Consider the following 72,089-nt stretch of genomic DNA (forward strand, 5'->3'; position numbering starts at 1 on the left):
CTGTGACTAAGCTGTCCTGTTTCCTCGAAAATCAAATTGTTCCCGTTCTTTAAGTTAACCATTTCCTTATTACAATTGCAAACTGCTGACTTTCATTAATAAGTTACAAATCACCGTATTACCTACAATAATAAGAAAGGCGAAATAATCTACAGTAACAAGGTCCATAAAGAGCCACTGATAAAGAAAAAGCAGTATAAAAGGGTTTCTTAAGGCAACTTACCCTAAGGATTGAGTGTAAAAGAAGGAAGATGGCAAGCCGTGCCATTTTATATTTATCTTTACTATTCCACGTGCTTTCCATAGGCAGCAGTTCTCTAGTACAATTAAATAATGGAGGTTACCAGGATATTGTCCTTGCGATCCATCCAGGAATACCTGAGAATCAGAAAATTATTGAAAATTTACAGGTAAGAGTTTAAGAAATCTGTCTGTCTAAGGGTTCGTGCACATATTTTCCGTTTGAGTGTGATTTGACAAAATATTGGATCGGACTCAGACCAATGTTATTCTATGGGGCTGTGCACATGTCCGATTTTTTTCTTTTGGCCTGAATGCCCAGATTGGATCAGATTATCGGATCGCACATGACCATGCAAGTCAATGAGTTTGTGGCAAAAATTGGAACTGCTATCAGATAACACAATGGAGCATATGGAGAAATTTTTGTTCTCATCCGAGAAAATCGGACAACACTGCGATCACACTCTGATCAATCTCTGTCGTGTGACAATAGCAAAAGAAACAGTAGTTAATCTGATGATTTCACCTTTACTTTCCCATTATAAGGGAACCTGCATGCACAATTTTTTTTCTGCAGCTTTAATGCAAAAAAAATATTTTTTGTTGTTTTTTTTTTAATAAAAAAAAGCTCTTTTATGCATTTTCTAACCTTTCTTGTATATTTTTGCGGTTTGTGTCAAAATGATGTGCTTCAGCACCTGCAATTTTGTTGCATTTTTAACATTAGAAGTCATGTGAATTACTAATCATGTGATTGCATTTCTATTTTTTAAAGAATAACGTGAGTTGTAATTTGTAATATCAAAGTTGCAACAAAGAAGTGAAAGAAAAATGGAATTCACATTAAGGGTATGTGCACACGTCAGGATTATTTCCTGACAAAATCCTGAGAATTCTGCCAGAAATCCGTGTCTTTTTTCGCGCGGATTTCTCGCGGAATTTGCACGTTTTTTGCGCGGATTTTTTGCGGAATTTTTGCGGATTTTTTTTCCTCAATGACCTTTTTGATAGCAAATCCGCAAAAAATCCGGAAAAAGAATGAGCATGTCCGGATTTTTTGCGGGATGCGTTTTTTTTGCGGAAAAAAACGCTAACATCTGCACAAAAAATGCGGAATGCATTCTAAATGATAGGATGCATAATGTTAGCGTTTTTTACCAGATTTATAGCGTTTTTATGGCGAAAATCCGCAAAAAAAACGCTAAAAATCCTGATGTGTGCACATATCCTGACACTTGCATTTTTTTTTTTTAAAGCAATGGAGGTCTATGGGAGAGAAATAGAAAATTCTATCTGGGGAATTTTTTTAAGCAGAAGTAAGAAGAAAAAAAAGTAAAAACACAAATGTCAATAGTAGTGAGCCTCATATATTCCTAATGTCTTCAATGACTAACATTGGTGTGGTCTAATGTTACATGAAAATCTATAGTACTCAGTACAATCAATGCAGCTCTGTTTCTGCCACTTTCCTAGTGATTAGCTTCCTTTTTTGGAGTATTAATGGCATTTGTTTTCAGAATGCAGGGCTATAGCCTGTTCAGAAATGACCGTACAGATAAGCGAGGGGGAGGGGTGTGTCTATATGTAAAATCATCCTTAAAACCCATCCTGCGTGATAATATAGGTGAATTTAATGAAAATGTAGAATCCCTGTGGGTGGAGATAAAGGGAGGAGTAACAAATAATAAATTACTGATAGGGGTTTGTTATAAATCTCCAAAAATATGGAAGCAATGGAGAATATCCTTGTAAAGCATATAGATGAAGCTGCGACTCAAGGAGAAGTCATTATTATGGGGGACTTCAACCACCCTGAAATAGATTGGGGAACAGAAACCTGCAGTTCCAGCAAAGGTGATCGGTTTTTGACAACTATGAGAGACAATTACCTTTCACAACTGGTTCAGGACCCAACAAGAAGGGGGGCACTGCTAGACCTAATATTAACCAACAGGCCAGACCGCATAGCAAATATAAGGGTTGCGGGTCACTTGGGGAATAGTGATCTCAAAATAATAAGTTTTCATGTATCCTTTAATAAGATGTGTAGTAGAGGGGCTACACGGACACTAAACTTCAGGAGGGCAAATTTCCAATGGATGAGAGACGATCTTGGTGCAATTAACTGGGACGATATCCTGAGACACAAAAATACACAAAGAAAATGTGAGATGTTTATTAGCATCCTGGATAGGACCTGTGCACAGTATATACCGTATGGGAATAAACATACTAGAAATAGGAGAATATTTAGAATTGAGAGTCCTCAGTGGTTGATACCTTTTAATAGCTAACTGAAAAGATGGTAACAAATTGCAAGCTTTCGAGACTACACAGGTCTCTTCATCAGGCAAAGACTGTCTTTGCCTGATGAAGAGACCTGTGTAGTCTCGAAAGCTTGCAATTTGTTACCATCTTTTCAGTTAGCCATTAAAAGGTATCAACCACTGAGGACTCTCAATTCTAAATATTTTTCTATCCACTGGCTAACACGGTACCAATATATATTTCTTTCCTGTATAGAAATAGGAGGAAACCAATATGGCTAAATAGAGCTGTAAGGGGCGCAAGAAGTGACAAAAAGAAAGCATTTAGAGAATTAAAGGAAGTAGGTAGTGATGAGGCATTAAATAAATACAGAAAATTAAATAAATTCTGTAAAAAGCAAATCAAGGCAGCAAAGATTGAGACAGAGGGACTCATTGCCAGAGAGAGTCAAAATAATCCCAAAATATTCTTTAACTACGTAAATAGTAAGAAACTAAAAAATGATAGTGTTGGCCCCCTTAAAAATAGTCTGGGTGAAATGGTGGATGAGGATGAGGAAAAAGCCAATATGCTAAATGACTTTTTTTCATCAGTATTTACACAAGAAAATCCCATGGCAGACAAAATAACTAGTGATAAAAATTCCCCATTAACCCCTATCTGACCTCGGACAGGATAGTACGTCCGAGGTCAGATCCTCTGCTTTGATGCGGGCTCCGGCGGTGAGCCCGCACCAAAGCCGGGACATGTCAGCTGTTTTGAACAGCTGACATGTGCCCGTAATAGGCGTGGGCAGAATCACGATCTGCCCGCACATATTAACTAGTTAAATGCCGCTGTCAAACGCAGATAGCGGCATTTAACTACCGCATCCGGCCGGGCGGCCGGAAATGATGTCATCGCCGACCCCCATCACATGATCGATGCGTCTCCATTGTAACCATAGAGGTCCTTGAGACCTCTATGGTTACTGATCGCCGGTGGCTGTGAGCGCCACCCTGTGGTCGGCGCTCACAGCACACCTCCATTTCTGCTACATAGCAGCGATCAGCAGATCGCTGCTATGTAGCAGAGGCGATCAAGTTGTGCCTGCTTCTAGCCTCCCATGGAGGCTATTGAAGCATGGCAAAAGTGAAAAAAAAAGTTGAAAAAAATGTTAAAAAAATAAAAAAAATATAAAAGTTTAAATCACCCCCCTTTCGCCCCAATCAAAATAAATCCATAAAAAAAATCAAATCTACACATATTTGGTATCGCCGCGCTCAGAATCGCCCGATCTAACAATTAAAAAAAAGCATTAACCTGATCGCTAAACAGCGTAGCAGGAAAAAAATTCGAAATGCCAGAATTACGTTTTTTTGGTCGCCGCAACATTGCATTAAAATGCAATAACAGGCGATCAAAAGAACGTATCTGCACCGAAATGGTATCATTAAAAACATCATCTCAGCACGCAAAAAATAAGCCCTCAACCGACCCCAGATCACGAAAAATGGAGACGCTACAAGTATCAGAAAATGGCGCAATTTTTTTTTAGCAAAGTTTGGAATTTCTTTTCACCACTTAGATAAAAAATAACCTAGTGATGTTAGGTGTCTATGAACTCGTAATGACCTTGAGAATCATAATGGCAGGTCAGTTTTAGCATTTAGTGAACCTAGCAAAAAAGCCAAACAAAAAACAAGTGTGGGACTGCACTTTTTTTGCAATTTCACCGCACTTGGAATTTTTTTCCCATTTTCTAGTACACGACATGCTAAAACCAATGATGTCATTCAAAAGTACAACTCGTCCCACAAAAAATAAGCCCTCACATGGCCAAATTGACGGAAAAATAAAAAAGTTATGGCTCTGGGAAGGAGGGGAGCGAAAACGAACACGAAAAAACAAAAAATCCCAAGGTCATGAAGGGGTTAAATGTCACCTGCTTAACCCAGCAGGAAGTACGGCGGCGTCTAAAAATCACTAAAATTGACAAATCTCCGGGCCCGGATGGGATACACCCCCGAGTACTGCAGGAACTAAGTACAGTCATTGATAGACCATTATTTTTAATCTTTAAAGAGTCCATAATAATAGGGTCTGTACCACAGGACTGGCGTATAACAAATGTGGTGCCAATATTCAAAAAGGGGACAAAAACTGAACTCGGAAATTATAGACCAGTAAGCTTAACCTCTACTGTGGGTAAAATCCTGGAGGGCATTCAAAGGGATGCTATACTGGAGTATCTGAAGAGGAATAACCTCATGACCCAGTATCAGCACGGGTTTACTAGGGACCGTTCATGTCAGACTAATTTGATCAGTTTCTATGAAGAGGTAAGTTCCGGACTGGACCAAGGGAACCCAGTGGACGTAGTGTATATGGACTTTTCAAAAGCTTTTGATACGGTGTCACCCAAAAGGTTGAAACATAAAATGAGAACAATGGGGTTAGGGGAAAATATGTGTAAGTGGGTTGAGAGCTGGCTCAAGGATAGGAAACAAAGGGTGGTTATTAATGGAGCACACTCGGACTGGGTAGCGGTTAGCGGGGTACCACAGGGGTCAGTATTGGGCCCTCTTCTTTTTAACATATTTATTAATGACCTTGTAGGGGGCATTCAGAGTAGAATTTCAATATTTGCAGATGACACTAAACTCTGCAGGGTAATCAATACAGGGGAGGACAATTTTATATTACAGGATGATTTATGTAAACTAGAAGCTTGGGCTGATAAATGGCAAATGAGCTTTAATGGGGATAAATGTAAGGTCATGCACTTGGGTAGAAGTAATAAGATGTATAATTATGTGCTTAATTCTAAAACTCTGGGCAAAACCGTCAATGAAAAAGACCTGGGTGTATGGGTGGATGACAAACTCATATTCAGTGGCCAGTGTCAGGCAGCTGCTACAAAGGCAAATAAAATAATGGGATGCATTAGAGGCATAGATGCTCATGAGGAGAACATAATTTTACCTCTATACAAGTCACTAGTTCGACCACACTTAGAATACTGTGCACAGTTCTGGTCTCCGGTGTATAAGAAAGACATAGCTGAACTGGAGCAGGTGCAGAGAAGAGCGACCAAGGTTATTAGAGGACTGGGGGGTCTGCAATACCAAGACAGGTTATTACACTTGGGGCTATTTAGTTTGGAAAAATGAAGACTAAGGGGTGAACTTATTTTAATGTATAAATATATGAGGGGACAGTACAAAGACCTTTCTTATGATCTTTTTAATCATAGACCTGAAACAGGAACAAGGGGGCATCCTCTACGTCTGGGGGAAAGAAGGTTTAAGCATAATAACAGACGCGGGTTCTTTACTGTAAGAGCAGTGAAACTATGGAACTCTCTGTCGTATGATGTTGTAATGAGTGATTCATTACTTAAATTTAAGAGGGGACTGGATACCTTTCTGGAAAAGTATAATGTTACTGGGTAAATACACTAGATTCCTTGATAGGGCGTTGATCCAGGGAACTAGTCTGATTGCCATATGTGGAGTCGGGAAGGAATTTTTTTCTCCAAGGTGGAGCTTACTCTTTGCCACATGGGCTTTTTTTGCCTTCCTCTGGATCAACATGTTAGGGCATGTTAGGTTAAGCTATGGGTTGAACTAGATGGACCTAAAGTCTTCCTTCAACCTTAATAACTATGTAACTATGTAACTATGTATATGTTTCTTACTGTTGATAAAGACTGAACATTAAAACAATGATGTAATTCTGCAGTCACCATAACTAGTGTTGAGCATTCCGATACCGCAAGTATCGGGTATCGACCGATACTTGCGGTATCGGAATTCCGATACCGAGATCCAATACTTTTGTGGTATCAGGTATCGGTATCGGATCCATAGTGAGGTGTAAAATAAAGAATTAAAATAAAAAATATTGATATATTCACCTCTCCGGCGGCCCCTGGACATCACCGCGGGTAACCGGCAGGCTTCTTTGTTTAAAATGAGCGCATTTAGGACCTGAGGAATGACGTCGCGGCTTCTGATTGGTCGCGTGCCGCCCATGTGACCGCCACGCGACCAATCAGAAGCCGCGACGTCATTCCTCAGGTCCTAAATTCCTAGAATGAGCGCGTTTAGGACCTGAGGAATGACGTCACGGCTTCTGATTGGTCGCGTGCCACCCATGTGACCGCCACGCGACCAATCAGAAGCCGCGACGTCATTCTCAGGCACTAAACTCCTCATTCTAGGAATTTAGGACCTGAGGAATGATGTCGCGGCTTCTGATTGGTCGCGTGGCGGTCACATGGGCGGCACGCGACCAATCAGAAGCCGCGACGTCATTCCTCAGGTCCTAAACGCGCGCATTTTAAACAAAGAAACCTGCCGGTTACCCGCGGTGATGTCCAGGGGCCGCCGGAGAGGTGAATATATCAATATTTTTTATTTTAATTTTTTATTTTACACATTAACATGGATCCCAGGGCCTGAAGGAGAGTTTCCTCTCCTTCAGACCCTGGGAACCATCAGGATACCTTCCGATACTTGGTGTCCCATTGACTTGTATTGGTATCGGATATCGGTATCGGCGATATCCGATACTTTTCGGGTATCGGCCGATACTATCCGATACCGATACTTTTAAGTATCGGACGGTATCGCTCAACACTAACCATAACACAACTCATGAAAAAATAATTAGGGAAAAAACCCACAATGACTGACTTCTGTAAAAAAGAGGTTAAAAAAAAGCTTGGTAAAATTTTTGAAAATCTCAAGGGCAAATTTGTTAAATATTCTGATACAAACTTGAATATCCTAAGGGATAAGGTTGGATGATTGGTTATTTCTAGTCTTGAAAGTCAATAATCGGTTAAAGAATTTGTCTTGGGTAAATCAATTTTATGATTTGTTTCGGGCTTGACTGTGAAATGATACCTAATCTTATTTTATATACCGTACATCCCGTGCTATAACAGATTACAGAAACTTAGCAATTTCCAAGTTCTTCCCAATAAAGTAATCTGCCCTTATTTGATTTAACATTTTACTGCTGCTACAAGAAAAGACTTTGGAACAAAATAACATAGTAATAACAACTGAGAAACAGATAATTATGCCGATGTAGCCAAAAAGTAGTTTATGACACAATCTGTATACCTGGAGTTTTTTTGTTGTTGTTTTGGAAGTTAAAAAAAGGAATTCTAAGGAATTCTTCTGCCTAATGAAAAATATTCCACTTTCAAAAATATAACTGAAAAAAGTAAAAGTACGTCTCAAGACTTAATATTTTGGACATAGAGTTTAACTAAATAATATGCATGAACCTGGTTCAGCAGACATGTCATTATTCCATGGCAGGAGGACCAGTATGCTGTGAAACTCCTCATACCTGCTATCATCCCTGGCGCCTCCTCCGATTAGTACCCCTGATGTGACGTCATGCCTGTGTTTACACCATAATGATGATGTCACACCGGACCTACTAAACAGAAGAGGCATCGGGGGAGCATTTGGAGCAGGTTCCCTGAGTTGCAGCCAAGCAGCTGTGAAGTACCAACATGGTTGCTGAACCAGGCACTGTGTAAGTTTTTGCTCTACTTTTATCTTTTTGCTCTCATTGTATAATTTTTTAGTTGTATGAATTCTAACTCTTCTTCTTACAATTTGTCTTAACAAGAACATGTTAAAAGAAGCCACAAATTATATGTTCTCTGCCACAAAAAACAGGCTCTTCATACAGAGTGCCAAAATTTTAATTCCACTGACATGGAGAAAAAACGATACATATCTCAAAACAAGGACTGAAACGTACGATAAGGTAGGAAACTTAAAATTGTTTGAATAACATTAAAAATATATTTTTTTACTATATGAATACATATAATGAGGTAACTGAACTTTAAAATCTCTGTGAAACATTTCAAAGTTTTATTTGGTGGCTTCCAAGTTCTGAAACCCCCACCGATCACTGAAAGAAAGAGGCAGAACTGCTCCGCCAAGCACAGCTCTCGTCAAAGACTAACAATGGCTTTCTATTGAGCCCACGATGGATGACGGTCTCCATACCCATATCCCACCAATGAAAACTTCTGATATGTCTCTATCTCATGCTAAAAGTTTTATGAAAGTTCTGATACTCTTTTGAGTTTTTGAAGATCGATATAGTGGATGCTTTCCTGAAACGGAAGATCGATAGTCTTTTTAGCTTTTATTTCCAGAATAAACCTTACAACGTTTGGAATAAAATATTCCAAATTACATATTTTTTTATAAATTACTCCTTAGTTTGCTATGTTTTATATTTTACTATTGGTATGATCTTGGAGGGGTTTTCCAAAGCAAACAACAATGTTAACAGAAATATATTATTTCCACCCAATATTTTGAATTTATGAAACTTAATTCTAGAATAATAAGTACATTTAAGTGTTCACTTATTTTTAATATTTTGTAAAATTAGGCAGACATCATTGTTGCTGCACCACATTTGAAAAATGGAGACGACCCATACACTTTACAGTACGGCCAATGTGGGGAAAAAGGCATATATATTCATTTTACGCCAGATTTCCTGGTAGATGATAAACTACTCTCAGTATACGGACCCAGAGGTAAAAAGAAAACTTTTGAAATATATTTCTAGAAAGTAAGACTAATTAGATTTGCAAACTTATTGCAATTGTGAAATAATAAAATTAATGTAGATTATACTATTAGATGAGATGTGTGATCCTGTTTGAGTGGTTTGACTTTTCCTTACACTGTTCACACACCAGCAAGTGAATAAAAAACTTGTTCAACAGTTGCAGTTATTCTTGACGTTGCATGTCCTATTGTTGTGTAACTGCAGTCTATACCATATAACTGGTCTACATTAAAAATAATTCTACGGCATTGTGCTTTTTACCATCCATCTATATTCTAAATATCCAGGAGTAATAACAGGAACAATGGAGCACTCTAAGAAATGTTTCTCTGATATATGTAATTTATAAGGCATAAAGGTATTAACTAAAATATAGACATCAAGAAAGCATACAAGTCGTTTTTAAAGGATCTGGCACCTAAAATTTCCAAATCTAAAACCTGTAAGGTTTAAAGCAGCCAGGCCTTCCCCTTATTTTATTCCTGCTGCTCCCTTGAGTATTCTGTATTTTGTTTATTTTTTGTAAATCCGACATACGGTAAGAGAGATATAGGATTTCTTATTTAGTGCTAATTTTTATGGTCTATATCAAGAGGGGCTGTGGCTCACAGGGTAATAATGCAGAGCAGCCTGATGACACGCCCGAGAGGAACTTTTGAGTGACGCCCCTTTAGTAGAGACCAGAAAGATCAGCACTAAATAAAAAGGCCAATATCTCCAGAACGTATAATGGTTTTACAAAAAATAAAAAGAATCGAATACTCAGGGGAACTGCAGGAATAAAATATTAGCATAACCCTGCCACTTTTGACCTACAGTTCCTCTTTAAATGTACTTAACATTGTACAATCACTTAGTTTCTGCCTAGATTTATTATTTTCTTGCTGACTTTGAAAATTGGCTTAAATATTTTCACATCTGTATATAAAATATTCACAAGTTAAAAGGTAATTTTTCCGCATTTGTACTGCTTTCATGAATCTTGCTTTTGTTATAGGGCGAGTATTTGTCCATGAATGGGCTCACCTCAGATGGGGGGTCTTTGACGAATACAATTCATTATCCCCATTCTACATTGCTAATAGTGGTCAGATAGAAGCTACAAGGTATGGAAAAAAATGCATTTAATAATTACTAGTCAGCATAATATTAAAAATGAGCAATAGATAAACTTATTTATTTTTCTACCACATAACAATCCTCTGCTAAAGAGGACTAACTAACTAGAAATACTTGACTAGGGTTCGTCTATGTCAGCTATCCCTAGATGCACCACTCCAATGGTTGGCAAAATGTTATGGTTCCGCAATATGCCTGTTAAGTAAGACTGCATCCAGGGAAACTCTGGAAACCTCCATACACAAGTGATCCTGCGTAACTCCCATGGTGCAGAGGCAAAGCTGTCTCAGCTTGCAGCATCAAAAAGCAACAATGATCTGAAAACTTAAGTTTTAGGAGCACACTGCCCCCCAGCAAGCAGGAATGACTCTTTTTGTACAGAGGTATCAAGCGCCTAAGTCAAAACACACAAAAGATGGATCTCTCTCTGCAACTACTCCAGAGTAACCATTAGTGCTTGTCTTGCTTTGGATCTCAGTTTAGGTGGACGGAAATGTCTTGGTAGGTTTACAGTTGTGCCATACTCCTCCTATTTTTGGATGATGAATTGAACAGTGCTCAGTGAGATATCCAGAGCTTGGGCTGTTTTTTGTACTCTAACCCTGCTTTACTCTTATTCACAACTTTATCCCTGACCTGTCTGGTGTGTTCATTGGTTTCCATGATCCCTAATGTTCTCAAATAAACCTCTGAGGCCTTCACAGAACAGCTGTAGTTATACCGAGAATACATTACACACAAGTGGATTCAGTTTACTAATGTGACCTCTAAGGCAATTGGTCACTTAGGATTTTATTTAGTGGCCTCAGTCTACAGGGACCTGACTACAATTTCACATCACAATTTTCAGATTTATGCTTTTAAAATATTTAGAAAACCATGTACCTTTACACTTTACAAATACTTGCTACTTTGTGTTGGCATATTACATAAGAGCCAAAATATAAACATTTAAGTTTGTGGGTGTAACGTGAAAAAATGTGGAGAAGTCTACGGGGTATGAATACTTTTTCAAGGTACTGTATATGGCATAGATAACTACATTTAGATAAATTATGTGTGATACAATTTATTCTCTTTTATTTCTCAGGTGTCCTGTGGGACTTGAAGGTGTTTATATTAAAGAACAATGCACAGGACACAATTGTGAGTGCAAAAGAGACAAAGACACAGGACTCTATGAAGATGGCTGTGTGTTTGTTCCTGACAAAAATGTTGCTACCAAACAATCCATAATGTATCTGCAGGCTGTACCTACAGTAAGTTGCAACTATTCAGTGGAGTGCTTTATGTCGCTCTCCTGTAGACTGTAAGCTCTTATGCTCAACAGGGTCCTCTTTCGCTCCCCTGTAAAGTGTAAGCTCTTTTGATCAGCGGGGTCCTCTCTCTCAATTGTACAATGTAAGTTTTTATGGTTAGCGTGGTCCTCACTCTCTCCCCGAAAAGAATAAGCTCTTATAGATAGTGTGGTGCACTCTCTCCTGTAGAGTGTAAGCTCTTATAGTCAGCGGGGTCCTCGCTCTCTCTCTCTCTCATGTAGAGTATATGCTCTTATGGTCAGTGGAGTCCTCTCTCTCTATCTCCTGTAGAGTGTAGGCTCTTATGGTCAGGGGAGTCCTCTCTCTCTCTCCTGTAGAGTATATGCTCTTATGGTCAGTGGAGTCCTCTCTCTCTCTCTCCCGTAGAGTGTAGGCTCTTATGGTCAGGGGAGTCCTCTCTCTCACTCTCCTGTAGAGTATATGCTCTTATGGTCAGCAGGGTCCTCTCTCTCTCATGTAGAGTATATGCTCTTATGGTCAGTGGAGTCCTCTCTCTCTATCTCCTGTAGAGTGTAGGCTCTTATGGTCAGGGGAGTCCTCTCTCTCGCTCTCTCCTGTAGAGTGTAGGCTCTTATGGTCAGGGGAGTCCTCTCTCTCGCTCTCTCCTGTAGAGTATAAGCTCTTATGGTCAGCAGGGTCCTCTCTCTCTCATGTAGAGTATATGCACTTATGGTCAGTGGAGTCCTCTCTCTCTCTCCTGTAGAGTGTAGGCTCTTATGGTCAGGGGAGTCCTCTCTCTCGCTCTCCTGTAGAGTATATGCTCTTATGGTCAGTGGAGTCCTCTCTCTCTCTCTCCCGTAGAGTGTAGGCTCTTATGGTCAGGGGAGTCCTCTCTCTCACTCTCCTGTAGAGTGTATGCTCTTATGGTCAGCAGGGTCCTCTCTCTCTCATGTAGAGTATTTGCTCTTATGGTCAGTGGAGTCCTCTCTCTCTATCTCCTGTAGAGTGTAGGCTCTTATGGTCAGGGGAGTCCTCTCTCTCGCTCTCTCCTGTAGAGTATAAGCTCTTATGGTCAGCAGGGTCCTCTCTCTCTCATGTAGAGTATATGCACTTATGGTCAGTGGAGTCCTCTCTCTCTCTCCTGTAGAGTGTAGGCTCTTATGGTCAGGGGAGTCCTCTCTCTCGCTCTCCTGTAGAGTATATGCTCTTATGGTCAGTGGAGTCCTCTCTCTCTCTCTTCCGTAGAGTGTAGGCTCTTATGGTCAGGGGAATCCTCTCTCTCACTCTCCTGTAGAGTATATGCTCTTATGGTCAGCAGGGCTCTCTCTCTCTCATGTAGAGTATATGCTCTTATGGTCAGTGGAGTCCTCTCTCTCTATCTCCTGTAGAGTGTAGGCTCTTATGGTCAGGGGAGTCCTCTCTCTTGCTCTCTCCTGTAGAGTATAAGCTCTTATGGTTAGCAGGGTCCTCTCTTTCTCATGTCTCATGTAGAGTATATGCTCTTATGGTCAGTGGGGTCCTCTCTCTCTCTCTCCTGTAGAGTGTAAGCTATTATGGTCAGCAGGGTCCTCTCGGTCTCCTGTAGAGTATATGCTCTTATGGTCAGCGGAGTCCTCTCTCTCTCTCTCTCCTGTAGAGTGTAGGCTCTTATGGTCAGCGGAGTCCTCTCTCTCACTCTCCTGTAGAGTATAAGCTCTTATGGTCAGCAGGGTCCTCTCTCTCTCATGTAGAGTATATGCTCTTATGGTCAGCAGGGTCCCCTCACTCTTTGTCCCTCCTCTCCCTCACTTGTATTTTCTGAGTAAGCTTTCCAGTATTGAGATCCATTCAAATTTATTTGCCGCAAATTGAATTTTTGGGGAAAATTTGGCAACGTCGATAAATTCCACTTTCAATGGATTCACTTATCTCTACTGGATATCCTAAATCCCACCAATGCAAAAAGAAAGTGATGTTTAATACAAACACATAATTGCCATTCCCTAACATATGAATCTCAGATATAACAATTTTTCACCTTTTATGTTAACAAATGTAATTGATTACAGGTATCTGAATTTTGTGATGCTCAGAATCACAACACAGAAGCTCCAAATTTACAAAACAGAATGTGCAACTATCGCAGTACATGGGAAGTCATCTTGAACTCAACTGATATCCAGACTACTCCTGAAGCATCTAATACAAATATTCCTGAACCCACCATCACTCTTCATCGGGTATCAGACAGAGTGGTCACCTTAGTGTCTGATGTGTCTGGAAGTATGAGTGCAGTAAGTGTTCAGATCATCCATGATTGCTTTTATATATATCCATGTTATATATGAACCTTCCTGCACTTTTCTCTTTTCCAGGATATGTGCAGACTTGTATAGAGCGAGGCTGCGACGTGGCCGTCTACTGTATACAAGTGTATGAAGCGAGGGCTCGCCCACTAGACAGCTTCTGTCCACCACCTTTGTTCCCAGCTCAGAAACTGGTGAATCCTCGCAGTGCACAGTGCGTACGCAGTGAGGATTCAAAAGTCTGCAGTAACAGAGTGTCAGCTGTCTTGGTTCAAACGATCTCAGCATATGGACTCCATTCAAAGGCATCACCAACTATGGTGTTTCCAGGAGCACTAACATGCATAAATCCATGATCTTATCTTGCTCAGCATCAGAGAGGAGGCTAATGTCAATTTACATTGCCATGTGGACTTCCTCAAAATGGCTAGCAGCCATGACATCTGATGCATAACTTGTACTGTGGAGGTCAGTACCTGGGTCACCACACATGAGCAATTCCCAGTGGAGCACAGTATGTATGGCAGAGTCACTTTCCATTTTCTGTAGGAGCACTAAGTCTCTCTTTTCTGTAGCGTGTAAGCTCTTATGGTCAGCGGGATACACTTTAGAGGAGAAAAAAAGAGAGTACCCCGCTGACCATAAGAGCTTACACTTTAGAGGAGAAAAAAAGAGAGTACCCCGCTGACCATAAGAGCTTACACTTTAGAGGAGAAAAAAAGAGAGTATCCCGCTGACCATAAGAGCTTACACTTTAGAGGAGAAAAAAAGAGAGTATCCCGCTGACCATAAGAGCTTACACTTTAGAGGAGAAAAAAAGAGAGTAAGCTCTTATGGTCAGCGGGATACTCTCTTTTTTTCTCCTCTAAAGTGTAAGCTCTTATGGTCAGCGAGATACTCTCTTTTTTCTCCTCTAAAGTGTAAGCTCTTATGGTCAGCGGGATACTCTCTTTTTTTCTCCTCTAAAGTGTAAGCTCTTATGGTCAGCAGGATCCTCTCTTTTTCTCTCCTCTAAAGTGTAAGCTCTCATGGTCAGCATGTCTCCCTCTCCTTTCCCCCTGTATGTATTTCCTGAGCTATTGCAAGCTTTCCAGTATTGAGAATAGTGCAAATTTATTTACCGCAAATCAAATTGTGGGGGAAAATTTGGAGAATTTGGCGAATTCGAATTTGAAAACATCCGTCATCTCTACTTCTCATATATCCTGAAATTGCATGGATCACAAAAATAAACCTTGGACCAGATTTACATTATACTATGGACCGGATTCAATATTGTACAAGATTGTACCTGCTATATAGTGCAATACTCATAAGATACAGCATGTGTTTAAAACAAAATAACATACCGTATTAATTATCTCATTTTTTCTTACAAAATTGATCCTCTTCAATTGCAAACTGTATTTTAATATGCATTTCTAAAATGATATAGTATATTAATCATGTTAATTCACGTGGGGCCTCCATGCTATTAAACCACGCACCTTAAAACAGAATTAGATACCAAGGGAGAAATACTAATTGAATTAAATACACAATATAAGCATGTTTAGTAATTCTCAGTCATAGACCATCTCATTATACCTATCTCTAGCATTCCTATATTAATTCATGGAGTACTATTAAGCAACTTGCAAATCATATTAATTCATGTAGAAAAGTTAAAGATGCTATTATACTGATTACGTTTATATAGCGTTGATTAACAGTGAAATGACTCATAAAATACGAAATATGAACCATACTGGAAACGCAATAAAACTGCATATTTCTACTTGACGAGGAACTAACCTTTGGACATGTAGGTGACATGAACATGTGTGGCAATATTGGAAAATTCCCACAAATGCCAATAGCTGTGATTCATGTCTCCCACTTTAGGTCAATCTGGTATTTAGTTTGCAATTGGGTATTTTCTTTTCTTGACAGCGAGCCCTCAGCGTTGGTGAGATATTACATTGTTTGGTGCAGGCGTGCTTATTTTTCCTAATGATACCTAATTTCAATATAAGGCTTGTTTTCAATTATTTTCCAATTATTGATGCATTTACAGAGTGAACGAGATTTAAGATTGGTCCAGGCCGCAGAAGTATTTATCATGCAGATAGTAGAACAAGGGTCATTCGTTGGACTCGTGGAGTTTCACAGCGCTGCTACGATCATTTCAAACCTGGTGCAAATAACCAGTGATGCTAAACGTGAACAACTAAAACGTCTCCTGAAAAGGAAAGCTGGAGGAGGAACAAACATATGTGATGGCATTCGGAAAGGTTTTGAGGTAATTAAACACAGTTATAAATATAAAGTCTATTTCCACTTTTTTAGATATTTTTCAATGAAGTTTAATATGGTGTACTGCTATTAGAATATTTGAAAATAAAATAGTAGAAATAATCTATACATAGAATTACTAAGCTAACCCAAATTAATTTAAATCTAATAAAGTTGTCTGGTTATGGAAACCCGTGTCCCTCATTTGCAGTTTGTTTGCTTACTCCCCCACTCCGGGTCCAGCAATGAGTCTCTAATGTTGCTCCCGGTGTCCTATTGTCTGGAGTAGTGATAAGCGAATGTGCTCGGATAAGGTCACGGTGTTCTCCGAGCATGCTTGTGTGCTAACTGAGGGTCTTCAGTATGCTCAAAAACTATGTTTGATTCCCGCACCTGCATTCCTCGTGGCTGTTCGACAGCCACAACACATGCAGGGATTGCCTTTTTGTTAGGAAATCCCTGCATGTGTTGCGACTGTCGAACATGCAGACATGGGGACTATCAGTTAGTCCGTCAGTAAATTATAGAACACAGCTTAAATGTAGATGATTGTAGAGGACAACTAGTTTAATTTTGACCAGACTTAAGTTGGATGGCATCCGGATGGATTGAGAGGATGAATGGTGTTGACGGATGGATGGATGAATGTAATAGATGTGTGTGTGGATGGGATGGATGAATGGGATGGACGGGTGTGATGGGTGGATAGATGGGGATGGATGAATGGGATGGATGGATAGATGAGGTGGATGGAGGGATGGATGGGGTTAATGGATGAATAGGTGGATGGATGGGATGGATGAGTGGGATAGATGAATGGGATGGATGGGTTGAAGGATTGTAGGATGGATGGGTGGGTGGATAAACAAGATAGATAAATGGGATGGATGGGACGAGATTGATGGAGAGATATGAATGTATTCATTTTATACAGGAAATACAGCAGAGTGTACATATATTACAAAGAGTACATAGCAGTATGTGCACATATATAAGCACACTGATAGAGATGGGCGGACACCTGGATGTTCGGGTCCAGCAGGTTTGGCTTAACAGTTACAAAAAGTTCGGGTACCACTTGAATGGGGGGCTCAATCATCCAGTGCTTGCCACGCTGTCATTTGAATGACAGAACAGCAGACACCGCTTCTGATTGGTGGTAAAATCATCACCGCAGGTCAGGTAGCTGCGGTTCCCAAGCTGTCAAATGACAACGTGAGCCCGCAGCTGTGATCAGAGGTATAAAGTTTACCTCAGGTCACTGCTGTTGGCTGATGGTGATACTGCTCCCATCAGCCGACACCTGCTGCCGCTAATAACAGTGAGATGAGGAGCGGCTGGTGGGAGTATTGATCAGCCTGCGCTGTAAATAATTAAAAAAAAGGTGTGGCTTCCCATGTATTTTTGATAACTAGACAGGCAAAACTCACAGCTGGGGGGCTGCAACCCTCTGCTGTCAGTTTCAGCAAGGCTGCTTATGAAGAATAGAGGGGTTCATATTTGGTCGGGTTGATGTCACATTTGTATTGTCCGGTGACATAAAGCCAACAGACTAGTAAGTGGAGAGGCATCTACAAGACACCTATCCATTACTAATCCTATAGTTGCATGGTAAATAAAGACACAGGAAGAATAAAGTCCATTATTTGAAATAAAACAATACAGACTTTTACTTTTTTATTTAAAAACTAGATGGTGGCACGATTCTAATGCATCGGGTATTCTAGAATATGCATGTCCACGTAGTATATTGTACAACCCATGCAGTATCTTGCCCAGCCACGTAGTATATTGCCCAGCCACGTAGTATATTGCCCAGCCACGTAGTATATTGCTCAGCCACGTAGTATATTGCCCAGCCACGTAGTATATTGCACAGTCACGTACTATATTGCCCAGCTACGTAGTATATTGCCCAGTGACATAGTATATTGCCCAGCCACATAGTATATTGCCCAGCCACATAGTATATTGCCCAGCCACATAGTATATTGCCCAGTCACGTAGTATATTGCCCAGTCACGTAGTATATTGCCCAGTCACGTAGTATATTGCCCAGTCACGTAGTATATTGCCCAGCCATGTAGTATATTGCACAGCGACGTAGTATACAGCACAGAGCCACATAGTATACAGCACAGACACGTAGTACACTGCCCAGTCACGTATTATATTGCCCAGTCACGTATGTAACAGGTTAAAAAAGACTTAAAATAAAAAATAAACATATACTCACCTTCCGAGGGCCCCTGGCGCTTGTGTGCGGTGCACAAGGCAGCTTCCGGTCCCAGGGTTGGTATGAGCGCAGGACCTGTGATGACGTCGTGGTTACATAACCATGATGTCATGGCAGGCCCTTCTCGCATAGAATCTTTGGCACCGGAACCTGCCGCTTGCCCTGCCGAGGAGAGGGCGCACGTCGGAGGGTAAGAATAACATTTTTTTATTATTATTATTATTATTATTATTTGTAACATTAGATATTTTTACTATTGATGCTGCATACGCAGCATCAATAGTAAAAACTTGGTCACACAGGGTTAATAGTGATGGTAACGGAGTGAGTTACCTGCGGCATAACGCGGTCCGTTACCGCTGGCATTAACCCTGTGTGAGCGGTGACTGGAGGGGAGTATGGAGCGGGCGCTGACTGCATGGAGTATGGAGCGGGCGCCAGACACTGACTGCAGGGGACTAGGGAGGCACTAATCGGATTGTGGTGAAATTTGTGTTCGGTGTCCGTGGCCGAACAGTAGGTGTTCGGCACGGACGCCGAACTTTACTGTTCGGGTTCACCCATCTCTACACACTGATGTATTAGCACTGTTATTTTGCAGCATTGGCGTCCTGGGTTGAAAGGACAACATCTCCAAGGAGTTTGCATTTTTTCCCTGTGTTTGCGTGAGTTTTCCTTCAAGTACTCCAGTTTCCTTCCATACTCCAAAAACATACTGATATGGAATTAGTCCCAGCACTCTGCCCTGAATCACCACTCTGCTCCGACAGCCCTGACCACTCTGCCCTGACTGTTCTGCCCTGTCACATCGCTTTGCCCTGACTGCTCTGCCCTGTCACACCGCTCTGCCCTGACCGCCCTGCTCGACCCACCTCTCTTCTCTTCCATGACCACCCTGCCCTGACCCACTGCTCTGCTTTGACTGCCCTGCCCTGACCAACCGCTCTGCCCGGACCGCTCTGCCCTGACTGACCGCTCTGCTCTGACTCACCGCTCTGCCCTGACTGCTCTGTCCAGACCCACCGCTCTGCCCTGACCCACTACTCTGCCCTGTCAGTCTGCTTTTTTTAAATTACTTTTAAAGTTCCTAGGGCAGCATGAGAGCTAAATACAACCCCCTGAAAAATATGGCCAGTTACATTAATAACTCTGCTCTCTGTGCTCACCCACTTTGAAGATTCGTACAGGAGCTGCCCTCTATTGCATGTGCTATGCTGGTCTGTAAAATGGACTAGAATAGTGCAAGGTACAACTTATGTACACTAATACTTTGGCTAAAGTTGGTCCATGTGTGGTCCATCCATGTATTCTTCTTTCTGTAGTTTATCATTTAGTTGTACTGTATGTCAGGACATATTTTCACTGAGAAATTCTAAAAATTGAAAAATAAGTTTGTACTCGAACATTGACCATAAAATGTTAATTAAAAAATGGTATATTCTAGGTAAATATGGGATCCAAGGATAAATCCACATATGGTACTGAAATAGTCGTACTATCAGATGGCGAAGATGGTAATTTTCCAGGAGCTTGCAAAAATGAAATACTAAACAGTGGAGCAATAATTCATGTGATTGCTCTTGGACCTAGTGCTGCAGCGTCCCTGGAGGGAATTGCAACAGAAACAGGTAAGTCCCAATAGGAAGGAAAGTTCTGAATGTGTCTAATTTATTTATATATTCTATACATCATAGAATATATATTAGTAATTTTGCTTTTGCAGAACTCACATATGTTTTAAATTGTACCTTGAATGCCACAAATCATTCCATTATTAGGACCAAACTCCATTTTAGTTAATTATAAAGTATCTGTGCACCAGGATGTCTTCTTGGAGTGTAACAATATTGTATCTTATAGTTATTAGGTTCTATAGAAGGACGTAGATCTGGGGATTTATTCTGACGGAATATAGGCTGAACTGGATGGACAAATGTCTTTTTTTGGCCTTGCTAACTATGTTACTATGTTACTTGCTAAAATTACTAATATTGCATTGAGGAAAATTTTCAGTGGAATTTTTAATTATGAAAAACTATTGCAAACCCATCTAAAAGCAATAAGACATGTCCTCCTAAAGAAATCTAAGGTGCTTTCACCATTAAAGTACTCAGTTCCCCCCATTAACAGTGCCATTCACCAACGGCAGACATAGAGACAGATAAAGCATCTAACAGTGAGCAATGCTAAACCAGTGGAAACCTCAGGGGCTGGTTCCAGTCATTAGGCCTCATTCAAAAGTCCTCTTTTCACGTATGTGTTCTACATCCTTTTTTCTTTCTTTCTTTTTTGCAGTGTGATTTTCAAAAATAAATGGGAGACATGTCTCTTTTTCATCCAAGTCACGGATAATAATTCCCCAAGGAAAGTCTATGCTTCTATGAAAAATCATTAACAGTACACACTGCAATCTGTGCTGTTTGTTTTTCGCATCTCAGTGTATAGGAGAAACTTTGTAATTTATTTATTTGTTCATACAAGAAAATCACCGATGAAACTCTAATTAAAATTTGCGCCAAAACACAAATAAAAATCGAACAATTCTTTGAGTACCATAAAAAATCACTTGCATTTGAGTGAGGCATTAATGTGATTTCCACAATTTTTTATAAAAACTGGCCCGATACAAGAGTCTGTTATAAAATAAAAAATAAGTGTTATTTTATACGCCAATCCCTGCCATTTCATCTCCACAGGCGATGACGTCCTACTCATCAGTCTCTCACCTCTACAGACAATCATTAACATCAGCAGTTTAGATTTTTCACTCTGTTTCATTGCAGCCATTTGGTAAATTCAAAAAAGTTCATTTTTTTCTCATTAATGTACACTCTGCACCCCATCTTGACTGAATAAAAAACCCAGAAATGTAGAAATTTTTGCACATTTATTAAAAAAGAAAAACTGAAATATCACATGGTCATAAGTATTCTGACCCTTTGCTCAGTATTGAGTAGAAGCATCCTTTTGAGCTAGTACAGCCATGAGTCTTCTTGGGAATGATGCAACAAGATTTTCACACCTGGATTTGGGAATCCTCTGCCATTGTTCCTTGCAGATCGTTTCCAGGTCCACCAGGTTGGATGGTGAACGTTGGTGGACAGCCATTTTTAGGTCTCTCCAGAGATGCTCAACTGGGTTTAGGTCAGGGCTCTGGCTGGGCCAGTCAAGAATGGACACAGAGTTGTTCTGAAGCCACTCCTTTGTTATTTTTGCTTAGTATCATTGTCTTGTTAGAAGGTGAACCTTAGGGCAAGTCTGAAGTCCATAGCACTCTGGAAGAGGTTTTCATCCATAATATCTCTGCACTTGGCTGCATTCATGTTTCCTTCAATGGCAACCGGTCGTTCTGTCCCTGCAGCTGAAAAACACCCCCAGACCCCCATAGCATGATACTGCCGCCACCATGTTTCACTGTTGGGATTGTATTGAGCAGGTGATGAGCAGTGACTGGTTTTCTCCACACATACCGCTTAGAATTATCACCAAAAAGGTCTATCTTTGTCTCATCAGACCAGAGAATCTTATTTCTCATAGTCTGGGAGTCCTTCATGTGTTTTTTTAGCAAAATTTATGTGGGCTTTCATATGTCTTGCACTGAGGAGAGGGTTCCGTCGGGCCACTCTGCCATAAAAGCCCGACTGGTGGAGAGCTGCAGTGATAGTTGAATTTGCGGAACTTTCTCCCATCTCCCTACTGCATCTCTGGAGCTCAGCAAAAGTTATCTTGGGTTTTTTTGTTACCTCTCTCACCAAGGCTCTTCTCCCGCGATTGCTTAGTTTGCCTGGACAGCCAGGTCTAGGAAGACTTCTGGTGATCCCAAACTTTTTCCATTTAAGGATTTTGGAGGCCACTGTGCTCTTAGGAACCTTGAGTACAGCAGAAATGATTTTATAACCTTGGCCATATCTGTGCATTGCCACAGTTCTGTCTCTGAGCTCCTTGGCCAGTTCCTTTGACCTCATGATTCTCATTTGGTCTGACATGCACTGTGAGCTGTGAGGTCTTATACAGACAGGAGTGTGCCTTTCCAAATCAAGTCCTATCAGTTTAATAAAATACAGCTGGACTCCTATGAAGGAGTAGAACCATCTCAAGGAGGATCACAAGGAAATGGACAGCATGTGACTTAAATATGAGTGTCTGAGCAAAGGGTCTGAATACTTATGACCATGTGATTTTTCAGTTTTTCTTTTTTAATAAATATGCAAAAATGGGGTGCAGAGTGTACATTAATGAGAAAAAAAATGAACTTTTTTAAATTTACCAAATGGCTGCAATGAAACAAAGAGTGAAAAATTTAAAGGGGTCTGAATACTTTCCGTACCCACTGTACACCATTTAGACAGAAGGATGGGTGTTGGTGGTTTGTCATGACAACGTGGGAGCTTAATAGGTGATATCTGTCAAGAAAAAACTTTAAAATATAAAAAATATAGCAAAAAAAATTCACTATGATATCACCATGATAGTCACTATGATAGTCTTAAAAATGTATGTGATGGTGAATATGTTTATGCAAAAAACAACAACAGTATTCTAAGAAAATATTATACTTGTTCGCTAACCAGAAATGTCATGATTCCAATGGCAGGGAATCACAAAAGGACAAGCACCAACGAGCTCTAGGGTGATGGAACCTGAGCTGACCGCGACCCTAAACCTGAACACACAAATAACAATAGCCGGGGAACGTGCCTACGTTGATCCTAGACGTCTCGCACCAGCCGAAGATCTAACTTCCCCTATTAGCAGAAACACAGACCTCTCTTGCCTCCAGAGAAATGCCCCACAGAAATAGCAGCCCCCCACATATAATGACGGTGAAATGAGAGGAAGGCACATACACAGTATGAAATCAGATTCAGCAAAATGAGGCCCGCTAAAACTAGATAGCAGAGGATACAAAAGTAAACTGCGCGGTCAGCAAAAAACCCTTCAAAAAAACCATCCTGTAATTACTTGAACTCATGTTCCAACTCATGGAACATGAGGAGCAATTACAGCCCGCTAGAGCAACCAGCAGCAAAGAAACAATTATATGCAAGCTGGACAAGACAAAAATAAATCAAAACGTGGAACAAGAAAATCAAAAACTTAGCTTGTCCTGAAGATTACTGAAGCCAGAAGCTGAGGTAACAAAACACTCTGATAACCTTGATAGCCGGCGGGGAAATGACAAGAAAGCCCGGTTAAATAGGAAACTCCCAAATCCTAATAGAACAGGTGGACACCAGAGACAGCAGAACACAAATCACCCAGTACCATCAGTAACCACCAGAGGGAGCCCAAAAACAGAACTCACAACAGTACCCCCCCTTGAGGAGGGGTCACCGAACCCTCACGAGAACCACCAGGGCGACCAGGATGAGCCCTATGAAAAGCGCGGACCAAATCATCAGCATGAACATCAGAGGCAACCACCCAAGAATTATCCTCCTGACCATAACCCTTCCACTTGACCAAATACTGGAGTTTCCGTCTGGAAACACGAGAATCCAAGATCTTCTCCACAACATACTCCAATTCTCCCTCCACCAGCACCGGAGCAGGAGGCTCAGGTGAAGGAACAACAGGTACCTCATACCTCCGCAACAACGACCGATGGAACACATTATGAATAGCAAACGATGCCGGGAGATCCAAACGAAACGACACAGGGTTAAGAATTTCCAAGATCCTATAAGGACCGATGAACCGAGGCTTGAACTTAGGAGAAGAGACCTTCATAGGAACAAAACGAGAAGACAACCACACCAAGTCCCCAACATGAAGTCGAGGACCCATGCGGCGACGGCGATTAGCAAACTGCTGAGCCTTCTCCTGGGACAACTTCAAATTGTCCACCACATGACTCCAAATCTGATGCAACCTATCCACCACCATGTCCACTCCAGGACAATCAGAAGGCTCCACCTGACCAGAGGAAAAACGAGGATGAAACCCCGAATTACAAAAGAAAGGAGAAACCAAGGTAGCAGAACTAGCCCAATTATTAAGGGCAAACTCGGCCAGCGGCAAAAAGGTAACCCAGTCATCCTGATCAGCAGAAACAAAACACCTCAAATAAGTTTCCAAGGTCTGATTAGTTTGCTCCGTCTGGCCATTCGTCTGAGGATGGAATGCAGACGAAAAGGACAAATCAATGCCCATCTTAGCACAGAACGTCCGCCAAAATCTAGACACAAACTGGGATCCCCTGTCAGAAACGATGTTCTCCGGAATCCCATGCAAACGAACCACGTTCTGGAAAAACAGAGGGACCAACTCAGAGGAGGAAGGCAACTTAGGCAAGGGTACAAGATGAACCATTTTAGAAAAGCGGTCACACACAACCCAGATGACGGACATTTTTTGAGAGACAGGGAGATCCGAAATAAAGTCCATGGAAATGTGCGTCCAAGGCCTCTTCGGGATAGGCAAAGGTGACAACAATCCACTGGCTCGAGAACAGCAAGGCTTAGCCCGAGCACAAACCTCACAAGACTGCACAAAAGAACGCACATCCCTAGACAAAGAAGGCCACCAAAAAGACCTGGCCACCAAGTCTCTAGTACCAAATATTCCAGGATGACCTGCCAACGCAGAAGAATGGACCTCAGAGATGACTCTACTGGTCCAGCTATCCGGAACAAACAGTCTCTCAGGCGGACAACGATCAGGTTTACCCGCCTGAAACTCCTGCAAAGCACGTCGCAAGTCTGGGAAGACGGCCGACAAAATCACCCCATCCCTAAGGATACCAGTGGGCTCAGAATTTCCAGGGGAGTCAGGCACAAAACTCCTAGAAAGAGCATCCGCCTTCACATTCTTTGAACCTGGCAGGTATGAAACCACAAAATTGAAACGAGAGAAAAACAGTGACCAACGAGCCTGTCTAGGATTCAGACGCCTGGCAGACTCAAGGTAAATCAGATTTTTGTGATCAGTCAAGACCACCACACGATGTCTAGCACCCTCCAGCCAATGACGCCACTCCTCAAATGCCCACTTCATGGCCAAAAGTTCCCGATTACCCACATCATAATTCCGCTCAGCGGGCGAAAATTTTCTAGAAAAGAACGCACATGGCTTCATCACCGAGCAATCGGAGCTTCTCTGTGACAAAACCGCCCCCGCTCCAATCTCGGAAGCATCAACCTCAACTTGGAAAGGAAGCGAAACATCAGGCTGACGCAACACAGGAGCAGAAGAAAACCGGCGTTTAAGTTCCTGAAAGGCCTCCACAGCCGCAGGAGACCAATCAGCAACATCAGCACCCTTCTTAGTCAAATCCGTCAAAGGCTTAACAACACTAGAAAAATTAGTTATAAAACGACGATAGAAATTAGCAAAGCCCAAGAACTTCTGCAAACTCTTAAGAGATGCAGGCTGCGTCCAGTCACAAATAGCCCGAACCTTGACGGGATCCATCTCAATAGTAGAAGGGGAAAAAATATACCCCAAGAAAGAAATCTTCTGGACTCCAAAGAGACACTTTGAGCCCTTTACAAACAAGGAATTAGCCCGCAGGACCTGAAACACCTTCCTGACCTGCTGAACATGAGACTCCCAGTCATCAGAAAAAACCAAAATATCATCCAAATACACAATCATAAATTTATCCAGATATTCACGGAAAATATCGTGCATAAAGGACTGGAAGACTGAAGGAGCATTAGAAAGTCCGAAAGGCATTACCAAATACTCAAAATGGCCCTCAGGCGTTTTAAATGCGGTTTTCCACTCATCACCTTGCTTTATTCGTATACGATTATACGCACCCCGGAGATCAATCTTAGTGAACCATTTAGCCCCCTTAATGCGAGCAAACAAATCAGTCAACAAAGGCAAAGGATACTGATATTTTACGGTAATCTTATTCAAAAGACGATAATCTATACAAGGTCTCAAGGACCCATCTTTTTTGGCCACGAAAAAAAAACCTGCTCCCAAAGGGGACGAAGATGGACGGATATGTCCCTTTTCCAAAGACTCCTTAACATAATCCCGCATAGCAGTATGCTCTGGCACTGACAGATTGAACAAACGACCTTTAGGAAATTTACTACCAGGAATTAAATCTATAGCACAATCGCAATCCCTGTGAGGAGGAAGCGAACTGAGCTTAGGCTCCTCAAAAACATCCCGATAATCCGACAAAAATACAGGAACCTCAGAAGGAGTAGATGAAGAGATAGAAATCGGAGGTGCATCATCATGAACCCCCTGACATCCCCAGCTTAACACAGACATTGTTTTCCAGTCAAGGACTGGATTATGAGTTTGTAACCATGGCAGACCAAGTACTAGAACATAATGTAAATTATACAACACCAGGAAGCGAATCACCTCCTGATGAACGGGAGTCATACGCATGGTCACTTGTGTCCAGTACTGAGGTTTATTCATAGCTAAAGGTGTAGAGTCAATTCCCTTCAAAGGAATAGGGACTTCCAGAGGCTCAAGACTAAACCCACATCGCTTGGCAAATGACCAATCCATAAGACTCAGGGCAGCGCCTGAATCTACATAGGCATCGACGGAAATGGATGATAATGAGCAAATCAGAGTCACAGACAGAATGAACTTAGACTGTAACGTACTAATGGCAACAGACTTATCAACCTTTTTTGTGCGTTTAGAGCATGCTGATATAACATGAGCTGAATCACCACAATAAAAGCACAACCCATTTTTCCGCCTATAGTTTTGCCGTTCACTTCTAGACTGAACTCTATCACATTGCATTGTCTCAAGTGCCTGTTCAGAAGACACCGCCAAATGGTGCACAGGTTTGCGCTCCCGTAAACGCCGATCAATCTGAATAGCCATAGTCATAGACTCATTCAGACCCGTAGGCGCAGGGAACCCCACCATAACATCTTTAATGGCCTCAGAAAGGCCATCTCTGAACTTTGCAGCCAGGGCGCACTCATTCCACTGAGTAAGCACTGACCATTTCCGAAATTTTTGACAATATATTTCTGCTTCATCTTGCCCCTGAGAGAGAGCTAATAAAGCATTTTCAGCCTGAATCTCTTGGTTAGGTTCCTCATAGAGCAAACCCAATGCCAGAAAAAACGCATCCACATTAAGCAACGCAGGATCCCCTGGTGCCAATGCAAATGCCCAATTTTGAGGGTCACCCCGCAGGAAAGATATAATAATCTTAACCTGCTGAGCAGGGTCTCCAGAAGAGCGAGATTTCAAAGAAAGGAACAGCTTGCAATTGTTCCTAAAATTCAGAAAACTAGATCTATCTCCAGCAAAGAACTCTGGAATAGGAATTCTAGGTTCAGACATAGGAGCATGTGCAACAAAATCTTGTATATTTTGAACCTTAGCAGCAAGATTATTCAAGCTGGAAGCTAAACTCTGGACGTCCATGATAAACAGCTAAGGTCAGAGCCATTCAAGGATTAAGAGGAGGAAAAAAAAAAAAAAATCAGCCAGGCTGCAATTAGGGCTAGGCAGCAACCTCAGAGGAGAAAAAAAAAAAAAAAAAAAACTTCCTCAGACTACTTTTCCTCCTACTTCAGCCCAAACATTTTTGGCCGGCTATACTGTCATGATTCCAATGGCAGGGAATCACAAAAGGACAAGCACCAACGAGCTCTAGGGTGATGGAACCTGAGCTGACCGCGACCCTAAACCTGAACACACAAATAACAATAGCCGGGGAACGTGCCTACGTTGATCCTAGACGTCTCGCACCAGCCGAAGATCTAACTTCCCCTATTAGAAGAAACACAGACCTCTCTTGCCTCCAGAGAAATACCCCACAGAAATAGCAGCCCCCCACATATAATGACGGTGAAATGAGAGGAAGGCACATACACAGTATGAAATCAGATTCAGCAAAATGAGGCCCGCTAAAACTAGATAGCAGAGGAAACAAAAGTAAACTGCGCGGTCAGCAAAAAACACTTCAAAAAAACCATCCTGTAATTACTTGAACTCATGTTCCAACTCATGGAACATGAGGAGCAATTACAGCCCGCTAGAGCAACCAGCAGCAAAGAAACAATTATATGCAAGCTGGACAAGACAAAAATAAATCAAAACGTGGAACAAGAAAATCAAAAACTTAGCTTGTCCTGAAGATTACTGAAGCCAGAAGCTGAGGTAACAAAACACTCTGATAACTTTGATAGCCGGCGGGGAAATGACAAGAAAGCCCGGTTAAATAGGAAACTCCCAAATCCTAATAGAACAGGTGGACAGTGGACACCAGAGACAGCAGAACACAAATCACCCAGTACCATCAGTAACCACCAGAGGGAGCCCAAAAACAGAACTCACAACACAGAAAGATCACACCACAATAATTCTGCACAGGGACTCTTGACTGGATTAGCCTGCTAATCATACATAAAGTCCAACTTAATATACCAGATACCGTTTTTTAAAATGCCCTCACTTCTATCCACCAGCTGAAAATTTTGGAATTTAAAATAAAAGGTCAATATTTCTAGTACTTAGGCATCAATCTTACCAAAAACTCTTCAATTGGAATTATCATAACCTAATTTCCAACCTAATTCAGCTAGCTTAGATAGATGGAATTATCCCACATTCTTCCTAGACAGATAGGATTAAATGGAGTCTGTCGCTGACCAAAAACAAATTTAAACTAGGCACATTTTCATTCACAGGGAACTTGGCCCATATAAAAGTCATAACTTTACTTTTTAAATCAGTCCACAAGTCGTGCCAAAAAAAACGCTTTTTATTTCCATAAGTTAATTCTGATTCTCAGCACACCCTCGGCTTGGTCAAGCAACTTCAGTGAACTGTTTCGACCCTTGGCGAATATCTCCCCTTTTGGAGAGCTAAATGTCTGATATGCCAGTGTAAGGCTACGTTCACATTAGCGTTGCGCGCCGGTGCGTCGGCGACGCAACGGCGACGCAACGCGCGACGCACCAAAAACGCGCGCAAAAACGCTGCGTTTTGCGACGCGTGCGTCGTTTTTTGACGAAAATCGGACGCACGAAAAATGCAACTTGTTGCATTTTCGTGCGTCCGACGCTAGCGTCGAAAACGACGCACATGTCGAAAAACGCAAACAAAAAAACGCACGCGTCCCCTATGTTAAACATAGGGGCGCGTCGCCGCTGCGTCGCCGCTGCGTCGCCGACGCAACAGCGACGCACATTAGCGTAACGCTAATGTGAACGTAGCCTAAGGAGACTTATAAGCCTTCAATGCTCCTCCGGGAAATTTAATTTGCAATCGTCTCTTCAGAGAGGACGAGGACTTCAACTCTAGTGCCACCCATTGGAAGTAGCAATCCTAAAAGTCAATATCAACCCTTGACTTTTAGGATTTCTACTTCCAATTTGTATGAAAAATAATAAGACACACTTATTATGTGAACCGTGGGATAGAGCTTTTGAAAAAATTTAATTTGGGTTTTGAAGCTTCAAGTTACTACTGATACAGATAGATGATTATAGACAGATCAGGATGAATATCAGTTCTGGAAATGTCAGTCTAAGGGTGCATTCATATGTCTGTACAAATCGGGCCAAGATCAGACCACAATGCATGGACTGGCCACGGGTCTCCGCTCCTGAGTGTGACAGCTTCACATATGTCTATTTTCAATCTCAGTCAGATTTGTATGGATGTATGAGTGTGTTTTAACAGTTTACAAGATCACTTGATTCATTGCAATATTATGGACGGACTTTAAAAAAATTAAACTTTTTTTTCAGGTGGCTTAAAGTTTTTTGCTACAGACAGCTTTAATGCAAATGGCTTGATTGATGCTTTTGCTTCAATTGCATCTGGAAGTGGGGACATGAGTAAACAGACTATTCAGGTATTGTATGTTGTTTCTTTGATATGGTATGCATTAATTGGTTGCTGCAAATAACTGAAGTTTTACCAGTTGTTAATAACTATGGATTATGTATGTATTGGTTTTGGATGACCCTATTTCCATATGGGTCGGCTCTCGATGATGAACTGATCCTATGTTGGACCTAAAGAGAACCTTTCACAAAATGCTTCATGTTGAACTGGATGCTACATGTAATAGTTACTAAAGAGCAGAATAAACTTTTTGTTTCAAAAGTATTTGGCACCTGATGGGTTAAGTCAAAGTGGGTGTTATCATATAGCAACTCATACTGGGAGAAGAAGTGCATACCCCCAGTTAAAACACCCATTTGGACTTAAAGTTAACTTACTAGGTGCCAAATAGTTTCATTGTTAATATTTCTGCAACCGAGAGGCAAAATTAAAAGTTCAGGACTTTCACTAGGCCACTGCAAAGTCTTAATTTTGCTTTTCTCAATCAATTGAGAGGTGAACTTGCTGGTGTGTTTTGGACATTGTCCTGCTGCATAACCCAAGTGCGCTTCAGCTTGAGGTCACAAACAGGTGGTCGGACATTCTCCTATAGGAATTTTTGGTAGACAGCTGAACTCATGGTTCCTTATACCATAGCAAGTTTTCCTGGTGCTGAAGCAGAAAAACAGCCCCAGACCATCATACTGCCACCACTTTTTACTGTTGGCATGATGTTCCTTTTCTGAAATGCTGTGTTAATTCTATGCAAGATGTAATTGGACACACACCTTCCAAAAAGTTCAACTTTTGTCTATCTAGTCCACAGAGTATTAAATGCTCTAATGTGATTTGTCTACCAATGCCAGAGACTTCAGAGCTGCTCCTCTTGTCCAATACAGATGGACAAGATAATTACTGTCACTGTAAAAGCTCATCCATTAAGTTTAATATTAGGTGCTGTATACAAATAAAGTCAATGCAATCATTTTTCATTAATGTTTTAATTCATATTAATGTTTTCATACAGCTGGAGAGCACAGCATCAACACTCACGAGTAAGAATTGCTTAAACGGCACTGTTTTCATTGATAAAACTGTGGGGAATGAAACATTCTTCCTGATCACTTGGCAATCGCAAGTGCCTCTCATTAACTTACAGGATCCAAAAGGGAAAGTATATATATCAGCAGATTTTGTTAGTGATACAACTACCAAATCTTCCAGACTTCAAATTCCAGGAACAGCTGAGGTAAGCCATTTCCAACCACTACATAACATCTGTAATGTGGCATGGAGTGGTAACTGTGGGTGAGGTACTTATCTCTTATACCCTGGCACTTTACATGAAAGTGGGAGTCCTGACTGGGTGTGTGGACATGGACTGTGACAGCATTATGCCCTTGCAGGGTGTATGTAACTGACCCTCTTGGTGTTTTAAACTCTGGCCCTTTCTGCCACGCATCGTCACCCAGAACCCGTCTCCGGGTGATCTCACCATCTCTCAGTCATTTCTGCTTTGGATCTCGCTTTCTCTTTCTTTCAGTCTCCATTCACTTTAGGGACACCCCTAGAATAAGGCACTGTTCACACTGGAACTTAGGTCCGCTTTGTATGCACTCCAGTCTCTATCTGACTAAATTTCTAACAGGAAATTGTCACTTTCCTTTCAACTTAGCTCCAACCCACTCTGGGCTAATTCCCAATCATTAACTTTCACTATCCCTACTGGCAAACTACACACACTATCAATATTATTAACACTTTTAACGCACATCACAATTCACTTTACACATCACATTTCAAATTACACCACATAAAATTAAACTTGTTTATTCGTTGGGGAACATGGGCAGCATGTCCATCTCCTTACATATCAAAATGATTTATTTTTTTAACCCATCACTTGCCAAATTAGAAATTTTCCTTTTACGGATTTTTCAGAAAAGAGCGTGCCAATATTCAATTAAAAATGACAATGACATGATTTCCTATTTTGAAAACATTCATTTTACAAACACAACACAAAAAATTGGACCTAATTATAAAAATTATAAAATCTTAGTTTCTAGAAGCAAAAGATTAGGCGTCCCAAAAAAAAAGGACATTGGTAGATAATGGATTAACTTAATACTGCATGAACAATAGGAAAAAAATATGACTGGTCATAAATGGAGAAGAGTGATCCAGCCTTTGAAATGATTAACCCCTTACCGGCATCGGACGTACTATACCGTCCGATGCCGGCTCCCCTGCTTTGATGCAGGGCTCCGCGGTGAGCCCGCACCAAAGCCGGGACATGTCAGCTGTTTTGAACAGCTGACATGTGCCCGTAATAGGCGCGGGCAGAATCGCGATCTGCCCGCACCTATTAACTAGTTAAATGCCGCTGTCAAACGCAGACAGCGGCATTTAACTACCGCTTCCGGCCGGGCGGCCGGAAATGACGTCATCGCCGACCCCCGTCACATGTCCGGGGGTCGGCGATGCATCTCCATTGTAGCCATAGAGGTCCTTGAGACCTCTATGGTTACTGATTGCCCATCGCTGTGAGCGCCACCCTGTGGTCGGCGCTCACAGCACACGTGCAATTCTGCTACATAGCAGCGATCAGCAGATCGCTGCTATGTAGCAGAGCCGATCGGCTTGTGCCTGCTTCTAGCCTCTCATGGAGGCTATTGAAGCATGGCAAAAGTTAAAAAAAAAGTTTAAAAAAATGTGAAAAAAATAAAAAAAACATAAAAGTTTAAATCACCCCCCTTTCGCCCCAATCAAAATAAATCAATAAAAAAAATATCAAATCTACGCATATTTGGTATCGCCGCGCTCAGAATTGCCCGATCTATCAAATAAAAAAAAGTATTAACCTGATCGCTAAACAGCGTAGCGGGAAAAAAACTCGAAATGCCAGAATTACGTTTTTTTGGTCGCCGCGACATTGCATTAAAATGCAATAACGGGCGATCAAAAGAGCGTATCTGCACCGAAATGCTATCATTAAAAACGTCATCTCGGCACGCAAAAAATAAGCCCTCAACCGACCCCAGATCACGAAAAATGGAGACGCTACGAGTATCGGAAAATGGCGCAATTTTTTTTTTTTTTTTTTTAGCAAAGTTTGGAATTTTTTTTCACCACTTAGATAAAAAATAACCTAGTCATGTTTGGTGTATATGAACTCATAATGACCTGGAGAATCATAATGGCAGGTCATTTTTAGCATTTAGTGAACCTAGCAAAAAAGCCAAACAAAAAACCAATGTGGGATTGCACTTTTTTTGCAATTTCACCGCACTTGGAATTTTTTTCCCGTTTTCTAGTACACGACATGCTAAAACCAATGATGTCGTTCAAAAGTACAACTCGTCCCGCAAAAAATAAGCCCTCACATGGCCAAATTGACGGAAAAATAAAAAAGTTATGGCTCTGGGAAGGAGGGGAGCGAAAAACGAACACGGAAAAACGAAAAATCCCCTGGTCATGAAGGGGTTAAAGAAAGTCAATTTAAAAGCTGTTTATTATTGTCCCAACTAGGGTTGAGCAAAACGGGTCGGCCATTTTCAGAAGTTGCCGACTTTTGGCAAAGTCGGGTTTCATGAAACCCGACCCGACCCCTGTGTGGGGTCAGCCATGAAGTCGGCGATCTTCTGAACTGGAATTGGAATTCCGATACCGATTCCCGATATGTTTAAGATATCGAGAATCGGTATCGGAATTCAGATTTAAGTGTAAAATAAAGAATAAAAATAAAAAATATTGCTATACTCACCCTCGGACACGCCCTGGTTGTAACCGGGAGCCTTCCTTCCTAAGAATCAGCGCTTGAAGGACCTTTCGATGACGTCACGGCTTGTGATTGGTTGCGTGACGCCCATGTGACCGCTCACGCGACCAATCACAAGCCGCGACGTCATCGAAAGGTCCTTCAAGCGCTGATTCTTAGGAAGGAAGGCTCCCGGTTACAACCAGGGCGCGTCCGAGGGTGAGTATAGCAATATTTTTTATTTTTATTCTTTATTTTACACATTAATATGGATCGCAGGGCCTTAAGGAGAGTTTCCTCTCCTTCAGACCCTGGGAACCATTAGAAACCCAATGCACTGCATTGGGTTTCGTGTTTCGGCCGACCCCGACCCCGACTTTTCTATAGGATCGGCCGATTTCACTCGACCCAACTTTTGAAAAAGTCGGGTTTCGTGAAATCCGACCCGATCCTATAAAAACAAAAGTCGCTCAACCCTAGTCCCAACTGTTATGAACAGGTAATTCAGAACCACAATGGACCTTGAAGTTCAGAGCACACAAAGTGACCTGACAATTACCAAAAACATAGGACGAGCTCTGAGACGTGGGAACTCTGCTGACCGCAATCCCTAATCCTATCACACCACACTAGAGGTAGCCGTGGATTGCGCCTAACGCTCCCTATGCAACTCGGCACAGCCTGAGAAACTAACTAGCCCTGAAGATAGAAAAATAAGCCTACCTTGCCTCAGAGAAATTTCCCAAAGGAAAAGGCAGCCCCCCACATATAATGACTGTGAGTAAAGATGAAAATACAAACACAGAGATGAAATAGATTTAGCAAAGTGAGGCCCGACTTACTGAATAGACCGAGGATAGGAAAGATAGCTTTGCGGTCAACACAAAAACCTACAAACAACCATGCAGAGGGGCAAAAAGACCCTCCGCACCGACTAACGGTACGGAGGTGCTCCCTCTGCGTCTCAGAGCTTCCAGCAAGCAAGAAAAACCAATATAGCAAGCTGGACAGAAAATATAGCAAACAAAAGTAACACAAGCAGAACTTAGCTTATGCAGGCCACAGGAACGATCCAGGAGGAAGCAAGACCAATACTAGAACATTGACTGGATGCCAGGATCAAAGCACCAGGTGGAGTTAAATAGAGCAGCACCTAACGACTTAACCTCATCACCTGAGGAAGGAAACTCAGAAGCCGCAGTACCACTCTCATCCACCAAAGGAAGCTCATAGACAGAACCAGCCGAAGTACCACTCTCGACCACAGGAGGGAGCTTGGCCACAGAATTCACAACACCCAACATAACTAAAATTAGACTTCATGGTATAATGCAATAACTCTTGATGAAAACATCCTAATATTTTGTTTGCGGCCCCAATGCAGGCCAATATGTCCTATGGTAAGAGGCAAGCAATAAACTCTGTGTTGTCTGATCCTAAACTCCTTTCAACTATCCACTAATTATCTGCAGGTAAATACATTGTGACAATAAAAAAAATGTGGATATGAATCTGGACATAACCTAGAAATTATGTAACCGAGAATTACACATATCATTATATAGCCTAGAATTATAGAAATTATATGGTTATTACGCTCAAGGTGTAAAGACATAAATATTAATATCCTTTATTAAATATTCAAAACTGTTATCTTCTATGAGGATGAATTATCCTGGCAAAATCAACTTTAACTAAAACTTTAAGGCCATGTTCACACATTCAGTATTTGGTCAGTATTTTGCATCAGCATTTGTAAGCCAAAACCAGGAGTGGGTGATATATACAGAAGTGGTGCATATGTTTCTATTATACTTTTCCTCTGATTGTGCCACTCCTGGTTTTGACATACAAATACTGATGTAAATAAAATACTGACCAAATACTGAACGTGGCCTTAGGTCACATTCACAAGATGAATATTAGGGCTCATTCAGACTTCAGTGTTTTTCACGTACAAATAAAACGGGACAAGTTTCATCAATGATTTTCATCAGAGCTTCATCAGAATTTGGTGTGAGTTTCATCAGTTTTTTCACAGTTGAAACAAAAAAATTCTTGACCGTCTCCTAATAATCAGTCAGTGAAAAACGCACAGCACACGGATGGCATCAAGTACTGTTTGAGTTTTTGACAGACCCATAGACTTTCATTGACGAGGTTTATCCTGCACGGATCAATATCAGACATGTCTCTGCAATTTTGCATGGACCACTCAGTCAGCAAAAAAAAAAATCACTGACGTGTGATCAGCCCCATAGACTATTACAGGTTCGATCACTAACCATGAACTGCACATGTACCTAAAAACTGATGTGTCAATGAACCTTAGGTTGAGTTTTTGATGCTGTAGATATTCTGCAGCATTTCTGCAACTATTAGCTAATTTCATTAAGATTACTTGTGGTTTTTTTCATATTATTTTTTGTTAGTGCATAGTTTTACGTTTTAATTGCATTTTGCTGCTGCTGTTTTTGTCTTTTTTTGGTAGTCATCTTTTAAATTAAACTGCTTTGTTTTTGATACTTTATTGATAGTCAAATGGGTTACACTTACGGTACTTTAGTGTATTCCAGCAGTGGAAATGCACTAAAATGCAGATTTACCTGTTGATTATCCACATTTAATGCAATTTTATTGGGAAAATCTCCTTAGAAAACTCAGCAGAGAAATTAACATGTTGCTGATTTCAAAAACACATCGCAGGTCAGTTTTTGCAGCATAAAAATAAAGGATCATGGGCAAGATTTCTATAAATCTCATCCACTTTGCTGCGACTGTAAAACGCTGTGTTTTTTTTGTACAGCAAAAACACGCACCCTCAAAAAACTGATAGTGGAAGCTTCATTCAAAAGTACTTTACAGTGTTAACATCTGCTTGTTTTTACTTACTAGATGGGCGCCTGGCATTACAGTCTTTGTAATGGTCATTCATCTTCACAAGCAATTGGAATAACTGTAACCTCCAAAGCGGTGGATGCCAATGTTCCTCCCGTTGTTGTAAATGCCCATATGAATCAAGACACCGTTAACTACCCTAATCCAGTAGTTGTCTATGCCTCTGTCAGTCAAGGTCTACTGCCTGTGATTAATGTCAAAGTTACCGCCATCATTGAAGAAACTAGCGGAAAATCCCAAACCTTAGAACTTCTAGATAATGGAGCAGGTAATATTACATTTATATGAAACGTTTAGAAGAAATGTATTAAATGTCAATGGGAAAGCAGATCCCTGCAAAGTTATCTACATTCATTGCAATAATCTAACACGCTGTAATTGATTTTTGATTTTTCACTCCTTACTCTAAGGCAGCATTCATACTTTCAGCATATCGTCCGTATTTTATATCAGTATTTGTAAGAGAAAATCAGGAGTGGGTGAAAAATAAGGAAGGGGTGCATGAGTTTCTATTATATTTTTCCTCTGATTTTTCCACTCCTGATTTTGGCTTACAAATACTTATGTAAAATACTGACTAAATACTGAATGTGTACACCTGACCTAAAAGTCATTGCTAGGTTTACTGGACAGTCCATTAAGGGGGCAGTCGGATTGATGTACTACTAGCACTAGGATTGCATTGCAATCCTCGGACTGGCAGTCGGCTCTTCTGAATAGAATGGGACAGCATGTATTTCTATGCAGCTGTCAGGCTCAGGTCAGTAGAACCGATGGCCAGTCCAAGGACTGCGATGTGATTCTCGTGTGAGTAATACGGATGTCTGTCTGCACCCTAAAATTGAGAGCTTTCTTAGTGTCCATAAATATTGTTGTATACCCTTTTAGCTCCATGACATATTCTGTACATTCAGCATGGAGTAGGTACCGGTGTATAGATCGGACTAAGATGGACATGACAGGCTATGTAACTCTATCAACACCTTCCTCCAATAGCAGAGATTGGAGCTAGCTCAGATCTCTGCTGTTTAAATACTTGAATGTGTCACTGTCAAGCTTTGACAGCAGCCTTTCGAGTGGCGCAATTATGGTGGGGAGTCAGTTTGAGCAATCGGAGGTTGGTGCCAATGCACAGCCAAGCCTCCTAGACTTCCTAGGAAATGGTGAGTTTTACTACAAAAATGTTTTATACAATTTTAAAAAATAAATAAAATTTTAATCACCCATTTTCCCTATCCAAAAATAAACATATTTGATACCTGTAAGTAAGTCATAAGGGTTTTTTTTTTTTAATAGAGTAGATGCACGTTCCCTCAAGTGTACAATAAAAAGCAATCAAAATGTTGTTTGTATTCCCATATGGTAAGAATAAAAACTACAGCTTCACATGCAAAAAAAGCCCTTATTAATGTTCATGGACAGAAGAATATAAAAGTTATGGGTCTCAGAAAATGGCAACACAAACAAAATATTTTAAGCCACTAACAAAATGTAAGTTTAGTATCGCCATAATCGTACCGACCGACCTTAAAGGGCCACTGTCACCCCCCTCCAGCCGTTATAAACTAAAAGAGCTACCTTGTGCAGCAAGTGCGGGGCTGGGATTCCTGGGCAGATTCCTGCACAGACCGACGCTGGAAGGCGGGGAACCTGGGGGAGCGTCTGACAAGCGCAGTGCGCATGCCCAGGAATCCCAGCCCCGCACTGTGCATAATGCATAACACAGTGCGAGGCGGGGATTCAGTAACAGGGTGGCCGCACTGCCCGCACAGGCGCAGTCAGGAACCCGGCATTGAGCTATGACTGCCAATTCTCACTGCGCCTGCCCAAGGCAGGCACGCACAGCGCAGGCAACAGATTTAAGAAGAACAGCGCGCAGGGTGCGGAGACCATCACCCCAGAAGAGATGAGTGACGGCAGTTGGGCGCTTCACAGAGGAGGCTTCAGACCCGCCTCCGTGAACAAAGACAGGTATTTTTGAAAAGTTTCAAAGCGCTTTATTTTAGTAATACATGAACACAAAACTAAAAGAGCCACCTTGTTAGAATGCAGCATTACTGCTGCACAAGGTGGCTCTTTTAGTTTATAATGGCTGGAGGGGGGTGACAGTGGCCCTTTAATTGGAATATTTTTTTACAATTTTTCAGTACATTATATGTGTAAAATGAGTGTCGTTCAAAACTACGAATCATCCCCAAGAGCATGAGATAACATATGGCTCTGTCAATGGAAAAATAGAAAACTTATAGCTCTTAAAAGAGGAGAAAAAAACAAAAGAGCAAAAGTTAATATCAAACTTAGATCCTGTGCCATAGTAGTAATAAATTATTGTAATCTTTATTTGTTCTGCTTTTCCAATATGTCCATAAAACGTTAACTGTCCTTAATTTCTTGATACATTGACAAAAAAAAAGAAGAAATCAGGTTGGCAATTAGCTGTGCTGATGTAGATAGAAATACCACTTCTTGACAAAGCATGAGCAACTCAACAAAGCATAAGACTGGAGATAGTGAGTGAACAGATACTTAAACTCTAGCTAAAAATTCTCCTTTAGATTGAGGTCTGGATTGACTTGGCAGCCTCAGATAAAACGATATTTTTCAGTAGTCAAAACAGGCTAAAACAAAAAAGTAGAAAAATGACAGGTGTTTCTCAAGACCAATGGAGCATTATTGATGCAGTAAGAGTTGGTTTAATAGTCTGTATTAAGTTTATGTTATATAGAGCTGATAATTCTTGCTTTGTTCTGAGCCAATAATATAAATATAACTACAATTTAATTTGCTTCTTTGCAATGTGATTTATTTTATTGGGAGTTTCCTTTGAAGATCGTAGGCATTAAGACTGCAGGCAAAGACTACACAGGGTTTGGCTGTGTAGTAGTCTATTATATATGTCTAAATGGCAGCTGTATAGCCTGAATATTAGGATATTATAATTAAGGAAGCACTCCCATCAAAGTTCTTACCCTCTAGAAGTACTTACAATCTCTACTTGAAAGATTTGGTAAGCAGTGCTCTTTGCCTAGGAGAACGGCCACCACTGTAGATAGCAGTGGTGGACAGTAACTAGGGCAACAAGCAGTAAACTATAAGATTTAGAAATCTTCTACACTCTTGAGAACAGAGAAGATTTTTAATAACAAGTAAATTGCAAAGTTGATTATTTTTACAAGCGCTTTGCAATTTTACCGATTTAGCATAATGAGAAATACTACAGTTATATGAAAAAGTTTGGGCACCCCTATTAATCTTAAGCTTAATATTTTATAAAAATTTGTTTTTTTGCAACAGCTATTTCAGTTTCATATATCTAATAACTGTTGGACACAGTAATGTTTCTGCCTTGAAATGAGGTTTATTGTACTAACAGAAAATGTGCAATCTGCATTCAAACTAAATTTGACAGGTGCATAAGTATGGGCATCAACTTGCTGCAGATGGTGTCACTGTGCATCAGTCAACTATACAACGCACTTTGCACAAGGAGAAGCTGTATGGGAGAGTGATGCGAAAGAAGCCGTTTCTGCGAGCACGCCACAAACAGAGTCGTCTGAGGTATGCAAAAGCACATTTGGAGAACCCAATTTCTTTTTGGAAGAAGGTCCTGTGGACTGATTAAACCAAGATTGAGTTGTTTGGTCATACAAAAAGGCGTTATGCATGGTGGCCAAAAAACACAGCATTCCAAGAAAAACACTTGCTACCCACAGTAAAATTTGGTGGAGGTTCCATCATGCTTTGGGGCTGTGTGGCCAATGCCGGCACCGGGAATCTTGTTAAAGTTGAGGGACGCATGGATTCTTCTCAGTATCAGCAGATTCTTGACAATAATGTTCATGAATCAGTGACAAAGTTGAAGTTACGCAGGGGATGGATCTTTCAGCAAGACAATGATCCAAAACACCGCTCCAAAACTACTCAGGCATTCATGCAGAGGAACAATTACACTGTTCTGGAATGGCCATCCCAGTCCCCAGATCTGAATATCATTGAACATCTGTGGGATCATTTGAAGAGGGTTGTCCATGCTCCGCGACCATCAAACTTAACTGAACTGGAATTGTTTTGTAAAGAGGAATTTTCAAAAATACCTTCATCCAGGATCCAGGAACTCATTAAAAGCTACAGGAAGCGACTAGAGGCTGTTATTTTTGCAAAAGGAGGAAATACTAAATATTAATGTCACTTTTCTGGTGGGGTACCCATACTTATTCACCTGTCAAATTTTGTTTGAATGCAGATTGCACATTTTCTGTTAGTACAATAAACCTCATTTCAAGGCAGAAACATTACTGTGTCCAACAGTTATTAGATATATGAAACTGAAATAGCTGTTGCAAAAAAAACAATTTTTATAAAACATTAAGCTTAAGATTAATAGGGGTGCCCAAACTTTTTCATATAACTGTATTTAATCAGTAAATAACAAGATACAAACTTGGTATCACCATGAAAAAAGTTAATACCCACAGAATACAGTCAACATAATATTTGCTCAACAAATAAAAAGCGTCAAATTTATAATGCCAAAAAGAGAAAAATCACTGTGTTTTTCTATTTCTTCCTTTGAAGGGTTAATAAAAGTTAGATATTGTGCTGTATATACCCCAAAATGATGGCACTGGCAAACACAAGTTATTCTGCAACAATAAAAGCCCTCAAACAACTAAGTTGACAAAAAATACAAAAATGATGGCACCTGAAATGTAATGATGTAAACTTATAAAACAATATTTAGACATTAAGAATAAATTAGGCCTGGTTCTTACGGGGTTACGTAGTATTTCTATAAACAGTTACTGTATGTACTTTTACTTATTACACTACTAAAAATATTCTATTTTCCCTCAAGGTCCTGATATTGCTAAAAATGATGGCATCTACTCAAGGTACTTCACATCTTTCTCAGTTGGTGGAAGATACAACTTAAAAGTGCGTGTCGAAAGCAGCAAAAAAAATGCTCGTCTGGTCCTTCCTCGAAACCGTGCTCTCTATATACCAGGATATGTGGAGAATGGTATGAAGACGTGTTAATATTGTTATATTTTAGATATTGAAATATGAATGTATTTTTCTTATACATACAATATTCTCATGGTTTACAGTCCCCCAGTCACAATGACACTAGAGGCTGAAGAGTAAATCAAACATTCGCATGATATAACAAATTTGCCACTTCATGTATCAATTCACTGGGACTCAGTGGTAGTTCCTTCATTCGCAGCAAGCAACTAAATCATAGCAAAGAGTTGCGATGTGCCCCGAATGTGCACGGCCTCGCTCAATACAAGTGAATTCAGTGAGGCAGCGCATGTTTAGCCGTAATGTGGCCGAAAGTATACATATTGCAGACTTGACGTCATAGATCCCCTGTTCTCGATCTGACAGTGTGCAGTGCGTGCTATGAGGATTCAGAAGTCTGTAATCGCATAAAGTGACTGCAGACTTTCAACACAAGCCTGGACAATCCCTTTAACTTTCTATATGAAAACCTTCTTAAAAAGAGCCTCATTGATTTACAATGGATTTAAAATTGCAAGAATAAATGGATTCATAATCAATGGCTAAAAGAAATAACAGTTTACTAGAATGAAAAGGACAAATCAAAACATAGTATCATCATCAACTGCATACATGACAATAACAAACATGTACTATATACTCAACATTCATATCTCGGGCAGCCTCCTGCTATATAGCAGGCTCAGACATTGATAATGAGAGTATTCTTCCTTTTGTATGATGCAATTTCATCTTGGCCCAACTGTTCTTTGTCTAGCCATAACTTTCATACCTCCTTAGCTTCTCCTAATATACTGTATATGGAGAACTAAGATAGGCGTAGTCCTTTCCAGAAGCATAGCATGTTTGTGTTGAGTCCATTTGTCCTAAGATAAGTGGTTAGAAATGTTGTGATACCTGGTAGTCCTTCGTAACTCCTTTCCGAAGCACTAAATCAAAGCTGAAACTAAAGTGGGGAAATCAAACTGAACCATTAAATTGACCCTTTCCAATACACCTAGAGTTTTCTGCAGTTATATAAAACATAGCAAAAAATGACAATGGGTTTTGTATTGTGTTTCAGAATTACTTATTTACTATCATATAACATCTGGTCACAATGTTTTTCATTTCACAAAAATATCCAAAAAACTTAAAGGTACCTTATAGGTGTCTTTAATTCAAACTAAAGCTTCATTCAAACGTTAATGCAAATGGTCCATGTAGCACCTGTGATGCAAGAACTGGCCATCGGTGTGTCACTGAGTAACTTCTCGCAGACAAGCTGAGAGTCAGGGTAGTTAAGGGGTCTGAGATCAAAAGCCAGGAGGGAATGTCATAAACAGAGGTAAGAGATAAAGGCACAGTCAGGTAACGGTCCGATGTCAGAATGCCAGGAGGAAAGCGGATCAGAGCAAAGAAAGCAGGCAAGACAAATGGTCAGAACAATGTCCAAGGTCAGGCAGCAGAAAGATCCACAAACAGAACATAAGACACAGAGAGACAAGCCACACAGAGCTGAATGTATGTCTGTCAGAGATCTGAGACTGACAGCCCAGTTAAGCAGCTGGGGAATCACCTGGGACAGGGAACACCTGAAGGCAGCCCAGAACCTCCTAGTCTCAGATTTGCAAACCGAGCCGTCAATGAAAACACTGACAGCTTAGCACGCCCCTGCACCAGACTGGACGACTGAGCTGTCAGTAACTGCATACTAGACAGATTGAGGGGTGGAATAGTGACAATGGGTCTTCTGACCCAAACTTGAAAGCCCCATATATTCTTAAGCCACTGTCAAGTTTGGGTCAGGAGACTTTCTGCCAGTCCCTGCAGCACAAAATGTTTTAATGAGGCTAAAAGTTAATATGCAATGAAAAAAATATGAAAAAAACAAACAAAACTCTAACACGTGTACTTTTGGGTTTATTTAGGAGTGGTGTCTATGAATCCACCAAGACCAGTAATCGATGAAGAACAACTTGAAGTGGATACATTTAGCAGAACTGCATCGGGTGGATCTTTTATGATATCCAATGTACCACCTGCACTTCCAACAGACATTTTTAAACCAGAGAAAATAACTGATCTAGAGGCAAAGATAGTGAATGAAAGTGTTTCTTTATCCTGGACAGCCACTGGTGATGAACTGGACCAAGGAACTGGTGAGGCATTTTCATAGAATATATCTTTTATTTTTCAGGGCTAATAATTTAACAAATAAAAAATGACCAGTCAGTGTATTGACACTATCACTCATCTGTATTCATATATTGGTTTGCCTAGACAAATAAATAACATATTTGATGGTGAAATACATGATATATTATTAAGAAGAACAAGTTACCTTAATCAGCCACAACAACTGTAGGAAACTATTTTCACCACCAGCCTTAACCCCTTCCCGACCTTTGACGCCACGTAGGCGTCATGAAAGTCGGTGCCATTCCGACCCATGACGCCTATGCGGCGTCATGGAAAGATCGCGTCCCTGCAGATCGGGTGAAAGGGTTAACTCCCATTTCACCCGATCTGCAGGGACAGGGGGAGTGGTAGTTTAGCCCAGGGGGGTGGCTTCACCCCCTCGTGGCTACGATAGCTCTGATTGGCTGTTGAAAGTGAAACTGCCAATCAGAGCGATTTGTAATATTTCACCCATTATAACGGGTGAAATATTACAATCCAGCCATGGCCGATGCTGAAATATCATCGGCCATGGCTGGAAATACTAGTGTGCCCCCACCCCACCCCTCCGATCGCCCCCCCACCCCCCCGATCTGGCCGGTACACTGCTCCGGCTCCCCTCCGTCCAGTGCTCCGCTCCCCCCCGTGCTCGTGTCCGCTCCCCCCGTGCTCCAATCACCCCCCCGTGCTCCAATCACCCCCCCTGCACTCCGATCCACCCCCCCCCGTGCTCCGTTCCACCCCCCCGTGCTCCATTCCAGCCCCCCCGTGCTCCGTTCCACGCCCCCCGCGCTCCGTTCCACCCCTCCCGCGCTCCGATTCCCCCCCCCGTGCTCCGATCCCCCCCCCGTGGTCCCCCCCCACCCTATCATACTTACCGATCCAGCCGTGGTCCCGTCCGTCTTCTCCCGGGCGCCGCCATCTTCCAAAATGGCGGGCGCATGCGCAGTGCGCCCGCCGAATCTGCCGGCCGGCAGATTCGTTCCAAAGTGCATTTTGATCACTGAGATATAATCTATCTCAGTGATCAAAATAAAAAAAATAATAAATGACCCCCCCCCCCTTTGTCACCCCCATAGGTAGGGACAATAAAAAAATAAAGAATTTTTTTTTTTCCACTAATGTTAGAATAGGGTTAGGGTTAGGGGTAGGGTTAGGGTTAGGAGTAGGGTTAGGGTTAAGGTTAGGGCTAGGGGTAGGGGTAGGGTTAGGGTTAGGGGTAGGGTTAGGGTTAGGGGTAGGGTTAGGGGTAGGGTTAGGGTTAGGGGTAGGGTTAGGGCTAGGGTTAGGGTTAGGAATGTGCACACGTATTCTGGTCCTCTGCGGATTTTTCCGCTGCGGATTTGATAAATCCGCAGTGCTAAACCGCTGCGGATTTATGGCGGATTTACCGCGTTTTTTTCTGCGCATTTCACTGCGGTTTTACAATTGCGATTTTCTATTGGAGCAGTTGTAAAACCGCTGCGGAATCCGCACAAAGAAGTGACATGCTGCGGAATGTAAACCGCTGCGTTTCCGTGCAGTTTTTCCGCAGCATGTGTACAGCGATTTTTGTTTCCCATAGGTTTACATTGAACTGTACACTCATGGGAAACTGCTGCGGATCCGCAGCGTGTGCACATACCTTTAGAATTAGGCTATGTGCACACGGTGCGGATTTGGCTGCGGATTCGCAGCAGTGTTCCATCAGGTTTACAGTACCATGTAAACATATGAAAAACCAAATCCGCTGTGCCCATGGTGCGGAAAATACCGCGCGGGAACGCTGCGTTGTATTTTCCGCAGCATGTCAATTCTTTGTGCGGATTCCGCAGCGTTTTACACCTGTTCCTCAATAGGAATCCGCAGGTGAAATCCGCACAAAAAACACTGGAAATCCGCGGAAAATCCGCAGGTAAAACACAGTGCCTTTTACCCGCAGATTTTTCAAAAATGGTGCGGAAATATCTCACACGAATCCGCAACGTGGGCACATAGCCTTAGGGTTAGGGTTGGAATTAGGGTTGTGGTTAGGGTTAGGGGTGTGTTGGGGTTAGTGTTGTGGTTAGGGGTGTGTTGGGGTTAGGGTTGTGATTAGGATTATGGCTACAGTTGGGATTAGGGTTAGGGGTGTGTTGGGGTTAGTGTTGGAGTTAGAATTGAGGGGTTACCACTGTTTAGGCACATCAGGGGTCTCCAAACGCAACATGGCGCCACCATTGATTCCAGCCAATCTCGTATTCAAAAAGTCAAATGGTGCTCCCTCACTTCCGAGCCCTGACGTGTGCCCAAACAGTGGTTTACCCCCACATATGGGGTACCAGCATACTCAGGACAAACTGCGCAACAATTACTGGGGTCCAATTTCTCCTGTTACCCTTGTGAATCTAAAAAAATGCTTGCTAAAACATAATTTTTGAGGAAAGAAAAATGATTTTTTATTTTCACGGCTCTGCGTTGTAAACGTCTGTGAAGCACTTGGGGGTTCAAAGTGCTCACCACATATCTAGATAAGTTCCTTGGGGGGTCTAGTTTCTAAAATGGGGTCACTTGTGGGGGGTCTCTACTGTTTAGGCACACCAGGGGCTCTGCAAACGCAACGTGACACCCGCAGACCATTCCATCAAAGTCTGCATTTCAAAAGTCACTACTTCCCTTCTGAGCCCCGACGTGTGCCCAAACAGTGGTTTACCCCCACATATGGGGTATCAGCGTACTCAGGAGAAACTGGACAACAACTTTTGGGGTCCAATTTCTCCTGTAACCCTTGGGAAAATAAAAAATTCTGGGCTAAATAATTATTTTTGAGGAAAGAAAACGTATTTATTATTTTCACGGCTCTGCATTATAAACTTCTATGAAGCACTTGGGGGTTCAAAGTGCTCACCACACATCTAGATAAGTTCCTTTCAGGGTCTAGTTTCCAAAATGGGGTCACTTGTGGGGGGTTTCTACTGTTTAGGCACATCAGGGGCTCTGCAAACGCAACGTGACGCCCGCAGAGCATTCCATCAAAGTCTGCATTTCAAAACGTCACTACTTCAATTCCAAGCCCCGGCATGTGCTCAAACAGTAGTTTACCCCCACATATGGGGTATCACCGTACTCAGGAGAAACTGGACAACAACTTTTGGGGTCAAATTTCTCCTGTTACCCTTGGGAAAATTAAAAAATTCTGGGCTAAATAATTATTTTTGAGGAAAGAAAACGTATTTATTATTTTCACGGCTCTGCATTATAAACTTCTATGAAGCACTTGGGGGTTCAAAGTGCTCACCACACATCTAGATAAGTTCCTTTGGGGGTCTAGTTTCCAAAATGGGGTCACTTGTGGGGGGTTTCTACTGTTAAGCCACATCAGGGGCTCTGCAAACGCAACGTGACGCCCACAGAGCATTCCATCAAAGTCTGCATTTCAAAACGTCACTACTTCACTTCCGAGCCCCGGCATGTGCCCAAACAGTGATTTACCCCCACATATGGGGTATCAGCGTACTCAGGAGAAACTGGACAACAACTTTTGGGGTCAAATTTCTCCTGTTACCCTTGGGAAAATAAAAAATTGCAGGCTAAAAGATCATTTTTGAGAAAATAATTTTTTTTTTTATTTTCATGGCTCTGCGTTATAAACTTCTGTGAAGCACTTGGGGGTTCAAAGTCCTCACCACACATCTAGATTAGTTCCTTTGGGGGTCTAGTTTCCAAAATGGTGTCATTTCTGGGGGATCTCCAATGTTTAAGCACACAGGGGCTCTCCAAACGTGACATGGTGTCCGCTAATGATTGGAGCTAATTTTCCATTTAAAAAGCCAAATGGCGTGCCATCCCTTCCGAGCCCTGCCGTGCGCCCAAACAGTGGTTTACCCCCACATATGGGGTATCAGCGTACTCAGGACAAACTGGACAACAATATTTGGGGTCCAATTTCTCCCATTATCCTTGGCAAAATAGGAAATTCCAGGCTAAAAAATCATTTTTGAGGAAAGAAAAATTATTTTTTATTTTCATGGCTCTGCGTTATAAACTTCTGTGAAGCACCTGGGGGTTTAAAGTGCTCAATATGCATCTAGATAAGTTCCTTGGGGGGTCTAGTTTCCAAAATGGGGTCACTTGTGGGGGAGCTCCAATGTTTAGGCACACAGGGGGCTCTCCAAACGCGACATGGTGTCCGCTAACAATTGGAGCTAATTTTCCATTCAAACAGTCAAATGGCGCGCCTTCCCTTCCGAGCCCTGCCGTGTGCCCAAACAGTGGTTTACCCCCACATATGAGGTATCGGCGTACTCGGGAGAAATTGCCCAACAAATTTTATGATCCATTTTATCCTACTGCCCATGTGAAAATGAAAAAATTGAGGCGAAAATAATTTTTTTGTGAAAAAAAAGTACTTTTTCATTTTTACAGATCAATTTGTGAAGCACCTGAGGGTTTAAAGTGCTAACTAGGCATCTAAATAAGTTCCTTGGGGGGTCTAGTTTCCAAAATGGGGTCACTTGTGGGGGAGCGCCAATGTTTAGGCACACAGGAGCTATCCAAACGCGACATGGTGTCCGCTAACGATGGAAATAATTTTTCATTCAAAAAGTCAAATGGCGCTCCTTCCCTTCCGAGCCTTACCATGTGCCCAAACAGTGGTTTACCCCCACATGTGAGGTATTGGTGTACTCAGGAGAAATTGCCCAACACATTTTAGGATCCATTTTATCCTGTTGCCCATGTGAAAATGAAAAAATTGAGGCTAAAAGAATTTTTTTGTGAAAAAAAAGTACTTTTTCATTTTTACGGATCAATTTGTGAAGCACCTGGGGGTTCAAAGTGCTCACTATGCATCTAGATAAGTTCCTTGGGGCGTCTAGTTTCCAAAATGGGGTCACTTGTGGGGGAGCTCCAATTTTTAGGCACACGGGGGCTCTCCAAACGTGACATGGTGTCCGCTAAAGAGTGGAGCCAATTTTTGATTCAAAAAGTCAAATGGCGCTCCTTCCCTTCCAAGCCCTGCCGTGCGCCCAAACAGTGGTTTACCCCCACATATGAGTTATCAGCGTACTCAGGACAAATTGGACAACAACTTTCGTGGTTCAGTTTCTCCTTTTACCATTGGGAAAATAAAAAAATTGTTGCTAAAAGATAATTTTTGTGACTAAAAAGTTAAATGTTCATTTTTTCCTTCCATGTTGCTTCTGCTGCTGTGAAGCACCTGAAGGGTTAATAAACTTCTTGAATGTGGTTTTGAGTACCTTGAGGGGTGCAGTTTTTAGAATGGTGTCACTTTTGGGTATTTTCAGCCATATAGACCCCTCAAACTGACTTCAAATGTGAGGTGGTCCCTAAAAAAAATGGTTTTGTAAATTTCATTGTAAAAATGACAAATCGCTGGTCAAATTTTAACCCTTATAACTTCCTAACAAAAAAAAATTTTGTTTCCAAAATTGTGCTGATGTAAAGTAAACATGTGGGAAATGTTATTTATTAACTATTTTGTGTCACATATCTCTCTGGTTTAACAGAATAAAAATTCAAAATGTGAAAATTGCGAAATTTTCAAAATTTTCGCCAAATTTCCGTGTTTATCACAAATAAATGCAGAATTTATTGACCTAAATTTACCACTAACATGAAGCCCAATATGTCACGAAAAAACAATCTCAGAACCGCTAGGATCCGTTGAAGCGTTCCTGAGTTATTACCTCATAAAGGGACACTGGTCAGAATTGCAAAAAACGGCAAGGTCTTTAAGGTCAAAATAGGCTGGGTCTTGAAGGGGTTAAAGGGAGTCTGTCACCACATTTGACCTATCTAAACTATTAATATAGGCATACAGGTTATAGACTGCTGAAAGAAAGACCTCCCTGTGTGTCTTATATCAGATGCCTTGCTGCTGAGAAATCAGTTTTTATCACTTTATGTAAATGACATCTTCCATGCTATGGGGAGGATGTTGCCCAGACGATAATTTCTGCCTCCAGATATTATTTTATATGGCCCATAGCTCCTCCATATATAGTATGATGTTTCAACTGCTACCCCAAAACACAGTATAATGACCCCACATAAGCCATCACACTGTATAATGGCCCCCACAGTAGAACAAACACTGTATAATGACCCCCACACTGTATAATAGCCCCCACACTGTATAATGGGCCCCACATTAGCTCCTATACAGTATTGTATAATGGCCCGCACATTAGCTCCCAAATGTTAAGAGGACCCCCACATTACAGTAATCTCTATACTGTAAGAAGGCCCACCAGTGTTTCAGGGTCTCCCGTTGGTTAAGATGTCCACATACAGTATGTCTTAATTAAAATTTAAAAAAATTATATACTCACCTAATCCAGGATCATGATGGCTCCATCGGTGAGGCTCAGGTGGACCAACACCGTGTCATAGCCCTGACGCACGCAAAGGACGTCAGAGTCCCTGCATGGCGCAATGACGTCACCATGCCAAGTGTTTGGCTTACTGCGCTGTGTTGGCACCTCAGCCATTTTATAGACCATAGGTAAGCCTACAGAACCGAGAACAGCTGTGCTAGGAGACCATGTCTCCCTACTCTACTTTGCGGCTTAGGCTTCTTTCACACTTCCGTCTTCCAAATCTGCACAGGATCCATCAAGACGTTGAAATGACGGATCCTGTGCAGATTGTGGAAAACGTGTGCACTGGGCCCGTCTTTCTGATGGACCCGTTGAGGCTATTTACACCTGTTGTGTATGTGTCTTCGCAGCGGTTTTCTGCTGCGAAAACACATACACAACACAAACCAGGTTAAAAAAAAATAAAAAAATCGCAATATTCTCACCTACCGGCGTTCCCATGCAGCGATACTCCCGGCAGCTAGCGTTCCTAGTAATACATTGCGAAATCTCGCAAGAAGTCACGGTCTCGCGAGACCGTGACTTATCGCAAGATTTTGCAATGTATTACCAGGAACACTGGCTGCCGGAGCATCGGTGACGCTGCGCGGGACTTCAGTAGGTGAGAATACTGCGATTTTTTTTTTATTATTATTATTTTTCACATTATATCTTGTTACTATTGATGCTGCATAGGCAGCATCAATAGTAAAAAGAGAAAGAGAGCGAGCAAGAGAGAATTTCCTTGATGGGAAATTCTTCCACGCATGCTCAGTTTGAAAAGGCGGGACCCGTCGCTGGATTCCTGCTTTTCACAGGCAGCAATGCGTCCTGCGCCCATAGGCTTCCATTGTAGCCAGTGACGGGCAGCGCAGGATGCATCGCTGCCCGATTTTCCGACGTGCAGAAAAAACATTCCTCTGAGCATTTTCTCTGCCCGACGGTCTGTTTTTTTATGTAGGATCTATGGGAAAATGCAGGATCCTGTAAATTTTTTTGCAGGATCCTGCATTCTCAAAAATCGACGAATTGTGATGGGAGGGGAAAGATGGAAGTGTGAAAGAGGCCTTAACTGTATCGGTGTGCTAACCTTTACTGGTTACTCTGTGCCACTTGGGGATTTTGGAGATGATCTGCTCCAAAAAACTTACTCAAAAAATTGTGTAAATATTGCCTAATGGCTATACATAAGTGAATCTTGTTTTCACAATTCAGTTATTAGAAACTTAAAAGCATACAGCAGTGTGTGGTTCCTCCAGGAGAACGTGGGCGACATCTGCTGCCCAAACTGTATTATAATATAACTATTCATATATGAATATAGAGTTAAACAAAATATGCCAAACATAAAGTCCTAGTGTATATGTATACCAAGAGCAGGCAGAGTATATGTACAAAGTGCATGTGAAAGATGTGATAAAGAGTTGCAAACAAACAGCACTTATAAAACAAACTAAGCCATGAATTCCAGATGAGGACCACTCCTATGTGCGTTTTAGCTTAAGAAAGACTTCGGTAGAAAAAAATCTACCATCAGAAAATAAAAGAGAATATAAAAAAATATGTTACATCCCTAAAAAGCATGATGGGGACCTCCCTTAGGGAACCTAGTACAGAAAATGAGTCATTAAGATATTAAACAGTGAATTGACAGTGCCTTGAAAAGTATTCATATGTCTCTACCAGCTTTGCTATAAGCTAAACGTTTTGCTTATTCCTCTTTTGCAAAGTAGCTCAGTGAGATTAAAATGGGATAGTCTGTGAACAGCAATTTTAAGATCTTGCCACAGATTCTCAGTAGGATTTAGGTCTGGACTTTGACTGGGCCACACACGAATATGCTTCAATCTAAAACAGTAAATTGTCTAACAGATTTCCCACAGGATTGCCCTGTAGTTAGCTCCATCAATCTTCCCATCAGCTCAAACCAGCTTATTTCCCTGCTAAAGAAAAGCATACCCAAATATGATGCTGCCACCACCATGTTTGACTGTGGTGATGGTGTTTTCAAGGTGATGTGCATTGTTAGTTTTCCTCCACACATAGCATTTTGCATTTATCCAAAAAAGATCTACTTTGGTCTCATGTACACAGAACACCTTCTTTCACATGTCAGCTGTGTCCCATACATGGCTTTTTGCAAACTGGAAAATTGACTTCCTATGGCTTTCAAAAATTGCTTTTTTTTGCCTTTCTTCTATAAAGGCCAGATTTGTGGAGTATATGACTTATCGTTGTTCTCTGGACAGATTCTCTCACCTGAGCTGTGGGTCTCTGAAGCTCCTCTATAGTGCGGCCACTTGGCTGTGTCTCTTATTAGTGCTCTCCATTTTTTGTAGGCCAGTGTAATTAGACGACCATGTCTTGGTAGGTTTGCAGTTGTGCCACACTACTTTCATTTTTGGATGATGAATTGAACAGTTCTTCTTGAGATGTTCAGCGCTTGGGCTCTTTTTTTTATAAACTAACTTAGCTTTCCTCTCTACCAAACCTTATCCATGACCTGTCTGGTGTTTCTTTGGTTGTCTGGTGTTAGTTTGGCTGCCTTGGTTTTCATGATGCGGTTCTCAAACAAATCTAAAACCTAATGTTCTCGAACAAACCTCCAAGGCCTTCACAGAACAGCTGTAATGTTACTCACAGATGGTCTCTATTTACTAATTATGTGACTTCTGGAGGCAACTAGTCACTCGGGATTTCATTTAAGGGTATCAGACTACATAAAGTAATTAGAAAACCATGTATCATTTTCTTTACAATTCATAAATACTTGCTACTTTGTGCTAATTTGTCAACAAAAAAACAATAAAATACATATCACTTTGTGCGTGTAATGAGACAAAAATGTAGAAAAGTCCACATGGTATGAATACTTTTTCATAGCGCTGTAATAGGGAATTTAGGGAATCTGGGATTGCACAGGATTTGTCACTAGTGTCGATTTGGACAAATTATAGTAAGACCCTGATGGCACATGATTTGCCAAGATTTAGGCTGATTGCTTAGATGCTAATCATCTGAACTGGGTAGGGTAGACGAAGATGCTATCCTTTTACATAAATGCCCAGACAAGGAAGTATTTTCTGTAATTTCTTTCAAAGACGAAAAGTCATGTCCTTGTGTCTGGCCACATGATTGAAATGGAAAATGGATGGGTCTTTCATGTATTTTACCAAAATTCTGAGTAAATATAAATTGTTAATGCAATGTTTTTGGAATAATGAATCTGATGTATTTTTTTATTTCTATCACCAGCTACAAAATATGATTTAAGAATGAGCCTCAACCCTAAAGACCTTAGAGACAACTTTGACCGAACAACTCAAGTAAACATTTCCACTTACTCCCCACAAGAAGCTGGAAACAGAGAAACCTTCTCATTTGTGCCAGAAAATGTCGTAATAGAAAATGGAACCATTCTTTTCTTTGCTTTAGTTGCTATTGATAAAGTTGATAAAAAATCAGATGTTTCTAACATAGCGCAGGCGGCACTTGTCATCCCACCAACACCAGCTCCCACATTTGCACCAACAAATGCATCAACAAATGCACCTACGGCTGTACCTACAACTGACAGCTCAGATCGACCGGATATAGCCATACTTACACTGATAGTATGTGCCACGGTCATTGTTATCTGCATCATTATAAGTATTACGACCTGCATTGTAAGCTGCCAGAGGAAGAAAAAAAATCCAGAAATGAGACTATAAGAACATCAGCACTGTCCGTGCCAATATGGGATAAACATTAAAAAAGTTATTCAAATTTATGACATTTATAGCAAATCCTTAATATATAAGCAATACGCATCTTATAGATGTTGTCTCAACTCTGTGACTCGCACCTATCTACAGAACAAAGGTCCTCAACATCCATCCTGCCTGGTGCTGCAGCCACTGAGAAAATAGAGCTGGAGATTTATGTCTAGAGGGGTATTCCAATCTCACACAATAATAACAGATTCACTAAATATGCCATAAATGTATAGTAGATGCAGGTCCCACCAATGGGAACCACATTTATCTAGAGAGCGGACCGTGATGGGTGCTAATGTCAGTGAGGAGGTGGTTGGAATTCCCTTTCCCATTTTAGTGTTATAAAATCTACTATAAATTTATGGCTATCCTGTGAGTATGAGATAGGAGATGGGAATACGCCTAGAACTCCCTTTTCACTTTTACGGAAGGTCCAAACACAGATGTTTACAGCCGGATGGTGACATCTATGATGAATTGATATAGAGTGTATACTGGAAAACTATTTTTTATGCGTTGAATAAACTTGATTTGCTGGAACCATTATGCTCATTTAAATGAATGCCAAAATGTACATATTGAATTAAAAATATTTGGACTGTGAGGAGTACAAACTTATGGCTCCCAACTCTACATGTAGATTATTATCAGTGATCACTAGAAATATTTTACCAATATTAAAGAAAAAAGCTATGAATGAGGTACCGCCTTGTGAGATGCAGGGCCTAGTGTCTCGGAGGATGGTTCAGTCACGGTGACTCTGATGGCTCTAACAATCCCTAGGTTCGGTGGCAATTATAAAGGGGAGACGACGGATATATCAGACTGTGAATTATGTTGATGCCCACAAGGGATGAGGCTGCGGACGAAAAAAGCATACACTGAGGTCTCGTGCAAACTTGAAAGATGAACTTTACTGAAGACTTGAAACAATCCTTATATTTTTCAATATAACAGTTATGGGTAGCCGATAAAATTTTTCTTACAATTGCGACGGTCAAAGCCTTTTCTCGGTCCCGACCTTGGAAGGATGGTGGTAACTTTTCATTTGACTAAAGGTACCGTTACACTTAACGATTTACCAACGATCACGACCAGCAATACAACCTGGCCGTGATCGTTGGTAAGTCGTTGTGTGGTCGCTGGGGAGCTGTCACACAGACAGCTCTCCAGCGACCAACGATGCCGAAGTCCCCGGGTAACTAGGGTAAACATCGGGGTACTAAGTGCAGGGCCGTGCTTAGTAACCCGATGTTTACCCTGGTTACCATTGTAAAAGTAAAAAAAAAAACACTACATACTTACATTCCTGTTGCATCCCCCAGTGTCAGCTTCCCTGCACTGTGTAAGCGCTGGCCGGAAAGCAGAGCGGTGACGTCACCGCTGTGCTCTGCTTTGCTTTACGGCTGGCCGGCGCTGACACTGGGGGACGCAGGGAAGCTGACGCTGAAGGACGTGACAGGAATGTAAGTATGTAGTGTTTTTTTTTTTACTTTTACAATGGTAACCAGGGTAAACATCGGGTTACTAAGAGCGGCCCTGTGCTTAGTAACCCGATATTTACCCTGGTTACCAGTGAAGACATCGCTGAATCGGCGTCACACACTCCGATTCAGCGATGTCACCAGGTGATCCAGCGACGAAATAAAGTCCTGATCATTCCCCAGCGACCAACGATCTCCCAGCAGGGGCCTGATCGTTGGTCGCTGTCACGCATAACGATTTAGTTAACAATATCGTTGCTACGTCACAAAAAGCAACGATATCGTTAACGATATCGTTATGTGTGACGGTACCTTAACTGTGCTGCATGAAGCGGGAGGATCAAACTGATCTTAATCAGATCGGGGTATCCAGGGAATCAGCTGCGCAGTTCTGCAGTTCCTTCTCTTGTCTCAGCACTCTGTTGCTGTAAGAAGCGGGGCACTCCGAATAGGGTGCTATTTGTACACCCCACTTGTCCCAATCCAGGAGCCCCAATTTTCTACCTTCTCTCCCCACCAAAACCGTCCATAAAGTTCTCTTCCTGCCGCACGCACCACCTCCAACTGCCACTTATCTTCAAATCAGAAAAACATGTTGCAATGCCAAACTAAGGCAGAAGAGGGCAGCATAGTACTATAAGTTGTAATACCAAAACAAGGCAGGAGAGGGCAGCATAGAATTAAATAGTTTACCTCCACCCAAGGCAAGACAAGGAGCCGGTGTCACAAGTGTAATCATGTAAGGAATAGAGAACACACTTACCATATGATACATGAGCAACAATTTCAAGCTCCCGGTGCAGCAGTGTGCACCTATGGAGTCACATGCATAACCTAAGTTTTTTCCAGCCATGATATAACGCCTTAGTATTCAGGTAGTTCAGAGTCTAGCTTCATTCCAAGATTCTACTACTGTGTGCCACAAGGCTAACTCAGCTCTTTGTTCCTGGATTCTTTTACTATGTGCCACAAGACAAAGTCATCTCTGACAGTCGACACGCTTGGCTATGCTGTCCCAATGTGCCTGTCCACACACTCAGCTCTTCTGTCCCCACATATAAGTACACTCACTCATCTCTGCTTTTCTGAGGTGCCTATCTGCATACTCATTTTTATTATTCCAAGCTGCCTGTTTGTATACTCAGCTATGCTGTTGCTATGTGTCTGCCTGCATGCTTGGCTCTTCTATTCCAATGTGCCTGTACACATACCTGGCTCTCTGTGCTGATCCAAGCTGCCTGCATATCCAAATCTGCTGTTCCACATGTTGTGCAGAATATCCAGTTCTGCTTTTTGGCATGCCGTCTAGCATATCCAGCCCCACTGTTCCACGAGCTACACTAAATGACATAAATTATGTGTCTTTTTGGCATAATTTTGGATACTTCAACCACTCTACTTTCTAACGAGTGCATAAATTGTGGATTTAGTGATTAGCTTTTTATAGCTGATTAGTAGCGATGGGTGAACGTGCTCTGATAACGTCTTACCCGAGACAGCCTGAACACGTGGGGATTCCCTAACAAACAGGCAATCCCCACATGTGTTCAGGTTGTCTAACAGCTGCAAATCATGCAGCCACGGGGACATGAACATAATATACGAGCACGCCCAAGACACTTGGATAAGAACTTAGCACGTTTGCTCCTCACTACTGATTAGCCACAAAAATCACAATTCTATAACCAGTATAAAGGATATAGGTCACTGACTTCACAGTGATGTTTATCCCCACTCAGTAAGCTGCGATAAACTTTACTTTTAACAGATATCTTTGCTATGCCTCTATTCAACTGAAAAAGTCATGGCTTTCTCTATGCATGACTCTCACAATCAGCAGAACAGCTTCTTACTAGTGATGAGTAGTGATGGGCGAGCGCTTAAATGCTCGGGTGCTCGTTGCTCAGGTCGAGCAGATTGGAATTCTCGGGTATTCAACCCGAGCATCGAGCCCAATGTAAGTCTATGGGAGACCTGAGTATTTATACCGCGATCCCCCCGGGGGTCATTTTAAGGTCTAAAAACATCTGAAAATGATGGAAACACTGCTCAAATGACACAGGGACATCATGGGGATCGCCCCTGGAAGCATTTCTGACTCCTAAGTCACAGCTGTAAACAATGTTGTCAGAGTTTCACGCCATTTTTACAGGTGCACCAAAAAACATACAAAAACAAAACCAAAATGGATTTTGCTGTGAAATATGTTAAGGTACATCCTTTCCAGGCTAATGACTTGTATATAAGGCAAAATAATTAACCCCAGACCAAAATGTTCTTCCACCACTTGGGCTATGTTCACGCCCAGCGTTTTTTGATGCATTTTCAACTTTAACATTGCTTTCAACCACTACAAATGCATTCACTGGGAAATATCATTGTAACATTTAACAACCCTAGCTGGCCATGTGGTGTGTGACACATAAGGAGACCCATCTTGTTTTATTTTTTGAAGGAGGGACTCTTAAAGTCACAAAGCCTATTTTTAGAGGGGCATCATGCGGCATTAATATTCTTAAAGGGCCATTATTAAACAGTGGGTCTCCTATGCTGTTATTGCCTATGCAGTGAGTGGCTGGGCTGCCAAGAATTACGACGCATCCCAATAACCCTTTCACGAGAGGTACAGGAGGGCTTCCTGAAAAAATGTTGCATTGAATGCAAGACCTGCCCAGCTATCAAGTTATATACACCTCAATAAGCCTTTGAACCCAGATACTGGATGGCCACAGGAAAAGCCACTTCACATTCTTCAGTTTGTCCTGCCATACTGTTTCCTTATGCATTGAATGCAATGGCCACCTTGACCCAAATTTGCACGCAACACAATTTCCCCTTGGAAGAATCATGGAGGAGGGCCTCATAAAAAAAAAATTCCCATTACAAAGGAGCGGGTCTCCTAGACTCGTAATGACCATACACTAGGTGCATGGGCTGACAAACATTTTGCCATGGGGGTAAATTTTTAAAAAATATTTTATGGGCATCATAGACACCCTTGCTAAAAATTGTACTTGCTGTAGCAGCACAGAACATGTTAACCCTGGTGTTCTAGTTGTGGAGAATGATGAGACATTGATGAAGGCCCCATTAAAAACTAGGCCCAATGTAAAGGAGCGTGTCTCCTAGACTTGTAACGCTCATACACGAAGTGCATGGGCTGATAAACATTTCCCCATGGGGGGTACATTTTTTTAAATATTTTATGGGCATCATAGACACCCTTGTCAAAAATTGGACTGGCTGTAGCAGCAAAGAACAAAGAACACGTTAACCCTGGTGATCTAGTGGCGGAGAATGAGGAGACATACTGATGATCAATCATACTGAAATCAAACAAATGAATAAAGGATGTGAATCCACCTATGAAACGAAATAACAAAAGTGAGGGGTGAACACTAGAGTTGAGCGACCTTGACCTTTTTAGAGTCGAGCCGGGTTTTGCGAAACCCGACTATGTCCAAAGTCGGGTCGAGTGAAATCGGCCGATTATGACGTAAAGTCGGGATCGACCGAAACACGAAACCCAATGCAAGTCAATGGGGCAGCATAGTCGGCAGTGAGTGGGGGCCAGGAAAACACCTAGAGTGGCCATTTTAATGTCAAAACCATCCATTCTTCTTAATGAAGCTTGTCAAGCGTAATTTACCTTATAATAATTGGAAGGCATTTGAAATTGGGGGTCATTTGGCTAAAGTTGTGGGGGGTAGGGCTGGTTCAAGTAATTAGTGGGCCCAGGAAATCTGGACCACGTCACGGCAGTGGAGCAGGGAGAGGTAAGTATTTCAACTTTGCAAGTGCTGTGAACCTGAGCAAGCAGGGGGGGCCCACTCGTTGGCATTGGCACTGGCACAGGGCCCCTCAAAGTACAGCGGTGTGTTTGCACGGCGGGGGCGCCTCCCACCGGCAGCAACACTTTTGCGTACTATGAGAGGCCCTGTGCCAGTGACGTCGCCAACTAGTATTCCTCCCCCCACCTGATGAAGGAACCTGCACTTTCATCTGCACCTTCCTCTTTGTCCCCGTGTAAGGTGGTATGGTATGCGGGAAGAGCAACCTGACTTTCAGCAGGGTCACAATGTTGTTGTGTAGCGTGCACGGGGAATGTTGCGTTATGGGTCAATGTACCAGCAGACTCATCTATCACTGGCTGGGCAATGGGCACGATGAAGTGGAAACACAGATATAGGCCCAAAGAAGAAAGTGGGCTAAATGCAGTTCAAAATTGGTAACACAGGAATAACCAGGGGGCATTGCAGTGGAGGACAACTGGAATGAGAGGCTGACACAGAGAGTAGGGCCAAATCAGTAAGTAGTCGAAATGCAGTTCAAAATTGGCAACCGTAGTAAACAGGCGGCACAGCTTTGTTCAGTGGAGGAGAACAGCAAGGAGTGGCAGACACCGATAGTAGGCCCCAAACCAACTAGTACGCCAAATGCAGTTGTTCCATTTAACCACAATTTAATGAGAGCCTGAAGATAGAAGCTCAGGAAAGGCAACCTGGGGAACACCTTGGAGTGTAACACACCATCTCTCTCCACCCCATACCCATTTTGTATGGCCTAATGCAGTGTACTTTTCTACAACTACTAAACGAGAGTCGGAAGACCGAAGCAATGGCAAGGAAACCTGGGGAACACCTTAGAGTGTAACACACCCTCTCTCTACACCCCATACCCAATTTGAAGGCCTAATGCAGTGTAGTTTCCAAGAACTACTAAACGAGAGCCGGAAGATCGAAGCTCAGGAAAGGCAACCTGGGGAACACCTTGGAGTGTAACACACCCTCTCGCTACACCCCATACCCAATTTGAAGGCCTAATGCAGCGTAGTTTCCAACAACTACTAAACGAGAGCCGGAAGATCGAAGCTCAGGAAAGGCAACCTGGGGAACACCTTGGAGTGTAACACACCCTCTCGCTACACCCCATACCCAATTTGAAGGCCTAATGCAGCGTAGTTTCCAACAACTACTAAACGAGAGCCGGAAGATCGAAGCTCAGGAAAGGCAACCTGGGGAACACCTTGGAGTGTAACAAACCCTCTCTCTACACCCCATACCCAATTTGTAGGCCTAATGCAGCGTAGTTTCCGACAACTACTAAACGAGAGCATGAAGATCGAAGCTCAGGAAAGGCAACCTGGGGAACACCTTGGAGTGTAACACACCCTCTCTCTACACCCCATACCCAATTTGTAGGCCTAATGCAGCGTAGTTTCCGACAACTACTAAACGAGAGCCGGAATATCGAAGCTCAGGAAAGGCAACCTGGGGAACACCTTGGAGTGTAACACACCCTCTCTCTACACCCCATACCCAATTTGAAGGCCTAATGCAGTGTAGTTTCCAAGAACTACTAAACGAGAGCCGGAAGATCGAAGCTCAGGAAAGGCAACCTGGGGAACACCTTGGAGTGTAACACACCCTCTCGCTACACCCCATACCCAATTTGAAGGCCTAATGCAGCGTAGTTTCCAACAACTACTAAACGAGAGCCGGAAGATCGAAGCTCAGGAAAGGCAACCTGGGGAACACCTTGGAGTGGAACACACCATCTCTCTACACCCCATACCCAATTTGAAGGCCTAATGCAGAGTAGTTTCCAAGAACTACTAAACGAGAGCCGGAAGATCGAAGCTCAGGAAAGGCAACCTGGGGAACACCTTGGAGTGTAACACAACGTCTCTCTACACGACGGAAGGGCTGATTCTTAGGAAGGAAGGCTGTTGGAAATAAGCATTGCGCGTCCGAGGGTGATTATATTCTTATTAGGTATATACTCACCCTCGGACGCGCCCTGCTTCTTTATTTGGAATGAATGTTTATTTGCAATGTGGTGTTGACTTTCTCTATTATTTTGGTAATTAATGATTTTATTATTTTCATTATTTTGCATCTTCTCGGCAATAATATAAAGAAGACGCGACAGGACAACACTCGGTGGATGCCATATGTGTGTTTTCAATTTAAAAAAACTTTCAGTTAACTACTTGCAGGAGAAAGTAATTGTAGCTGGTGGCCATTTTTAGTACTGTACCAGATTAGAGTTGTGTGTTTGTTTTTAATGTTAAAATGTCTGCATTTGATATCTCACCAGTATTTTCTTTTTTATAAGCAAAATACTTATTTTTATATTTTCTGATGTTGGTTCCAGGGGTACACGGCCAGCAGTGCCCTGGTCAGTGTAGTAGTAGTTGAAAGAATGGACCGCAGACAGGCATCGAAGGCCTAAAATAATAACACATGGCTGTAGGCAATTTTAAATTGGTTCCAGGGGTACACGGACAGCAGTGGTGTGGTCAGTGGAGGCCTAGTGGAAGGAGTGACCGCAGACAGGCATCGAAGGCCTAAAATAATAACACATGGCTGTAGGCAATTTTAAATTGGTTCCAGGGGTACACGGGCAGCAGTGACCTGGTCAGTGTAGTAGTAGTTGAAAGAATGGACCGCAGACAGGCATCGAAGGCCTAAAATAAAAAAATTGGGCTGGCTGTAGGCAATTTTAAATTGGTTCCAGGGGTACACGGGCAGCAGTGGTGTGGTCAGTGGAGGCCTAGTGGAAGGAGTGACCGCAGACAGGCATCGAAGGCCTAAAATAATAACACATGGCTGTAGGCAATTTTAAATTGGTTCCAGGGGTACACGGGCAGCAGTGACCTGGTCAGTGTAGTAGTAGTTGAAAGAATGGACCGCAGACAGGCATCGAAGGCCTAAAATAAAAAAATTGGGCTGGCTGTAGGCAATTTTAAATTGGTTCCAGGGGTACACGGGCAGCAGTGGTGTGGTCAGTGGAGGCCTAGTGGAAGGAGTGACCGCAGACAGGCATCGAAGGCCTAAAATAATAACACATGGCTGTAGGCAATTTTAAATTGGTTCCAGGGGTACACGGGCAGCAGTGACCTGGTCAGTGTAGTAGTAGTTGAAAAAATGGACCGCAGACAGGCATCGAATGCCTAAAATAATAACACATGGCTGTAGGCAATTTTAAATTGGTTACAGGGGTACACGGACAGCAGTGACCTGGTCAGTGTAGTAGTAGTTGAAAGAATGGACCGCAGACAGGCATCGAAGGCCTAAAATAAAAAAATTGGGCTGGCTGTAGGCAATTTTAAATTGGTTCCAGGGGTACACGGGCAGCAGTGGTGTGGTCAGTGGAGGCCTAGTGGAAGGAGTGACCGCAGACAGGCATCGAAGGCCTAAAATAATAACACATGGCTGTAGGCAATTTTAAATTGGTTCCAGGGGTACACGGACAGCAGTGACCTGGTCAGTGTAGTAGTAGTTGAAAGAATGGACCGCAGACAGGCATCGAAGGCCTAAAATAATAACACATGGCTGTAGGCAATTTTAAATTGGTTCCAGGGGTACACGGACAGCAGTGACCTGGTCAGTGTAGTAGTAGTTGAAAGAATGGACCGCAGACAGGCATCGAAGGCCTAAAATAAAAAAATTGGGCTGGCTGTAGGCAATTTTAAATTGGTTCCAGGGGTACACGGGCAGCAGTGACCTGGTCAGTGTAGTAGTAGTTGAAAGAATGGACCGCAGACAGGCATCGAAGGCCTAAAATAAAAAAATTGGGCTGGCTGTAGGCAATTTTAAATTGGTTCCAGGGGTACACGGGCAGCAGTGGTGTGGTCAGTGGAGGCCTAGTGGAAGGAGTGACCGCAGACAGGCATCGAAGGCCTAACATAACAAACTTGGGCTGGCTGTAGGCACTTTTAAATTGGTTCCAGGGGTACACGGGCAGCAGTGGTCTGGTCAGTGGAAGTCTAGTGGAAGGAGTGACCGCAGACAGGCATCGAAGGCCTAAAATAATAACACATGGCTGTAGGCAATTTTAAATTGGTTCCAGGGGTACACGGACAGCAGTGACCTGGTCAGTGTAGTAGTAGTTGAAAGAATGGACCGCAGACAGGCATCGAAGGCCTAAAATAAAAAAATTGGGCTGGCTGTAGGCAATTTTAAATTGGTTCCAGGGGTACACGGGCAGCAGTGGTGTGGTCAGTGGAGGCCTAGTGGAAGGAGTGACCGCAGACAGGCATCGAAGGCCTAAAATAATAACACATGGCTGTAGGCAATTTTAAATTGGTTCCAGGGGTACACGGACAGCAGTGACCTGGTCAGTGTAGTAGTAGTTGAAAGAATGGACCGCAGACAGGCATCGAAGGCCTAAAATAAAAAAATTGGGCTGGCTGTAGGCAATTTTAAATTGGTTCCAGGGGTACACGGGCAGCAGTGGTGTGGTCAGTGGAGGCCTAGTGGAAGGAGTGACCGCAGACAGGCATCGAAGGCCTAAAATAATAACACATGGCTGTAGGCAATTTTAAATTGGTTCCAGGGGTACACGGACAGCAGTGACCTGGTCAGTGTAGTAGTAGTTGAAAGAATGGACCGCAGACAGGCATCGAAGGCCTAAAATAAAAAAATTGGGCTGGCTGTAGGCCATTTTAAATTGGTTCCAGGGGTACACGGGCAGCAGTGGTGTGGTCAGTGGAGGCCTAGTGGAAGGAGTGACCGCAGACAGGCATCGAAGGCCTAAAATAATAACACATGGCTGTAGGCAATTTTAAATTGGTTCCAGGGGTACACGGACAGCAGTGACCTGGTCAGTGTAGTAGTAGTTGAAAGAATGGACCGCAGACAGGCATCGAAGGCCTAAAATAAAAAAATTGGGCTGGCTGTAGGCAATTTTAAATTGGTTCCAGGGGTACACGGGCAGCAGTGGTGTGGTCAGTGGAGGCCTAGTGGAAGGAGTGACCGCAGACAGGCATCGAAGGCCTAAAATAATAACACATGGCTGTAGGCAATTTTAAATTGGTTCCAGGGGTACACGGGCAGCAGTGGTGTGGTCAGTGGAGGCCTAGTGGAAGGAGTGACCGCAGACAGGCATCGAAGGCCTAAAATAATAACACATGGCTGTAGGCAATTTTAAATTGGTTACAGGGGTACACGGACAGCAGTGACCTGGTCAGTGTAGTAGTAGTTGAAAGAATGGACCGCAGACAGGCATCGAAGGCCTAAAATAAAAAAATTGGGCTGGCTGTAGGCAATTTTAAATTGGTTCCAGGGGTACACGGACAGCAGTGGTGTGGTCAGTGGAGGCCTAGTGGAAGGAGTGACCGCAGACAGGCATCGAAGGCCTAAAATAATAACACATGGCTGTAGGCAATTTTAAATTGGTTCCAGGGGTACACGGACAGCAGTGGTGTGGTCAGTGGAGGCCTAGTGGAAGGAGTGACCGCAGACAGGCATCGAAGGCCTAAAATAATAACACATGGCTGTAGGCAATTTTAAATTGGTTCCAGGGGTACACGGACAGCAGTGACCTGGTCAGTGTAGTAGTAGTTGAAAGAATGGACCGCAGACAGGCATCGAAGGCCTAAAATAAAAAAATTGGGCTGGCTGTAGGCAATTTTAAATTGGTTCCAGGGGTACACGGGCAGCAGTGACCTGGTCAGTGTAGTAGTAGTTGAAAGAATGGACCGCAGACAGGCTTAGAAGGCCTAACATAACAAACTTGGGCTGGCTGTAGGCACTTTTAAATTGGTTCCAGGGGTACACGGGCAGCAGTGGTCTGGTCAGTGGAAGTCTAGTGGAAGGAGTGACCGCAGACAGGCTTCCAAGGCCTAACATAACAAACTTGGGCTGGCTGTAGGCACTTTTAAATTGGTTCCAGGGGTACACGGGCAGCAGTGGTCTGGTCAGTGGAAGTCTAGTGGAAGGAGTGACCGCAGACAGGCTTCCAAGGCCTAACATAACAAACTTGGGCTGGCTGTAGGCACTTTTAAATTGGTTCCAGGGGTACACGGGCAGCAGTGGTCTGGTCAGTGGAAGTCTAGTGGAAGGAGTGACCGCAGACAGGCTTCCAAGGCCTAACATAACAAACTTGGGCTGGCTGTAGGCACTTTTAAATTGGTTCCAGGGGTACACGGGCAGCAGTGGTCTGGTCAGTGGAAGTCTAGTGGAAGGAGTGACCGCAGACAGGCTTCCAAGGCCTAACATAACAAACTTGGGCTGGCTGTAGGCACTTTTAAATTGGTTCCAGGGGTACACGGGCAGCAGTGGTCTGGTCAGTGGAAGTCTAGTGGAAGGAGTGACCGCAGACAGGCTTCCAAGGCCTAACATAACAAACTTGGGCTGGCTGTAGGCACTTTTAAATTGGTTCCAGGGGTACACGGGCAGCAGTGGTCTGGTCAGTGGAAGTCTAGTGGAAGGAGTGACCGCAGACAGGCTTCGAAGGCCTAACATAACAAAATTGGGCTGGCTGTAGGCACTTTAAATTGGTTCCAGGGGTACATGGGCAGCAGTGTATGGTCAGTGGAAGTCTAGTGGAAGGAGTGACGGCAGACAGTCTTCGAAGGCCTAACATAACAAAATTGGGCTGACTGTAGGCACTTTTAAATTGGTTCCAGGGTAACACGGCCAGCAGTGGCCTGGTCAGTGTAGTAGTTGTAGAAAGAAGGGACCGCAGACAGGCTTCGAAGGCCTAACATAACAAAAATGTCAAAACAATGGTATTGTCAGTGCCAGGCATTGAAGGATGTCAGCGGCTAGACTACACATTGGTGAAGCTGTGAGAGATAATTTTGCTAGTGGTAGAGCACTGTTTGAGCTGGGGGGGGGAACTGTCTTGTGGCCGGCGGTACAGGCACAGGGCCCCTCATATTACAACGGTGTGTCTGACGTTGGGTGCGCACCACCACCGCCAGAGACACTTTATTGTACTATGAGGGACCCAGTGGCAGTGCCGTCGACCAAAAGCGGCCACACCCACCTCTTCAGACAAACAGCACTCTCAAGGGTCCAAGCGCAAAGTGGCGATAGCACGGCCCCGTGTGGGGAGTTTGGCCATTTCGTGAGGTGGAAACATGTCGTATGCTGGACAATCAGGTGAAGAAAATTACGAGATTGGAAAAGTCATTCAGAATAGTCCACAGGCAAGACCTTTTCATAGGAAAGCTAGGTGTCAGCCGGGCAGGGTGGGGCAAAAGATTTTGAAATCCAGTTGTGGTTCATTTTAATGAAGGTTAGATCATCTACATTTTGGGTAGCCAGACGAGTCCTTTTTTCTGTTAGTATTGAACCTGCAGCACTGAATACTCTTTCTGATAGGACACTAGCTGCCGGGCAAGCAAGCTCCTGCAATGCATATTCTGCCAATTCTGGCCAGGTGTCTAATTTGGATGCCCAGTAATCAAATGGGAATGACGGTTGAGGGAGAACGTCGATAAGGGATGAAAAATAGTTTGTAACCATACTGGACAAATGTTGTCTCCTGTCACTTTGAATTGATGCTGCAGTACCTGTCCTGTCTGCGGTCATAGAAAAATCACTCCACAACCTGGTCAGAAAACCCCTCTGTCCAACGCCACTTCTGATTTCTGCCCCTCTAACACCTCTGGTCTGCTGGCCCCTGGAGCTCGTGTGAGAACGATCACGGGCGCTGTGTGCAGGGAATGCCAGAAGCAAACGGTCAACAAGAGTTGATTGTTTTGTTGCTAATATTAGTTCCAAGTTCTCATGTGGCATAATATTTTGCAATTTGCCTTTATAGCGAGGATCAAGGAGGCAGGCCAACCAGTAATCGTCATCGTTCATCATTTTTGTAATGCGTGTGTCCCTTTTGAGGATACGCAAGGCATAATCCGCCATGTGGGCCAAAGTTCCCGTTGTCAAATCTGCGGTTGTGCTTGGTTGAGGGGCAGTTGCAGGCAAATCTACGTCACTTGTGTCCCTCAAAAAACCAGAACCCGGCCTTGCCACGCCACCAATTTCCCGTGCCCCCGGGAAAGCTTCCTCATTAAAAATATACTCATCCCCATCATCCTCCTCATCCTCCACCTCCTCTTCGCCCGGTACCTCGTCATGTACACTGCCCTGACCAGACAATCGCTGACTGTCATCAAGGCTTTCCTCTTCCTCTGGTGCAGACGCCTGATCCTTTATGTGCGTCAAACTTTGCATCAGCAGACGCATTAGGGGGATGCTCATGCTTATTATGGCGTTGTCTGCACTAACCAGCCGTGTGCATTCCTCAAAACACTGAAGGACTTGACACATGTCTTGAATCTTCGACCACTGCACACCTGACAACTCCATGTCTGCCATCCTACTGCCTGCCCGTGTATGTGTATCCTCCCACAAAAACATAACAGCCCGCCTCTGTTCGCACAGTCTCTGAAGCATGTGCAGTGTTGAGTTCCACCTTGTTGCAACGTCTATGATTAGGCGATGCTGGGGAAGGTTCAAAGAACGCTGATAGGTCTGCATACGGCTGGAGTGAACAGGCGAACGGCGGATATGTGCGCAAAGTCCACGCACTTTGAGGAGCAGGTCGGATAACCCCGGATAACTTTTCAGGAAGCACTGCACCACCAGGTTTAAGGTGTGAGCCAGGCAAGGAATGTGTTTCAGTTGGGAAAGGGAGATGGCAGCCATGAAATTCCTTCCGTTATCACTCACTACCTTGCCTGCCTCAAGATCTACAGTGCCCAGCCACGACTGCGTTTCTTGCTGCAAGAACTCGGACAGAACTTCCGCGGTGTGTCTATTGTCGCCCAAACACTTCATAGCCAATACAGCCTGCTGACGTATGCCAGTAGCTGCCCCATAATGGGAGACCTGGTGTGCAACAGTGGCAGGTGCGGATGGAGTGTTTGTGCGACTGCGGTCTGTGGACGAGCTCTTGCTTCTGCAGGAGGACGAGGAGGAGGAGGAGGAGGGGGTGCGAACGGCTACAGACAACTGTTTACTAGACCGTGGGCTAGGCAGAACTGTCCCAAACTTGCTGTCCCCTGTGGACCCTGAATCCACCACATTTACCCAGTGTGCCGTGATGGACACGTAACGTCCCTGGCCATGCCTACTGGTCCATGCATCTGTTGTCAGGTGCACCTTTGTGCTCACAGATTGCCTGAGTGCATGGACGATGCGCTCTTTAACATGCTGGTGGAGGGCTGGGATGGCTTTTCTGGAAAAAAAGTGTCGACTGGGTAGCTCGTAGCGTGGTACAGCGTAGTCCATCAGGTCTTTGAAAGCTTCGCTTTCAACTAACCGGTAGGGCATCATCTCTAACGAGATTAGTCTAGCTATGTGGGCGTTCAAACCCTGTGTACGCGGATGCGAGGCTAAGTATTTCCTTTTTCTAACCATAGTCTCATGTAGGGTGAGCTGGACTGGAGAGCTGGAGATCGTGGAACTAGCGGGGGTGCCGGTGGACATGGCAGACTGAGAGACGGTGGGAGATGGTATTGTTGCCGCCGGTGCCCTAGATGCAGTGTTTCCTACTACGAAACTGGTGATTCCCTGACCCTGACTGCTTTGGCCTGGCAAAGATACCTGCACAGATACAGCAGGTGGTGCGCTAAATGGTGGTCCTACACTGCCGGAAGGGATGTTGCGTTGATGACTAGCTTCATTGGCCGAGGGTGCAACAACCTTAAGGGACGTTTGGTAGTTAGTCCAAGCTTTCAAATGCATGGTGGTTAAATGTCTATGCATGCAACTAGTATTGAGACTTTTCAGATTCTGACCTCTGCTTAAGGAAGTAGAACATTTTTGACAGATGACTTTGCGCTGATCAATTGGATGTTGTTTAAAAAAATGCCAGACTGCACTCTTTCTAGCATCGGATACCTTTTCAGGCATTGCAGACTGAGCTTTAACCGGATGGCCACGCTGTCCTCCACCAGGTTTTGGCTTTGCCACGCGTTTTGGGCAAGATACGGGCCCGGCAGATGGAACCTGTGGCGATGTTGATGCCTGCTGCGGCCCCTCCTCCTCCTCTGCTTCAGAACTGCTGCCGCCTGCACCCTGTTCCCCCAATGGCTGCCAATCGGGGTCAAGAACTGGGTCATCTAATAACTCTTCTTGTACCTCCTGCGCAACTTCGTCTGTGTCACCGTGTCGTTCGGTGGTATAGCGTTCGTGATGGGGCAACATAGTCTCATCAGGGTCTGATTCTTGATCAGCACCCTGCGAGGGCAATGTTGTGGTCTGAGTCAAAGGACCAGCATAGTAGTCTGGCTGTGGCTGTGCGTCAGTGCACTCCATGTCAGATTCAATTTGTAATGGGCATGGACTGTTAACTGCTTCACTTTCTAAGCCAGGGACGGTATGTGTAAAGAGCTCCATGGAGTAACCCGTTGTGTCGCCTGCTGCATTCTTCTCTGTTGTTGTTTTTGCTGAAGAGGACAAGGAAGTGACTTGTCCCTGACCGTGAACATCCACTAACGACGCGCTGCTTTTACTTTTACCAGTTTCACGAGATGAGGCAAAAGAGCTAGAGGCTGAGTCAGCAAGATAAGCCAAAACTTGCTCTTGCTGCTCCGGCTTTAAAAGCGGTTTTCCTAATCCCAGAAAAGGGAGCGTTCGAGGCCTTGTGTAGCCGGACGACGAACCTGGCTCCACAGCTCCAGACTTAGGTGCAATATTTTTTCCCCCACGACCACCTGATGCTCCACCACTACCACTACCCTCATTACCAGCTGACAATGAACGCCCCCGGCCACGACCTCTTCCACTAGACTTCCTCATTGTTTTAAAAACGTAACCAAACTAACGTTATTTGTTGCAGTCACACAACTTACACGGTGAGCTATAACTTCAGTATGATTTAGCTACCCCTTTACAGGTTGGTGAGACCACAGCGAAAATCAGGCCCAATGTTACACACTCTTTTTTTGGTGGCTGCAAATTAGAGAGATGCCCCACACGCAGGACTGTCACTGAAGCACAAATGTTAATATTAATGTCACACTATTATTTTTTTTTTATTTTTATTTTTTTCAGGAACACTTTAGAAACCCCCCAAAAAAAAAAAAATAGATTTTTGCAGGGAGAATTTAGAAAACAAATGTAACAAACTATATGCTTTCTATGGGCCACTGAGTGAGAGATGACGCACACAGGAATCAGGAGTGGCACACAAGCCCAGAGGCCAATATTTTTCTACCAATGATTGATGGAGTTATTTTCTCTGGTAGATTTTGGAACCCAAATCAAGGAAAAAAAATGTAGGCTTTCTATGGACCACAATTGGAGAGAGAGAGAGAGAGAGATGGCACACCCAGGAGTCAAGACTGGCACACAAGCAGAAAGGCCAATATTAATCTCCCACTGTTTTTTTTGGTTGTTTTTTTTTTTTTTTTTTTCAGGGAGACTTTAGAAAAAAAAATAATAAAAAAAATATGATTTTATCAGGAAGAATTTAGAAACCAAATAAAATAAAATGATTTTTTCAGGGAGAATTTATAAAACAAATAAAACCAAAAATAGGCGTTCTATGGCCCACTGACTGAGAGATGACGCACCCAGGAGTCAAGACTGGCACACAAGCAGAAAGGCCAATATTAATCTCCCACTGTTTTTTTTGGTTGTTTTTTTTTTTTTTTTTTCAGGGAGACTTTAGAAAAAAAAATAATAAAAAAAATATGATTTTATCAGGAAGAATTTAGAAACCAAATAAAATAAAATGATTTTTTCAGGGAGAATTTATAAAACAAATAAAACCAAAAATAGGCGTTCTATGGCCCACTGACTGAGAGATGACGCACCCAGGAGTCAAGACTGGCACACAAGCAGAAAGGCCAATATTAATCTCCCACTGTTTTTTTTTTTTTTTTTCAGGGAGACTTTAGAAAAAAAAATAATAAAAAAAATATGATTTTATCAGGAAGAATTTAGAAACCAAATAAAATAAAATAATTTTTTCAGGGAGAATTTAGAAAACAAATAAAACCAAAAATAGGCGTTCTATGGCCCACTGACTGAGAGATGACGCACACAGGAGTCAGGAGTGGCACACAAACCCAGAGGCCAATATTTTTCTACCAATGATTGATGTAGTTATTTTCTCTGGTAGATTTTAGAACCCAAATCAAGGAAAAAAAATATAGGCTTTCTATGGACCACAATTGGAGAGAGAGAGAGAGAGAGAGAGAGAGAGAGAGAGAGATGGCACACCCAGGAGTCAAGACTGGCACACAAGCAGAAAGGCCAATATTAATCTCCCACTGTTTTTTTGGTTGTTTTTTTTTTTTTTTTTTCAGGGAGACTTTAGAAAAAAAAATAATAAAAAAAATATGATTTTATCAGGAAGAATTTAGAAACCAAATAAAATAAAATGATTTTTTCAGGGAGAATTTAGAAAACAAATAAAACCAAAAATATGCGTTCTATGGCCCACTGACTGAGAGAGAGAGAGAGATGGAACGCTTAGTACTGGCACACAAGCCCAAAGGGCAATATTAATCTCCCTTTTTTTTTCCAGGGAGAATTTCTGAAACCCAAAAAAAAAATAAAATAGGCTTTCTATGGCCCACTATTTGTGAGAGAGATGGGACGCTCAGGACTGGCACAGATGGCACGCTCAGGACTGGCACAGAAGCCCAGAGGCCAATATTAATCTCCCTTTTTTTCTGGGAGAATTTATAAAACCAAAAAAATATTTAAATAGGCTTTCTATGGCCCACTATTTGTGAGAGAGATGGCACGCTCAGGACTGGCACAGATGGCACGCTCACAACTGGCACACAAGCCCAGAGGCCAATATTAATCTCCCTTTTTTCAGGGAGAATTTCTAAAACCCAAAAAAAA

At 42.6% G+C, this 72,089-nt stretch overlaps 1 protein-coding gene across 2 annotated transcripts; it reads left to right on the top strand.

Moving 5' to 3' along the window:
* The first annotated feature begins 222 nt into the window (after positions 1 to 222).
* On the top strand, positions 223 to 54,547 carry LOC138648037 (calcium-activated chloride channel regulator 1-like). Of its 2 annotated transcripts, none has more exons than XM_069737507.1 (14): positions 223 to 410; positions 8,146 to 8,286; positions 8,929 to 9,079; positions 10,112 to 10,220; positions 11,324 to 11,492; positions 13,541 to 13,765; positions 15,834 to 16,058; positions 19,732 to 19,915; positions 29,990 to 30,096; positions 31,096 to 31,317; positions 36,724 to 36,994; positions 41,582 to 41,746; positions 43,662 to 43,892; positions 53,505 to 54,547. In XM_069737507.1, exons 1-14 carry the CDS (start codon positions 252 to 254, stop codon positions 53,960 to 53,962), a joined length of 2,817 nt encoding a protein of 938 aa, XP_069593608.1. In that variant the 5' UTR covers positions 223 to 251; the 3' UTR covers positions 53,963 to 54,547. The 2 variants fall into 2 exon arrangements, with proteins under 2 accessions (XP_069593608.1, XP_069593609.1); XM_069737508.1 differs by having other exon boundaries at positions 224 to 410; positions 8,196 to 8,286.
* Positions 54,548 to 72,089: the final 17,542 nt, after the last annotated feature.

The sequence above is a fragment of the Ranitomeya imitator genome, chromosome 8 (assembly GCF_032444005.1).
Source record: "Ranitomeya imitator isolate aRanImi1 chromosome 8, aRanImi1.pri, whole genome shotgun sequence".
In the NCBI taxonomy this organism is placed as follows: Eukaryota; Metazoa; Chordata; class Amphibia; order Anura; family Dendrobatidae; genus Ranitomeya; species Ranitomeya imitator.

Excerpts from the sequence above, each read along its gene's own strand:
- LOC138648037 (XM_069737507.1), top strand. The coding sequence starts at position 252 with ATGGCAAGCCGTGCCATTTTATATTTATCTTTACTATTCCACGTGCTT. Across the intron at positions 16,059-19,731 it reads GCATTCGGAAAGGTTTTGAG|GTAAATATGGGATCCAAGGA; the intron begins GTAATTAAACAC and ends GGTATATTCTAG. Across the intron at positions 31,318-36,723 it reads AAATTCCAGGAACAGCTGAG|ATGGGCGCCTGGCATTACAG; the intron begins GTAAGCCATTTC and ends TTTACTTACTAG.